General features: G+C 38.4%; 1 protein-coding gene across 1 annotated transcript; it reads right to left on the bottom strand.

The window, feature by feature from the left end:
- Window positions 1–1,369: 1,369 nt before the first annotated feature.
- PKN2 (protein kinase N2) lies at window positions 1,370–55,604 on the bottom strand. The gene is made up of 22 exons (XM_066325168.1): window positions 55,168–55,604; window positions 31,315–31,609; window positions 23,451–23,602; window positions 18,916–19,033; window positions 17,202–17,347; window positions 16,895–17,108; window positions 14,687–14,872; window positions 14,300–14,409; window positions 12,263–12,406; window positions 12,048–12,123; window positions 11,543–11,717; window positions 11,176–11,305; window positions 10,594–10,730; window positions 10,431–10,506; window positions 10,258–10,349; window positions 9,117–9,293; window positions 8,474–8,536; window positions 8,302–8,378; window positions 6,814–6,956; window positions 5,471–5,578; window positions 3,849–3,929; window positions 1,370–3,768 (listed from the first exon to the last, which is right to left on the bottom strand). The coding sequence occupies exons 1-22, from the start codon at window positions 55,213–55,215 to the stop codon at window positions 3,565–3,567; spliced, it is 2,952 nt and encodes a 983-aa protein (XP_066181265.1). The 5' UTR covers window positions 55,216–55,604; the 3' UTR covers window positions 1,370–3,564.
- Window positions 55,605–57,440: the final 1,836 nt, after the last annotated feature.

Genomic DNA, 57,440 nt, shown 5'->3' with positions numbered 1-57,440 from the left:
AAAGATTCTGGTGCAGGTGTTAGAATGGGTACAGTCCACAGTTGGGAGGGCAGGTATTCATTGTCTGATATATTGCCCTTGACTTTGTAGTACCATTTTCTATTATCTGGGCTTTCCCAGTCTTGGTCTGAGCTATTCCACCTGCATCCTCTGTGGGCGAAGGTGGGGTGATTAGAATGGGCTGGGCCCGACCTTCAGTGCATTGTTACAGCTTGGCAATGCAGAGGTGGAAATTGCTTTTACTGTGAATGCTGCTTTCTGGAATAGAGCTGTGGGTTAAATCTACTCCATGAAGGTTAAAAGTGACTGAAATGTACATTGCCCATAATGCTCATACCTTAAATCCTTTCAGGCATTGGGCACGAGCACTTGCTATGTGATGGGTTGTGTGTTTGCAGTTGAATTTGTTGCATACAGCAGAGATTGCCTGGACAGGAATTTAAATACATCTGTGCAAAGCTCTGAAGTGCAGCAGATGGCAGGGACCTGCAATAGTGTTTGACCCTGCAGTTCCACAAGCAGTTCCTCCTGGGGTGTGGAGATGACAGTAACTGTGCAGCACACAGAGGCAGAACTAGGAATCTGCTTCAAGGGGCAGGTGCATTGTGAAGGCCACTTTACTGTCTGCAGTATGGTAGTTAATGTGAAGCACAGCGTGAAAAGAAATGGCCGCGCTCTGGATTAATTTTCGGGCAGCCCTGAGCCCTGGGGGTGCTCCGGGCCCGGGGCGGGCTCTGCTCACCTGCCGAGGGGCCTGAGGGAGAAGGCAGCACCATCAGCAGCTGCATTCCCCACGCACAAGTGCAAGGGCAGAACATCTTCAACCGTTAATCCAGTGGCAGTTCTGACTACACCCTTCAAACTGCAGCCACCCCTTTCTGGAACGATTCAGCCAGGTGTGATGTGAAGTGTCTGTCACTGGGCAAAATGGTCACGTAAAATTCCATGTGGCTCGTGAGGGTAAAGAATTCTGTTCTAAATGCACTCACTAGAAAGCTTCATCCTCTCGACTGTCTAAAGAATGAGCTCAGTGTGGGATAGGTGGCTAGAGACTGTGGTTGTTACACAGCTCGCTAAGGAATGGTGATTGGGAAAGAGTGTAAAGAAGCAGGGGCCAGGAGCGGGGCTGAGTTGACTCCCCCTGCCCTCAGGAAGCCCAAGGAGGGAGAATGCTGAGTCGAGCAGGCCAGACTCCAGCTGACCGGGTCTGTGCCTGTTGGGACTGCTCCGAGGCAGTCTGTCATGTTCCTTTCTAAAGAAAACCAAGAGACTGGGTCCCCTCCTGATGGTAAGATCTTTTCTGAAGTTACCTGTGGAGAAAACATGACCAGCCACTTCAAGAAACAGCACAATCATGTTTGCAACACAATTTACAAATTACTCTATTTAGAACTTTAATTTGTGATATTAATGACTGCAAAACACTTAGAATGACATTTGTTAAAGGCACATTTCATTTAATGCATAGTGTACCATTCTAAAATATCCTAATTTCCTTACAAAGTGCTTGAGCAGCCACATACAGATAAAGTATAGCAAAATATATTTACAATCTAGGGTTTAAATCTTAATCTGCCTAAAAATATTTAAAAAACTACAGAGATAAAATTAGTGCTTTTTTCAGCTTAACTGGGTGAACATACCCTGCCCTCTAATTTTTTCTAATTTTTTTTTTTAGTGATTTGCTTAGATTAAAAAAAGATTTCTGTACAAGATGTAGTTACAAAAAGGTATGTTTGAGGATACTTTCATAAGTATTAAGCACCCTGTGAGATGCTTGTGTATATATATATATATATATGGGAACCAAAAAGGGCAAGCTGACTGTACCTCAAAAGTATTGGTTTCAGCTAGATACAGGAACATGATTTGTTTCTAATCAATACAGAACCTGGAAAGAAGGAATGCTGAGGAGTTGAATCACTTCCAAATGTGATTTGCAGCAGTGGGGAAGGTGCCTGCCCTATTCCTTTGGAGGGCTGGCCTGATTTAAACCCAGTAACCATTATTTTATTTTTTTCTCCATTAAGCCTCATCCCTGCCTAACCCTGCAGGTCTGTCCAGCATAATGATTTTACACCACCACCTTAGCATTGCATACTCCAGTGGTTTGTGTTTCTTCTCTGAATTAATAAAATTACCAGTTTTTTAATTTGAGTGTGATGCTCACTGCCTTAGCCCATGAATAGCAAACTCCTGGCCAGGATGAACCTGTGAGGTTACGGTGCTGAATAGTGCTGGAGGTAAGGACCACGTGGGAAATTTATTTTCCAAGAATCAATGTTTGCCCACATAACAGCAGATGCCAAAAATAGGTCTTGATTTAAAAATACACACAGTGTCTGGTCTAAATTACTTTTCAACTTTTGAGGTACAGCTTTTAGTGTTAAGGGGTTTATAAAATATACACTGTTTTTATCAAAAATATTTATACATTCTATTACAACATATTGCTTTTTACCCTCAGTAACTGCCAATCCAGGGGCTGGAGGTCAGTGGCCTACAGGGATACATTTTTTTGTTTACTTGGCCACTACGCAACATCGGTGAAGTGGTACAATTAAATTACTTGCCTGGAGGTAAGAATACATTACAACTCCCAAATATACATGTTCACAGCATGTATACATTGAAAATCCTTATGTTTTCTGAGCGATACGATACTGTACAGCAGACAGAGGAGGATGGAGGGGGTCAGATACGGACTGGGAACTTCTCTGCCCCCTCGGGGCACAGGAAAGGCTCGAGGTGAGTATGGAAGTGGCTGGGGCTGGGCCTTGTGGCTGCTCCACTCTGGGGTTACACTGAGCAGCCTCCTCCTTACATTCCTCATCCCAACCAGGGCCTTAAGCTGTGCTCAAGGAGCTTGAAGGCAAAACTGTTTGGCAAGTGACTTTGGTAAACTCTCCGGATTGTTCTGGGTTTTTCTTTGTAATGGAAGCACTTACACAGTTGTTGTCTCAAAGGCAAGGTGTTTTAACGTTTTTCCTAATAAATACCATAGAAAATTTACAAAACAAGGCATATCTGTTCTTAATATCATTATTTTAAGAACACAAGATGAAGGTGTACGTAGAAATGTGTAGTTTTAAAGACTGCACAATATTTAGCTGAAATCATTTGCCTTCTCTGACTAGAACCAGGTTCTGTGTGAGTGTCACCGATATCCCAACTTACTTCAATGTGGCTGAGTGGAGATTACCTAGCTCAAAGTCTGCTTTTCCCACTTAAGGCAGATACTTTAAAAAGCAGTATTATCTGCTGTGGAAGAGTGAGAGAAACTGTACAGATCCACGTGCACCCATGTGCGGGAAGTTCAACACAGCCTGGGTTCACCAACTCAGCTTAGGAATGCCATAGACCTGCTTTCCAGTGCTCAGATAAAAAACAATATACAAAGAGGCCACTCTTCACAAGAGTGTTAAAACAGTACTTAAAAGGATCTTCATGTGATTTAAAAAAAAACAGATGCTACAGGTGGCACAGAAAGCAACTGAAGGGTCGTTATTCTTCAGAGAGGCATTCTTGTGAGCCAGTCAGCTGGGGCTTCACAGTGTGTGGAAGTTAACACCAATCAGCAATGTAATCAAAATCTCTGAACATTTCCTGCTCTTCTTCTGAAAGTATCCTTGGTTCCCGAGGTGGAGTGAGGATAGGTGCTTCAGAGGTAAATTCATCATCAAAATTACTAACATCTTCTCGTCCTCTAATGGTGGGTACGAAGGGAGGCTTGACTTTCTTGGCCAGTAATGCATGCCAATCTATTTGCTGTAAAATAAATGAACTTACATTTAGTTTCCCGTATTTACTCCTTTGTGTCCTTACAAACAATACTAGTTTGTACTCACCCTGAAAAAGTGATGCTTTTTCACATCCTCAGCATCTTTCTCTCCAGCTCCAAGACGCCGCTCTGGATTTCTTCGTAGCAGCTGACAAAACATGCAGAGTTTCAGTGGAGAAATTCAGGGGGAGAGAAAGGAAGGAGGAAGGATGAGTGTTACTGTGTAAGAGCCAACACCAAGATGAGTTGGACAGTGAAATTCATACTGCCTGACCTATGGGCAGTCCTTGCCCCTTGAAGAAATGGACAGATGAAGCTTTTAGCAGTGCTCTTTCAGCCTGCCAGCAGTTCCAGCAGCAGCTAAGCCAGGACCAGTGCCAGAGCAGACTCATCTGTCTCCCTGCAGAGCTGTGCTGCCATGTCTTGGTATTGGAGGTGATCTGGGGCAAGTGCTCAGCAGAGAGGGAGAAGTTCCTCTTTGCTGGTGAGGGTACAGATTTACATAAGCCAGTGGTTCTTGCTCAGAGAAGAGATCACCCTGCCGTCTCAGTGCTCAGATCCTTCACAGCAGTTGTACCAGGAGAGGGTTCAAGCTGCTTCACCACTCAGCCACTTTCCACTAGGAAAGGGTTTCCAAGTTATCTGCACAAGTTTGATGCTCCCCCCTGAACTGTACTGCAGGGCCTAGCAGCAGGGTAGGGTTGATATTCATAAGGCAACCATCAAAAAATAATATCTACTATATTGTGAATGAAATTCTGTGATGGAAAGAGGATGCACAGAGCTCCAGCTAGTAAATTGCCAGAACCAAGTTCTTACTACATGTATTGTGTGTGCAATGTAGCAGCACCCTGTCCCCTGTGGATATTTGGATGAATTTTCACAGCAAAAATATCTTCCCCAGGTCCTGTCATAAAACTGTATTCTGCTTTCTTTCTCTAGGCAAACACTCTCTCCCTGGGACTAAGCAATCATTTTAAGTTACTAGGTATTTATGCTATTAGATAGTTATGTCACAGTAGTTACTGTGCTACAGCACATTGCTGAATGGGTGCTAAGCTGATACTCAGACATTTATGTGAGAGGCTGATTCCAAAGGCTTTAGAACTACCTCCAGTACTGCCTTTCTGTCAGCCGTGGTAAGGTGCTAACTTAGATTCAACTGCCTTCCTCTGATAGGCAAACACATCTCACTAAGGAATAGCACTAACAAAGCATAACCAAAATCAGCTATTCCTTGCCAAGAATGGGACTGCAGATGCCATGAGTGCAGTGTTCCCTGCCCCAGCTGGAATGAAAGCAGTAAGACTTAGAAGTCTTTGAATTAAAATATTCATGTGACAATGCTAATCTACCAAATAGGTCAATGCAGTAGTGTTCAGCTAGGAAAAAAGAGCTGAACTATTCTAGTTAGGTGAAACTAGGAAACTTAGTTCAGACAAAAAATAGAATCTTAAGTGTTTTACACTTTAAAAAGAAAAACTTCCTCCTGATAAAGTGGGATGGCATAGATAATTTTCATTTCAAGTGACAGGCAGCATGACACAACATAAATGAAGCAAGTCTGAAATTTAATTGTAAAAAAAATATAGAAAGTGCAGGTTCCTAAACTATTTTGTTCCTCACAAAAGTAATTGTTGTAAACAGGACAAGAGGGAGATACTGTAGTAGTTATTAAAATGCTCTTACCCGTCTCATTATTGAGATGGCTTCTGTAGAGAGAAATCGTGGATATCTTACTTCATCATTTACAATGCTGTCAAACACCTCCTCTTCATCATCTCCAGGGAAGGGAGACTAGAATGAAATAATTAAAAAATACTATAAACAGGCTTAAAATCACAATTGAAAACAACATAAACTCAGCTGAATATTTGGAGTTAGACACCCTGAAATGAAGTCTTCTTTCCCAGAAACAGATACATGGCTTTCCACAAGGAAGAGAGAAAAGGCAAGTTGGTATTATCCTATAATTCCTACTGTGTTTTTAAAATGTACTTTTAGATGTAGGAACACCTGAAACTGAGGTCTTCTTTGAACTCAGGGTGTACATGGAAATTATCTATCAGCTGTTCTTTGGGGTAGCTTCCATTCACAAATAGTGTGGTCGAGACTAATTTGTTTTTGTAAAATCTTTAGCATGTTACAGCTCAAAGGTTTTCAAACTGTTTTGAAGTGGCCTGACAGATGTAGATGACACTGTACAAGCTTTCTGTCCTTTTTTACCTGAAAGGAAGTGAAAGTAAGTTAAAATTATCATATCTTCTTTGAAAAAGAACAAAATTATGAGTTTTTAGCATGTGTGCTAAATCACTGTGCCACCTGGGAGATACTATTACAAAATGGACCAGAAGGTAGAGCAGTATATGCAATGGCAAATAAACTTCTCAACAGTGATTTATTTATACCAGCTCATTTACATGGGACTGTGGTTTTCTATTTTAGTGTGTTTGGCATAATCTTTCATGCTATCCAGTTTTATGTGTTAAAGTTCACTTCTGTTCAAGCTACGGGAATTAAGAAGTTTATTTTTTCCCCAAAAGCACTTGAAAGCAGAAGACTGGTATTGCTGTGCACATCCAGATTTGGTAACAGATGTGTCCTGGAAACCTAGCTCCCCCAAACTGTATGTACAGATGTACTGTGCTCTTACTTGGAGACACTGATACCAATATGCCATTACTGGAATTTAAGACATAATGATGTAATTAAAAATAGAGTAAAGCAAAGATCTGTTACAACTTGTTGGCATCTACAATTGCTGAAAATTTAAGCTCCAGACATGACTTGCCAACTTCTCCAGTGTTATAGCAGCCAGTATCAGGTGAGTAGCTCACTATTTGACACTTCTTTTTCTTGATGACACACATTAAGATGCTCACTGTCAAGCTGGGTATGCCTATGCATGCTGTGTAATGAACACTGATACTGTGGCAGGTAGGGCATATGAAATGTTAACAGGCTGGTATCTTGAGCTTCGTAACCTTTAAACATTGCTTTTTATGACTGCACTGTACTTTACTAGAACTTACCTCACCCACCAGCATCTCATAGATAAGAACACCAAGACCCCACCAGTCTACAGCTCTTGTATAGGAGGTTTCTGTCAGCACCTCTGGAGCCAGAAATTCCGGTGTGCCACAGAATGTGCTTGTTCTGTCTCCAAATCCCATTCCTGAAAGTTACAGATAATGAAAACCAAGCACTATTTTCTGCCATTCCACAACTTATTCCTCCAAGCAGAACCTCTCTGCAGAGCAGCTTCCACTGATACTGCAGATCCAGGGCCTGTCTGCTGAAGGCTCAGACCAATGAGATAAAACATTCCCTCCTTTGTTTCACATGTGCTTCTGCTCAAATTTCTCTATCCCTCGCTATATGCAATGAGCCAGATTAAGGTTCCAGTTACACCTCTGTTACCCACTTATCTTTGTTTGGAAAGATACAATCTTATGCTCCATTTCTACCAGTTAGCAAAAGAAAGTGCAGTGCACACTACTTAAGCCAAACGTGCCCCTCTGGATGCTTCTGTAGTGCAAATCACATAGTAAAGTAAAACGTGGAGTGTAGTGGAAGAACATGGAGTAAAACAAGCCCTGTGGATTTGCCAGAGGGACACAGTTTGGGACATCAGCACCACCAGGCCTGATGTGACATGACAAGGGGAGCTGCTGCAGAAAACTTGAAAATATAATTTATTGTAGCAGTCAGTAAATGAATGAGCCTTCCTTCTAACTTTGTTTTGTCATTTACAGAACTTATTTGTAGCTACCAGTCACAGGACGTGCCCTGGCACTCAGGTTTGAAGACCTACTGAATTTATCAAATTTCCTCTTAGGCTACCTAAAAGGAAAACATATGGAAGACAGGCTATATAAACTGAAAAAGGATTTTTATTCACACAATGGGTTTTGAGAAAAACACTGTAACAGCTACTTCTATTTGGTATTTGCCAGTAGTGAGATGCTTGAAAGTAACTTTCTTGGCTTCCCTTTTGAGATAATCTCTCAATTTTAGCTGTAGTATACTTTGCACATTATTTCCATATACTCAGATTTTCTGCTACTGAGTTTCTGCAATTGTTTCTGCGCTAAGAAAATAGATAATGAATTCGTAAAAACGCAAGAGCTCAGGATGGTTTATAATGGCACTTGATTTTGTTGTTCAGTATCAAGATGTCTAGAATGAGGAAACCACCTAATGCTTTTTCTACTCACTTGTAAAATGCGCAGTGTGCCTTGTTAACAAGCAGAGGTGTGATGAAGTAAGAGTCAGAATAGGTGATGCTCACAACTGACAAAAAAAAGAACAAGGCAATTCTCACATGCTCCTGATACTTCCCTGCTAAGGAACTTCCTCCTATCTCCACATTTGTATGACCAGAGATGTATTTTTTTTCCCTTCAAATGACACATGGTAAATAGACCCTATACACATCTGGCAGTCAAAACACTGAAGGAACAGTCAAGAGTAGGACAAACTATGGAAATCCCCTTGAAAGAAAATTTAAGGGCCATTACCTTCTTTGCAAAGACCAAAGTCAGCAATTTTCACAAAGCCTTCTGTGTCCAGCAATAAGTTATCCAACTTCAGATCTCTAAATGAATATTTGAGAAGAAAATTGCATCACTTGATGTTTCTTCAATACATTTCAGAGCAGCTGTATTTCATCTGCTGGAAATGACTACTTACCTGTACACTATTTTGTGCTCATGTAAATACTGAAGTCCAAGAACCACACACGCAGCATAAAATCTGTTGAAAAAGTTAAAATTTCAATGAAATTTTGTCTTGCTTTTCAGAATGTGAAATCCATTATTATCAAATTTTTTATGAACCATCCTTTTTAGATTGCCAATTGCATTTTTGGGTCCAGATTAGTTTTATACAAGGCCAGAGTTTTAAAGCCAGATGGCAAAAACACTTAGAAGTTGCAGCTTTCAAACTGTAGCCTGTTTGCTTGGGCTGGAGGATAAATTTTCTGTGCTGTTCACTGCTGTAGCATTGATGTTTTTCTAAATCGGCTTATTCTTTCCTTTTTTAGCCTTATCTATGATTTTAACTCTTCATTCAGCTTTTTAATGTAATCTCAAACAGAAGTATTATAAAAATTCAATACTTGTATGTAAATTTTGAATTCAGTGTAGATTCAGGCACATTAAACCTGTATGTCTTCTTCTAACAAAATCAGTTAGAATCTCCAACCCCTTTAAAAACTTAAGCAGCATTTCCTGGAGTGGCATAACGTAGTGGCATGTGGTGATAAAGCCCTTAGTTCTTACCCACTGAGCAAAGAGCCCCTCACTTAATGCCACAGGAAGGGAGAGATACTCACACTGCTCTGGGTTCAGAGAAGACATCAGTGTGAATGTGCATCATCAGGTCCCCACCAGCAGCATATTCCATTACAAAGCATACGTGATCTTTGGTTTGGAAACAAGCAAAAAGGTTCACCAAGAAGGGATGTCTTACGCTATTCACAGTTTCAAATATTCGCTTTTCACACATCAAGCTGCAAACAAAATTAGAAATAGTATAAAGCTCAGTGCTGAACCACAGCTTTTCAGTTTTCAGAAATTACTGGTATTTTATACTTGGCAGGTTTTTTTTTTGCTCTACTACTCAAGATAATATAAGAACTTTTTTTTTTTTGTTCAAGAGAGATATTTTAATAGTAGGATTTCACAAATTTATATTTAGCTTTCTATAAAAATTGTGCCCTAACAGTTTCCTTCCAAAGGATTACATTATAACTATGCATTGATATCACGTGACATTAATTTCAATCAATTTTTATTTTAATTGTTTACAAGATGTAAAGTGAAAACCCAGTGACAGTATTACAGATATCTATCTACAGTAATTTCTGGTTATTTCTCCTTAAACCAATTGTTTAAGTTGTAGGTTATTATTAATACAGCTATCCTTCCTGCAAATTAGTAAGTTTTACACTCTTAAGCAGCTGTAATACACCTTCTTGCACTAAAACCAAACAGTTTTGTAACGGGCCCTTCACGTCCAAGCAAATAAAAAGCCAAACCAGAACCTGACTGTTGGGTCAAAAAGATTGAAAAACACTCAGCAGTGGAGAATACCAAGGGGAAATATGATGGACAGAGCCTGACAGTATGTTACAGGTTCAGAAATAGCAACATAGGTTCTGCCAGTAAAGCAAATAGTCGCTGTTATCCCCTAATGTGATGGAAGTAATTAGAAGTAATTAGAATAAATAATTGCAAGAGAACATGAAAATAAAAAACAGGATCAGCTTTAAGTCAGAGCTGTAGTTCAGGCATAAGAAGGGCATTAAACCAGGAATTACTCTGCTCCCTCCTTGTCCCAGACCAAAAATACACATCTACAGCAGCCAGCTACAGGGAGATGACAATGGATTTTGTTCTTCCACTCAATTCAACAACTCCCTGGTAGAGCACACAACTGATTTATGGAATCCACGTTATACTGTACAAACTGACCTGTCTACTTCATCACGAGCCACAATATCTCCTTTCTTTAAGGCTTTAATAGCAAACATCTCGTTTGTGTTTTTGTATTCTGCCAACAGCACCTAAAACAGAGGAGATAAATTTAAGAGCTGTATCTAGTGTTTGATAAAGCCTTGATACTTAAACAGCCTTTTGCCATTTACCTTTCCAAAATGTCCTCTGCCTAGTACAGCGCAGCATCTGAAATCCTTCAGACTGAACTGAAATCTTTGTTGTGATCTATGTAAATAAAAAAAAGTCACAAAGTTGCTAGCTTGTTAAAGAAATATTATTCAGATCAAAACAGGAAAAACATTGCTTTTTTACCTTCTATCTTCAGGCTCTCTGGTGTTGGTGTATTTCATGTCTGAATGGGGAACATCAGACTCACAGATTATTTCAGGCTGGAGTTTTGGAACAATACTATTTCTGCCATTTTCAAAATCAAAAGCTGTTACTTCATCCTGTGAAGAACATGAAACCGGAAATTTTAAAACTGATTGTGAAGGCAAATGAATGCAGAAATTTTACTATAAACATGTGAAATTCTTAATGCACCCATTACCTAGGCTAAAATGGCAAATTTCCAGATCATACAGGTAAGATATTAACAGACTGATGAAACCTACTGCTCCAGTCATTCTGCTCTTTCTTAATAAACCCATTTTATCCTGAATACTCTTAATAGTTGTGGAGCTCTGGCTTTTTTTCTGTGGTGGAACCAATGACGTGGAGAAACCACAGAAATAGTTTGCCACCAAGAGCAATCAGAGCATTCTACTGACACAATTCTGTGTGTGGAAGTTAAGGGAGCATGTGCTGATATATAAAGGAAGAAATCCACCATAAAGATGCCAATATTACAACCTTCTTAAACTGTATAACCCAAGATTCTTAAAAGTTACTTGCCTGAGAAGGCACATCAGGAGCCTTTATTTCAGAGGAAGATTCACATATTTCCACAAGGGAAGAAGCACGGGGTGGAGCAGGTGGAGGCTCAGGCTCAAGTTCAAAGTCCAATTTGGCTACAGGAGAGTCACTGACAAGAAAATAAATAAGTCCTCAGTGTATAGCAAAGACTATTTTAATACCTGCAGATTTCTCCTAAACCAAACCTCATGTGTGCGTATCTAGTTAAAGAATACTTTCCCACAAGTAACCCATGGAAAGGTCTGCAGCCTTGCAGCACGGCCAGACTGCAGACGGTGTGTACAGCAGGGCAGAAGCCCCCGTGCTCCTGCTGCCCTCAGGGTCCCCAGAGCTGCAGGTGACCTACCCGGCCGGCAGGGTCAGTTCAGCCAGCTGCGCGTCCACCACCGGCCCCGCGGCGGGCACCGCGGCCTGGGGGCTGAAGGTGCCAGAGTGATTCACTGTAGGAATAGCTCTCCTGACCAGCCTGCCCCAAGTGGCAATATTAATATTCATCTGAGGAGCTCTGAGAAATGTTTTGCCTATAGATATTGTGGGGAAAAAAAAGAAAACAGAGTGCAAATCATTTCCTTACTCATTACCAAAACAAATAATTAAAAAAGCTCATATGAATTAATTTATAGTTCATGAAAAACAAACTGAATCTGTCATTTTCCTTAGCAATTTCTAATTATTCACAATTAAATGCTAATGCATAATAAGGAAATCTAAAATACAAAAGATTTCTAAATACAATGCCAAATCCTTCATTATCAACAGCATTATTTGCAGGCAAACATTAGATCGCTGTATAAAAAATTTCACAGATCTGTACAATTTCTAAGCTTTACATGTTTATATTAAAGAATCACCTTGCTGTTTCGAAAATATTTTCTTCTGCCTCTGGAGTTTTGGTCTTCTTTCAATAACTGGATTAAAAAATGTAACCTGCAGTTCAAATAACGTGTGTTATAATTCAAGGTTCAGAACAAAATGCACTCTTTAAATGTTCAAGGAAAACTTGTTAAACTATTGTGCCATGTAATACTTGCAAGCATGCTCAAGTGCTTCAAAGAAACATTCTTACCTCTGCAAACAGAGTGCCCTGGGGTTCCAGATAGAGACACATGCCATGCCGTTGGTTATCCAGGAAATCTTCCAACCTCAGAAACTTTACTGCACACAAAGATCTCCAGTCACGCCAATAAACTGAGATTTCTAATTCACGTGACTATCACAGGAAACACAGACACAGGAAATCACTTATTAGTAATTGTTCTGCAAGAGTTACCACAGTACAACTGTAAGATCAAGGACTCAAGACGCAGAGATGTTATTTTAAAAGGCTGGCAGGCCTAACTAGTCAGACTGAAGCTCCCGTTAGATAATCACAGCATTTTACTTCAGTTCAGATGAGATCTCCAGTGTACAAATAAAAGAACAGGTGTAAAATTTCCTCTGAGAGTAGAAGCAGAGAGGCAGTCACCACACTTTTTGGGTCAGTCTAACAACACTGCTTGTTCAAGATGTTTTAGATCAAGCTCCGACAACAACGTTTAATTTGTGCTTAGAAACCTCAGTTTTGGTAGTTTCCATATTTTTTACAAGTATCAACTTCATTTCATGTCTGCAGACATTTTAGTACCTGCATGCACATGATGATGCAAAACCTTACAGAGTAGCTCTAGAAATGCATACACCTTCTGTAACATGATTGTAAAGAGGGGCCAAAACCAGTAGCAGGAACTACTGCAGTATCTGCTGATGTGAGTTATGTACTCTTAGAGTGTCTTACATGTGTGTTACAAAAACCTGTCTCAGAAGTGAAGAATCCTGCAATACACGTGAATCCTGCAATGTAACAGCACCATCATATGTTACTACCCGAATTCCATCATGACACATCAATTTACTGTCTACCATAGCTATGATAGGTTTTAAAAGTAGTAAAAGTCAAGAAGAAGCACCAGATTAAAAAGTAACAGGGCTTGGATTGTGCATTTCAAGCACTTAAGGATTCACATTACATTCAGAGTTGGAAGGGTCCCGCATGGGTCATCAGGTCCAGCCCTAAGTGAATGACCTGTATGGGGACTGAACTCACACCCTGGTGTCATGGCACCATGCTCTGACCTGCTGAGCCACTCTCAGGATACGTGGCCAGGAACAGCAGAAGCAAAGTCCTTTCCTGGCACCAAAACCTGAGTCCTTAAATAGAGCCCACGACACATACAAGGCTGGCAGGAGCAGCTACTACAGCGAGTAGTTCTAGTCTTAATCTGAGAATAACTGAGACTTCAGGGCTCCACAACTGCTTAGAGTTTTTTTTGCACTACTCCTAATTCTCAGCTGAATTTCTCTTCCGGCAAGTCTAAAATTGCTTCCTTCCTTGATGGAGGGAATCTGAATTGGGACTGGGTGGGGAAAAGGCAAAACCAGCAAAGTGGCTATTATTTTTTCTCACACTAGAAGCATGTACTGGGATAAGCATGTTCTGGAGATAACATTTAAGCTCCTAAAATATAGTTTAATTTTTAGCCTATATTTAACACTGAAAGAAAAAGGATAAACCTTGTACCTTAAAATACTAAAACTATCAGGTATTTAAAAAAAAATACTTGAATAAATCTATATAACATAAATTCTACTTCAAAAGTATCAATTAAATACTTGTGCCCTCCAAGTAACATTTAAAGTTATAAGAAAGAATTATTAATGAATTTATTATTCCTGAAGAACTGACCAACTTTACATAAGAACACTTCTATAAAAACACTGTAAAAAGTCTATGACATGGTTTTACTAAAACATCCAAACTGATAAATAATTAAAAGCTGATGATCTAAATAAAAAGGTAAGCACCATCTCTCCCATCTCTGAAAACCCACTAAGGGTTAGATCTTGGCAAAAATATTACATCAGTTTGTAAGTCAGAAAAGGTAAGATTTCTAGAATGCTGGCCCAGAGGTACAGCCTAAGCCCAGAGAGATCATTCTAGTAAAGATGGGAATACTGGACTTAGGGAATTTGAACGAAATGACAGCAACAGGGGAAACAAAAAAGCAATATGAAATTAATTAAAGAACCAACTACAGCTGTCAATGAAATCAGGCCACATTTTTACCCTGTCTAGTTCCAGTGTAAATTTCTGATCCCATGACTGATTGGAAATCGGTTTCCAGCTAGTTTGACCAACCACGGTGTTATCCAGCTTCAGTACAGCACAGACTTCATCTGAAAGTAAAGTACACAAACTCAGCTTAAATCTTTAAGGGGATTTTCCACAAACAAAAAAATCTCCAGTAAGTTTCCCTTAGAAATGTAATCTCATATTTAATTGGTTCTTATGGGCATAATAGTGTGGTTGTGCTTTTGCCTTTGTTAACAGCTTAACAGGTAAAGAAACATTTAAAGTTCAAAACTTTGAATCAATTTAATGTTTTAAACTACAGAACACATCATTAAATAAAAGATAATGCATAAAAATAAGAGAAGTAAGGGTATACTGAACTGGACAAGTCATCAGTTTTCAGAAGGTTTCTACCACTCCCACTTTTACTTTTACTGGGTCTGCTTATGAAAGATGATCTGGCTTCATTTGGACTCCAGCCAGGTAATGTAATCGATGTGGCTTTTGATCGACCAGGGACATTTTCCAAAATATCTTGGCAGCCCATAAGCCTCACTTCCAGGGTACCTAGAAGAAGATGGACAGTGATTTATGAAAGATTTCTGCTCTTGAGTAAACCGAGTGAATGACTAATGACTGATTGATGGCAATAGCTCACACTCTGACTCCCACAGGGTATAACAGAAAGATCAGATGAAATCAAAAGACAAATCCAGGACATACATATATATATATAAAATAAAAGTACTAAAAGTCAATGATGTGGAACTCAACCTTCTAGAAAAGAGCAACAATTCACCAAGATAACACAAAATAAGTTTTCTTCTGTGTCTCAGAAGTCTCTTTGTTTTCTTCACTTGGGAACTTAACTGACTTGGGTTCAAGTTGTAAACAGTGTCATTTTTTAAGACTCGCTAATTTCAAGTTTCTTATTAAAACAATGAATCTTGCAGATGGAGCAATAACAATTTTTAATGAGTTTTATATAACTAGTTAATACTGGATAAAATTAACCAACTATTGAGACTACAGATTTGTGTAAGAAATCACACACTAGAAATCACATTTGCCTGCTGCGTGTTAAAGTGCAATTTTTCTTAGTATGTAATTTAAAATCATTCAATTATTCCAATTTGACTGAATTTGGATTTAAAAAAGCTGAGACAAGAAGCTACTCTTCAACAAGCCATTCTTTCAAATCTTCAACATCTTTAACAGAGGCTGCTGTTCAAATTGAAGCGTTTCCTCCAGCAGCACAAAAACATCCGAACACCACAGATGGTTACAAAAATGGTAGGCTGGCTTCATCCTGTACAAGATAACATCTATAAAACTGTGACACCACTGACTGACAAAATCAACTACTCCAAAGTGGTGAAATTAGCCAGTTCATAATCAGTGTCAGCTAGAAATGCAGTCTTCTTTTGATAGCAAATGTACCTAACCATGAAACTTAAAAGTACTGTTTTCTAACAGAAACTTCAGTCAGACTTAACCTAAAAATGATCTAGCAACACCATAGCCCACAGAACAGACAGCAAGAAACCAGTCTAAGAAGAAATCCCAACCTGTAGGAAGCTAACAGCCGTAAGTGACAGCTAAGCATTAGGCTATGAAGACAAAGAGATGCTATTGGCTTCTGAAACAGGTTAAAAGGTAAAAGAATACTTCATTCCCAAACTCTGTTTAGAAAAAAAAAAGATATTAATAAGCAGAAAAGCTACAGTCTTGTATAAGGAATGTATGCAAATCAGAAAGTTATGCTGATGCACTTTAAGATGTATTAAGATGTATAGACAGTAGCACTGCTCTATTTCTCACAAAGCATTAGAGGCAAAACACAGAGACACTGCTTTAAATCCAGCTCAGTACAAAAGCTCTTTGTGTAGGCAATATGAAAGTGAAACTATTAAGAACTTCACAAGCATGTAGCTTTGTCAATTTCCATCAAAAATTTTTCATATGTATCAGTAAATCATGTTTAAAAATAAATTGTCACTATAAGGTATCTGATCCTTAATTATAAGTTACAGGAAGCAGAAAAAAAAACCAACCAAGTTGTGTTTTTTTGTTGTTGTTGTGTGGTTGTTTTTTTTTTTTACAAATATAATGCATGGTTTGATAGTATAAATCTCACCTTCCAAAAATCCAGTGAGGTCCAGTGAGTAAACAGGAACTGGGAGAAAAGCTGGGTATCTATGTCCAGCTCTGTCACCTATTTGTATGATCAGGGCAACTCACTGAGCCCTTGTGCAACTTAGTTTCCCTATCTGTAAAATGGGGATAATGATACTTATCTACCTTGATGATAAATACTTGATAATCTCAAGATGAAAGGCATTTGGTAAATGCTAGCAATATCATTCCATAGGGAGCGATTTAAGGCCAGAGCGTCACTTTTTCAATAACATTATAAAAAGGTCAACAAATAAATCAAAGAAACTTATCTGCAAAGAAACACTTGGAAACTCTAAATGCCTTTGTCTAGAAAAAGAACAACATTTAAATGTGCCCAGTAAGAAATACAGTTGGCATTAAAGACTTGTTTTGAACAATTAATTAAGATCAAAAAAGCTCTTTAAATCATACCTGTTAAAGCTGCTGGTTTGGACAGTGTACTATACTGGTTTTGAGTAGATATTACACTCTGACGAGGACTTAATGTGGGTGAAGAGACTAATGAAAGCTCTTCTATAATAATACTGCTTTTGGGATGGTTTTTAGGAAGTTCGTTCAATCTCTGTTCCAGTGAATACTTCAAGAGGTCCAGCTTCTGGCTTGATTCATTAAATCTTGCTTGTGCCTTTTAAAAGTAAAAAATAAATTTGAAATAGTTCAATTTTTTGACTTAAAGAACCTTTAAACCAAAGTATCAGAAATTGTAATGACAAATTACTTCTGAAAGTGCCTTCCTGTCGGTAACTTTCCCAGATCCAAGTAATTTCATCACATTTTTTGCACCTTCTGCTACAGCATACTCTATCCTAAAATGATGCCGTAATTCTTCCATTCGGAGTTCAAGTGGGCTTATCACAGGTTTTGCTGCAAAGAGATATAAACAAACAACCTTCATTGAAGATAACAACAAGGTTTAATTTCTTTAATATCTACCCCTCTCTGTATAAACAGAGGGAAGAGAATAAGGAAAAAAAGCAGGAGAGATGCACATTTGATAGTCCAAAGAGACACTTGAAGTATGTCATAAAAATAAAAAGTGATATTTTAAGCATCTGCATTTGAATGAAAAAAATAACTGATCAGGGCCTCAATTCAATAAACACCTCCTACCTCCTGGTGAGCTATAATTGCTAGAAGTTGTGAGAAAAAGAATATGTCTTTAGAGGAGTTAAGGGACAAAACTGAAATATCCCAAATATTCAGCTGGCAAGGAAGTTTTGGGACTTCAACAGTTCTGAACTACACCGTGAGCATTTATCTTTTAAACTGCTCTGTAGCCAAGTAGATCCCTGATGAGTTTCTGATAATCCCCCTGCTTCACTGGAAATCCCATGGAATCTGGCTTCTGCCAGCACAGAGAAATAAATGTGAAAGATTCCCTACACTGCCTTTGCCAAATGGTCTGGGTTAACCATTCCTATGTCCACATTTTACAGTGCTTAGATATCCTAAACAGAACATTTCCTGAATATATTCCTTTCTGCTTAAAGCACTGAGAGTAGTAGGAACACAAAAAAACAAACAAACAAAAAAAAAACATTTGAAAGCCCTTTCTAGCTTGAATTTCCTTTTCTTTTAAACAAATTACATACATAATCCATGTGCTAAAATGGGGTGTTAAAAAGTGATGTGGAAAAACAAACACAGAAACCAAACACCTCACACACCACAAAACAAAACATACACACATATTTTTCATTATCTAGGATATATCCAGGCCCTGACTGCAAGCACTGTCATGCAATGTCAATATTCAGAAATGCACACAAATAAAGCTCAAGACTTAAGAGATATACCCATATGCCCGTAAGTTTCTAGTACACTAATGTTATTAGAGCTCAGGAGTAGGTTTTCTTTATTTTGGGAATATTTTCAACAAAATACAAGTTAAAAATACTTCTGAAATGCAGATGAGTATTTCAAACCAGGTCATTTTAATAACACCTTTCTTGCTGCTTTAAATGTAGTTGTTTAGCAGTCAATCTAGCCTAAATACCTATAAAACCAGGAAAAATTCTCCTCCATCTGTCCTACCACTAGAAATAATAAGGTCAGTCTATTTAAGTATGACAAGCAGGCTTTGCACTGACATCACTTTTTTTTTAGCATCATAATATAAAGATTATATGCTTAAAAATCACTAATTATTCAGACAAAAGAAAGCATGCATGAAAGGATGGACAACATAAGGTATAAAAAGGATGATAAAGATAGACTGTATTTCTCTTCATTATGATGAAGGTATTTTCCTTCATGTCAGATGTTTTTGGCACCCCAAGACACAAAGTTTTGCCTAGCCTCTCATTATTTTTGGTTCATGCAAGCTCTATCAAATGTTCCTACTAGAAATTTATGGCAAGTCTGCATGCATATGGGTATATCTCTATGGCATTCTGACATTAATGATCCATATTTTCTTTCTACACCATCACCATTATCAAAAGCCAATTCATTGGTCTGGACTGCCTGAAGGATCTGCATCCTTATAACTTCTATTTTTGTCTTGCTGTCCTGAAGCATCTGCTGAGCTGTGGCAAGAAGTTTTCGATCCTATTAAAACAAACAAACAGACAAGATGAAATCATAAACTTCTTCATGGAACAAGACACACTGAAAGTTTCAAAACACACATACTGAGAAACAAGAATTAAATCTATGCTTCTCATTTAGTATATAGTTTTCATTTAGTATCCAGCATTAGGCAAACTAACCACATTAGGGTATTAGTGGAAATTAAGTTAGGACAGAGGCAGTGGTTGATTAAAGACTATAAGCCACTCCCAGGGAAGCTGTATGTGTTTCAAGATGAGTAAAGGGGCATGTTCTTGAAACATTACATGTGTAGATTAATCTTTTGTAATCTGATATGAAAGAAAGGAGAAGGTATTAAGTGCAAAATACCTCCAAAACTATGTAGAATGTCTCCAATTTACTTTGAATATGGTAAAAACTCTTGTAATAGACAAATTGGCTAGACTAAGCCCACATTAAAGTAATTGTACTATTTAACCTGAGCTGGTTTTCAATATTGAAATTAGAAATATGATGTTGCTTACACAGCCCATTAAGTCTGCAGTACATTTTCCTGAACAAATGAAAGCTGAAGATTTTCTGCATTAATAAATATGTAACAACAAGGGCTACTTCATTAGCTATTTCATCAGCAACCTAAGTACAGTACAGTACTTTTTAATCTAAATAAACTAAGATAATCAAGTTTCATTTTCAAAAGCAGTATCACAAGAAGCTGTTTAGAAGAGAACATTCCTAAAGATAAACTTTCATGAACTTCTATGGTGGCCACGTGGCCCTTCCTCTATGTTCTGGGAATTACCAGACAGCTTAAGGGTGATCTGACTTGCAGTAAGAACAACAAAAACAAGGTTTAAGAAAATTTAAGGCAGTGTATTTGTCACAGTAATTACAATAACAGCAGTCAGGGCAGATGTGTACCACCCTTGTTACAGCCCAAAGGTGGAGGTTAACTAATTCTGTAGCCACTCTGTAACATCATTACTAAGTTACTTTCCCATGGAAATGATTTAAATTAGTATTTTTAATTTTATAATGAAGTTACCAACTATTTAAGAAGTTAAAGAAATTAGATTCTTTCCTTGCCATAACCAAGAGAAAGAACTGCAGTGAAGCTCAGATCCCAGAGCTGGAACCCTATCTGCATCATGAAGCATACTGTAAGAAAAATCTGTGTGCTGAGAAATTTATCTTCACAGAGCTCCTCTGTGACCTTGCACCTTAACGTATTGCCCACTCAGATATTTTAATGCTGCCCTATGTTCTGCAAGGCAGATACACCAAGATCTACACACAGCAAGACTTTGGTTTTGTGGAAGGAAACTGTGCCCCCTCTGGATACCATAGTTTCACAACTCCTGATTTTAAGTTTTAGTATTAACCAACATTTCAGGGAGATATCACAGATTTCATATTTTACCTATCCAATTAATGATGACACTGACTTTTCTAAATCAACACTTTCTCAAATACAGATGTAAAATTTTGGAATAATCATTGACTTTAGCAGAGTATAAGATTTAAGTAACAGATTACAAGTCACTCTAAAATCCTATATTAAAGCTTATCCATGCATCACTCTGATGTATAAATATGCTGGAAGTGTTTCTTTGTCTGTATCTTCACTTCTATCTTATTTTTGATCTTGCTGCTCTTGATTATCACTCACAGTCTCTTAGTGGAATAGATTTGCTTGCTCAGGAGCAACATTAGCCCTTCAGTGTGTAGAGAGGAGGCAATCCAGCATTACAGAGATATCCTTACGTTTTAAAGAAACAGAAGATCACATCTTCAGAATCAAAATGTATGTGTAATGCTCAGCAGCTCACTTAGAGTTGGAGGCTGAATACAAAGTATTTCAATGCATCTTCTGAGTACAGAAGAACTGACAGTGCCTGTAAAACTGATCTGCAAAGCTGTCATAGGATCTCAGAGAGCCTACACACATCCAAGGAAAGACGATCTTTATCTCAGAAATGTGTAAGTCCAAATAGGTTGAGCTGAATGTTACTGAAGCAAGTAAAGTACAAAGGGAAAAGCTCCCCATGAGATGATGGGTTCATTAACAGACTGCTGTTTCATTTTTAGAAAACAGATTAGAACCTCCCTCCATCAAATTTAGGACTCAAAATAATACAACAGATTTGAAAGTAGATCACGTAGTACACTTGAAGAAAGGTCACAAATCAGTTTGATATGTTTAAAGATGATCCTATGACTACTTTTTTAAAGGACTACTGGATTACTGGGAATGGATTCGAACTGGAGATTTTCTGCCCATTTTGCCCACCCTATCCAGACGCTTGGATTCTTGTAAGCTCTACTTTTTAAAACATAATCACGCTCAAGCCTACAGGTCAAACTTGCCAAACTAACTCGCTACTGAGCAGAAAAAAAAGGAAAAAAAAAAAAAAAAAAAGAGAGAATGAGTACCCACCATTTCTATCCTGTTTGCTGAAGTGGCTGGCAATGCTTTTGTGCTTTCCAGCTCGCTCTCTCCAGCCCAGTTACTATATAGTCCCAATCTGGTAGGCTCATTTAAGCATTTACCAATCACAAATACGAGATTCAATCATAGATTTTAATTACATGCCTCAATCTAAAGCAAACCAGAATTTATCTTCTCTACCTAGTCTGATCAAAGCCTGCTAACTATGTCTAATATTACAGCATGAGTGTTTAGTTAAGTTTTTCAGCCTGTTATAAGGTTACTTACCAAGGGTTTATTAGAAACCTAATTCATGTACGTCTTTTGATCCATTTGGGTCAGCTAATTATTAGTTTTAAGTGTACCTGATGCTAAGTATAATGGCCCCAGAGGATGTAGACTCCAAGGGTATCCAGGAGCTGAGGGACTGTGGTGGATGGACAGCATTCCCAGGACCTTAGTCATAATGTGCCCTCCAGATACTTCTATTTGCCCCCAGCTAGTACATTACAGGTCACTTTCAGATAAGGCTACCTGGGACAGAAGGAACTTGATGGCACCTCTGGTCAATTGAGTCTAAACCCATTTTCTGGCAGAAAGCAGTGCTCCCTGCTGTTTTTTCAAGGTATAAGAAAGTCATACAGTAGGCAGACATGAAGTGACCTGCCTCTCCACCAACACCTAGCGCAAATTCAGTCAAAAACATGAAGTTCCTTTCCAACACTTTCTGGTTAAAATCAGTTATAAGGGGTAGCAATGTAATTCCCAGATTCCTACTCTTCTAGCCAAATACTTCCTTTTAGTAAGTTCACTGACCCAGGTAGCTGCTGGCTCAGCCAAGATCTTAAAACATTTTGATTTTACTTATGGTTGTCTGGACACAAAAACATCTAGCCAAGATACTACACACTATTTGTTAGATCTACTCTTGTGTTTCCTCTTAGTCTGGAAATTAATCTCCTTAATGATTTAGTAAAAGTAATTGAAAAGAATAGCTCTCGAGTAATGAATGAAAGGTGAAGGGGCAGGTAAGTAAAGGATCTTTCCCTCACTTTTTCTCATTTGAGAATTATGACTGCCTTATACTCAACAAAATGTGTTATTGAGGGTTTTTTTTTTAGTTTCAGGATTTGGTTTTATTGACTATTTTGATTTTGTTTTGTTTTCTTTAATTTCAAAGGTCTGGATTGTCTTTCACTTGAGTTAAGGGATCCTTAAGGGTATGATGAATTTGATTACATAGAAAAGAATATGTAATAAGTCGAACCCATTTAGAAGTTAGCAAACACTTTCCCTCCACCTCCCTGGAAAAATTCTGGTGCTATCAAGAGAGAGTGAATGCAAGCACTTAAAATTCAGATATAATAGTAAGTGTGGCTTTATTTCTACTTCCACTTTATTCTATCAGCTGCTACCTCTAGATTACCATACTTCCATAAAAAGAAATTATTTCAGTATGTATTTTATGTGTATGTGTATCACTGCAGGTTATGACACTTCTATCAGAACACTACACTCATCCCATTGAAGCATTTGGCACAGATCTTTTTACTGCAAACTACAACTAGATGACAGGCTCAGAATAGACTTGGCAATACTGCCTTTGTTGTAATTATCATGCACATTACAATGTTAAACTAATGGATCTTTTTTTTTGAGTGGAGCTAGGAAAAACACCAGACACCAGTCAGCCCTACCAAGCTTTGATGCTAAGTGAATCCCCACATGGTCGAAGATTACTAGAGGTACTAAATTTAGTAAGCCGGATTTATTATTTAGGTTGAACTGCATCTGCACAAACTGATAAAACAATCACTTCAGCGGGTATCAAACCAGAACAAAAAATGGTATAGTAATTTGTAGCAGATTTGATGTAACTCTTGAACAAAAATATAGCCCAAACTAAAAATACTGAAGTTGCATACTGTTCATACATTGTACAGTAACATTATAGAAATGTGAACACCCACATTAATTTCATGATCTTTAAGTATTCCAAAGCCTTACCTTTGAAGAGCCATTTGAGTACATCTGTATCATATTTTCTGCTCCCTGTTTTACCTTCAGTTCTATATCCAACTGCTTCTTTAAGGCCATCAATCTGTTGTTTGTAGAAAACCGAGGATCACTATTTGGAGTATCAGGGGTGCTAGGACAATCTGTGAATTAAAGGTAAGAAGATATAAGCATGCAGAAAAAAACCAGGAAGAAAGCACCCAAACCACTCCCCCAAAACCCACATTACACTCTATTCTATGAAGTTACAGATCAAACAGAACTGGAACATCATACTTGAGAATTAATAGGGACCCTCCTGTCCAGAGCTACTTTGCAACAGCGCTGCAAATGCGCCTTAACATGAAAAGCCTCCCGAAAGCCCTGTGACTCCTACACACGTCCTAATTCACATGAATCACTTCCGGGAGTGGGCAAACAGGCAGGTTTGCAGCTAAGCCTATTTTTATTTCAAAGGAGAGTTAATTTTTCTAGAATGTCTTGAGTCAATTAAAAAATGCAACTTTCCATTAAGCTTTCTTAAACTTCTGATTTTAAATTAAAGTGTTTTAACAACAAACTTGGATAATAGTATCAGGTATTAATGAGCACTGTCTGAATACAGTTCTTAAGTAGATCCTCACCTATTTTAGTGTGAATATTGCAGACACTGTTTATATCAAAATTAAGAACAGATAAAATAAGCCTGTTTCTTATTGTAAAGCTGAATGTTTTCTGCTCTGCAGTAGTAACAGAAATCTGGGATAACTCAATGTTTGGCAGACAGGTTACTGAACAACTTAACTGATCTATGGGAAGGAGAAAGCTTTTTCATTTGACAATATTACTGTGTTTGGGTCTCCCTCTTGTTGGATGAATTTCATGGAATGCAAGTTAGTTTTATCAATTAAATTATAAAGTCAGCTTCTGCAACACAAACTGTTAGTAAACTAAAAGTAAGTGGCCACTGGACTATTTCCAACACATCTGTCCTTTGGGCTAGCTATCTTCCCTAACAGTCCCAACGACTTCTCTTCCAACCTTCTAGTAAGAGAGGAGAAACTATTTCCACCACAGTAATTTTTCTTTCTTCTACCCCAACAACTGAGAGAATACTTTCTCAATGGACAAATGGCACTGGTCCCCTGGAAGACAGTATTTACTGAATACTGACAGCACAATCTTTTTTCCAATTGTAATAATCTTCCTTGTATTAAAACTAGGACGAGGAATTAAGTTCCTGAAATCCTCAATTACCAGAAAATACAGGCAGTGCAGTAGTAACGTATGAATTTTACTTATGAGGTGTCATGGGGAGATAGATGTCTTATCTGCCATTTCATATTTCCTCTGTAAAAGCTTCTGATAACTACTTTTGGAGATTTAATACATTTTGTTTCCAAGTTTGCTGGATAATTTCCTCCTAAATTGCAATCTTTGGCAAGGCTACACAGAGATTTCATGTAAGGAGTTTTAATTTCCTCTGCTGCTAATTCACTCTTAACTTCAAGCCATTTCAAGTCTCTTACTGCATCCTCACTACTTAAAGGTAGGACAGAAAATACCAGATGCTAAAAAAAAAAATAAATATCTGCATTACTACTCAGCTGTCTTGTCATTGATCCTCTCCTCAATGTTTTGGCTTGGTTCCTCTGTGGAACTGCACCTGAACAGCTTTACCTTAAATCTGTTATTAGTAAAACAAAGATTAACAAAATGCTTTCCTATCACTTAGGTCTTTACTTTCAACTAATCCTCATCTAATAATCTGTTCAAAATGAGAACAAACATGAACTTGAAAGTCACAGTGTCAAGTCTCCTTCTGAAGTAGATTCATCATATAAATTAATATTTACCAATTTTAGATATATGATGCGAGCCTCTATCACTTAAATATCCCGGCTCTCTGATGATCCCTGTGAAGGCTATGGGGCTCCTGAAGTCTGTTTTCACAGCTTTTAAAGATGTACACAAGCAGCCTTTCTTTGCATTAAAACAACACTCAAGTTGTAAATTAAGGACTAATTAGAGATACCGTGTTTCAGGCTGCCCAGGCAGCTGTTATTATCTGCCTTTGCATGTCTCTGCTGTGAAGGTGTAACCAACACCACTTACCTGGGTCATCTCAAGAGCTGATCTGTACTTGTGGGCGTTTCCTACCCTCTACTACTTAGTTAAAATGGTTGTACTGTATGTTTTATTAGTAACTAATAGCAAAAGGAAACTTTTCTGCAATAGGCACTAATTGCTAAGAAGAAGTAATTTTTTTGCCTTCAGGCATAATAGCTGCTCCCTAAACTCCCAAATATGGAACAATATGTTTCTTAACATATTATGTTTTTAAGAAATAAATCGCCAATAGCTTTTTAGAGATGCTTTCCAAGGGACTCCTTCTACCATCCCCCCAACCAATCTCCCCATTACTATTTAGTAAGCAGCTCGAGGCAGCTTCTTATAGATTAATTTTTAAATCAGGCAGACAAACTGGTTCTATTACAGAAAGCATTGACAGTCTTAGCAGCAACACTACAAGCTACATCTGTATCAGCTGTTTCTTTTTCTCTTTGCTCTGGAAGGTTGTAATGATTTTGCATAACTAGCTATCTCAGATTTATCTGTGTAGAACACTTTGGAGAGAGGGTCATATCTCCTCAGAAGGCATTTGGTTATCTTTATAGTACAAATAAGTAATAAATTCATCCAGGTAATTGCAATCAATGGGATTTATGTATATGCCTAAAGTTAAACAAGAGTTAAGTACTAATACCAAATTGATACTTCACTCAAAGTAGGGACTGGAGAACAGAAGAGATTCTCCAGTTTGCTCCACTTGTTTTTTGGTTAATAAGGGCAGTAGAAGACTTGCCTTTTTGGATACATTCAAGTACAGCTTTGCACTGGACAGCAAAGGCTTTGCTGGAGTACAGGTTTGGGCTCCTAAGCCCAAATATTCTTCTTGACAGTGAGTATCAAGTGAAGCAACAGATGCATTTCAAGTGAACTTGACTTCAAGCAAACAGACACGTTATTATGCCGAACAACTATGAATGTTGTTGGTTAACACTAGTGAGTTTTGTGCAGCTTATGTTAGCACACATCCAGGCTGCTGGTGCTGCTTCCTCAGCACATGAAATATCCTGTTTTCGTAAAAAATATACTTACCAGACTTAAAGTAAGTTAATAGGGATAATTTTTAAAAAAATATTTGGATTACATAACGACAATGGCAGTTTTCAGTCTGAAATGCTTATCTGAACGGTGATCTTTGCTCTTCTGAAAACCTTTTCATTTTGAGTAAAGTACAGTGCTCACAGCAAAAACTTCTTGCTTCTAAGTTGCCTTTTACTATCACTGCCATCTAAATTATATTTATGAAGAGTAGTTAAGTAACTTTACTCTTCTGAGACTGCTGCTCATTCCTTTGGGATCTCCTCCCCAGATGCTACATATGCTATTTCTTCAGTAAGCTCAGTGTGAGATCTAGGATCTCACATAATTTCTGAATTTGGGTTCCCAGATGGCACTGCAGCATGCTGTTTAAGTACTCAATTAGCAGCAAGTACCCTTTGGTAAATACTTAATTTTAATCTTATTTGAGGATATTTAATTGCAGTTAGCCTCATCTAAATACCTGAAATACCTGCAATGCATTTAGGCATTGCTGAAGGGAGGAAGAAAGATGCATTGTCAGGCTTTTCTCAGGAAGTCAGAAGCTTGGATCAGCACTTGAACTAAGCCTTCAGTAGGTCCAAGGCAGCAGTGGACATTCTGCACTCAGAAAACATCCAGCGCTGACCTCCTGGAAACTTCTGAAGTTCAAATGAATTTCCATTAGGTAACAGCTAGTTTCAACTAATAAAAATGTGATAGAAGATTGTTTCAAATTGCATCAATAATATTACTCTACACTGAGGTTCCGAAAAGTTACCATGCAATTCCTATGGATATGAGCTTGTAGGTGGAGTCTGCTGTCTAAGAAGTCACCACCTATTATCAGTTTGGTTGCTACCTCTACCAATTTCCAGCAATCGGTCTTATGTGGACACTTTGGTGTCCAACAGATTAACCTAGTCATTGTAAGGACATAGAAATCCCCCCAAAAGTCAGCTAATCATATTCTTCAACAAAATAATTCATTTTCTTTGCAATGCCTACAGCCAAATTTGATATAAAGTGGATAGCTTCCATGTCACATAGTAGGATGGAAGAAAAGGCATGAACTTGTCTTAGGGTTCATTTTCTCCATGTTTTATCAATTAGCTCAAAGGTTTTACTATCATTGCACCTCTCTATCCCCTTTTATTTCAGCTCTGTGAAACAGGCCAATTTTCCAATTTATAGATTGTCTATGTATTAGCTATATGTCTAATTAAATCAGTAAGAGGTAATTGCTGTAGGTAAGCTATTTCAGTCTTACAACTTCCTGAGTCATACTAGAAACCACAATCTGTACTGCTACTTTTGACACAAACCCAATTTAATCTCTGCTACTGTGTAGAAGTATGTTTTCTAGACACAAAATTTCTTCATCTCTAAAACAGAAGCAATCATCCCTGTGTGATGCATTAAATCTCTTAGACTTTCAGCAATAATGGTTGCTAGGCTTGTCCTACTCATTTTATGTTGCTGGATTCTCCTTCCCTTTTAAGTGTTGACCTACAAATTTTTAAATTCCGCATTCTTGTATGACTAATACACTGGACAAGGGCAGACAGGGTACAAAGTCCCACTTCTAAATCAGATTCATCAGCAAGCCCTATAAAATAAACTGTACCTATGATATTCTAAAAGTAGTTTCTGAATCACATACTCACTGTCAAATCTACCCTCACATGCTGAAATAAAGCTGTTTGACAAACTGCATTTTATGGTTAAAGTTTAGTACCAATTCTTCAAATAATCGTGAGCTTTCAGCTTGAGGCGAACTACCATAAAAACTCACTTGGAATAAAATGTTACTAAAACATTTTTCTACAGTAGATTCGTTAACATTACATTTAATGATTTCAATATGTATTGATTACACTGTGCTGATTAAAAAGCAGTTACACTAAAAATTAGTGGCTTGTTAAAAAGTAATAGAATTTACTGCTTGATACCATAAGCAACAGAAAGAGTCACAATTGCCTGTGTAGCATTCCTCAGCTCTAAACTGGGAGCACTTTACAAGTGTATGTTCACACCCACTTTTCAGATACAGAACAAAGGAAGATTAGATGACTGTTCTAAGTTACCAAAATGATCTTTCAACCAGTCAACAGAACAGTCAAAAAATCTTTAGAGTTCAGGCCTGACAGGTGAAACTGATCAGCTCAATGAATCTCAATCCTGACTTTGCTACCTACAACCTGAAAAAACCTACAGGGAATATTCCATTAGACAGGACAAAACACAGGGCTTTAATATTGGAAAGTATTTAAGTACACAAAATGAACACAGACCTTGACTCCCACAGCTCTTGAACCCTCTTTACCTTATTTTCACATTCATGATGTGCAGTCTAAAAATTTCCCATATATTTCCTTCTCTCTTTTAAATAACTTGTTACTAAGTGACCAGAAGAAGGTCAAACACAAGCTAAAGTGAAAAGCAGTAACAACAAATAAAGATAACCTCTGGAAAAAATGCACTTTTGGGGGGAGCTCCCATATTCAGTAGTAAATGGTTATTAAATTCACTGCCTATTTCAACCAAAGCAAGAATTCCTGAAGTGAGGTATCTGTGGCCTGTCCACTGAGGTATCTCATGTCAGATGGCAGTGACCTTTGGGGTTATGTATCTGCATACTTCCTCAATATCATGTGTACGTGTGTGTATCTATATCCATACGCACACACACAGTTGGCATGTCATAACTTTTATATTACCAACTTTATTTTGGAAAGGCCAAGTTCACCAATACCTTAACTCAAGCCTAAGACTTCAGTATTAAAAATCAAAATATCACCAAGATGACTTACAGCCATTAATCTCAAGACAGACAACATTTACTGAGTGCTCCCCCTCCATGAACTACTGACCATGAATGAGGAAGGAGACAAGCACTTAAATTACAAGGCAAACATTACAAAAAACTCAAGCATTTCAACCCTTGAAATGGGAGGGTGGGTGCTTCCAAATCTTTTATCTAAAAAGAGGTATTTAACAGAATTAAAAACTACTTTTTTTCCCCAAGAAGATTATGCAAAACAGTCTATTAAAAAGGTTCTTGCATGTGAATACCTGATGTGATACTTTACTGAGAATATAAAGATCTCAACAGAATTCACAAGTTTTTTCTTGCGTATTTCCACGATTAAGACTGTACAATCTATCTACCAGTGACACCTAGAACAGAATGGAATTTAAAAACATAGTTCTAAGAAGTTTAGCATGCATCAAATGCATGTAAAAGTACGTAAGACCAAGCATGATCTTTTATCCTTTGAATCTCTCCTGCATTTCCCAAGACATGCACAATGACGATATTGCTCATTAACTCATTAAGGTAAGGCTTTTAAAAATGCTACACTGGGAAGGGAACATTCCAACAGGGGCATTTAAGTGCTCATCCACTTTTCAAGTTCTACTGCTAGATGAATTTTGCAAATTATGTCTGCAGAGATTTTTAATATGTGGTCTATACACAGTTTGTATACAATTCTTTTTCTGTTCCACCCTTCCTGTTCCTTTAAAAGCCACACTCCTGTCAACACTGAAGCAGCTTTTCATAAACCTTAGCTGACATGGAAGAGAATGCTTCATGCCTACCAAAAGCCCAATAACTAACTAGAAGCATACATTATTGTATTCATTTCATGCTGCAGCAACCACTTGGCCTCACTGGTTCCATCTGTGTCCCTGCTCCACCTCTTATATCCTCACACAGATCAAAAGCAAAAAAGAACACTGCACAAGCTACCATGGACATTTGAACACCTCTGCAGTATGTCACTGGGCCAGACTATGAATTGCTGACATCACCTGCCAGTATTTACTAAGTTCTCACTGTAACCAACCTTTCATCACAAGGATGATGCAGACTTTTATTCTACTGCCCAAGCTTCCTTAGGCTTGGCATTCACTTCACATGAATCTTCGATGGCTTGTGCACATTATTAACTTTTTGCCAAGAAGAGTCTGTGCAATGTGAAATCACCCAGCTGGCAGCATCTGCCAGGCCATTCCACAAAGCTGAAACAGGATTGTTTACTTTCACAACATTCCATCTCAAAATACCAACCCTGGTATTTTTAAAAAATACATTCAAAATTAGTATTGACTCACTGCCATGCTACAGAAAATACTAATTAAAACCATTAACCACAACCATTCTGTGAAAGTAATTTCAAATAGTCTTTAAAATGATAGCTTTGAGACTTAACAAAATGTATGAAATGTCATTGAAAGAAACGTTTGGTAAGTTAAATAACAGCACAACAGAAAAACATTTTCTAAGTTAAGTCTTAAGTTTAAAAATACAAAAACCAACAAAATTTTAAAGTATAATTCTAATTTTTCCTGCATTGAATAAAAAGGTGCATCAATGCTGATGTCTACTGTGTAATTCAGAGAAAGTCACTGGAAGAGTTCATGAAACTTGCTTTCGCACAGTGAAAACTATTGGGAAACATTACAGCGACTGAGAAAATATTTTAGTATGCTAAGAACTGAAAGTGAAGAACTGATAGTCCATAAAATACACTGTTCCCTAGAAAAGCATTTAAAACTCAAAGGTACTGGATACCGATTTGTGAATCAAAACAAAGTGACATACATAAGTAACAAGCTTCACCAGCTACAGATCTGCTTATTCACAAAGCAAATTTTTCAAGTGAAATATGGAGAGCTTATCTCAGCTACAAAGAAAAATTGATTTCACAGCAACACATGGTACCTGCAACATCTTCGAGATCTGTTACGTGTGCATTTAGCTCCTGTAATTTATGATGCAAGTCTTCTAACTTCTTATTTGATTTTTTCAAAATGTTGTCCACATATGCCAAGTTCTTTTTATCCGTTGTGACCTTCCTGAGGTTCTCTGCTCCCTCCTTGATTTTAAGTTCCTTTCTTATTTCTCGCTTGATTTGGTCCTTTACTTCATCCAGCTTCTGCTGTACCATTGTATCTGAGAAGTCCAACTTCTGGCCAGTACTCACATTCTCAGAGGTCACAAGACCTTTGGCATCCCCCTAGAAAGAAAAACAATAATATAATCACCAGGCAACACTGTTTCTGACAACACACACTTCCAGTGCCCAGCACTCAGGTCCCTGTACATTAACTCTGTAAGGCCATTCACTAACCTCAGGGTGCACTCACATTAACCTAAAAAGCAACAATATCACAAGATACGACATGTTAACTGGAGCTACATTTTACAACAGATTTATTTCAAAATTGGTGACATCTTTACTAGGCCTATTTTTAACAGCAAGAGATTTAAATACTTCTGGATTTGTCATGGCTGCTTGCCTGGCAGTTATATGCCTCAGAGCTAATGAGTCACATTTGTAATTTTATAGATTTAATTTGTGTTTTAATAGACAAGACGGATAGAGGAAAGAAGACTAACTTCTAATAATTATAATCTATGATGAAATTTTATTCATATGACTCCTTTTAAAGATTGTTAAAAAAGATAACGTAGTGATGTTTGCAGTTATTTAAGGAAATACTGGCATATCTATAAAGATTTGTCAAGATTTGTTACTGGAAATAGATTTACCAGATCTTTCTAATTTTTTCAAATAAAAAAATTCCTTCAAATAAAAAAGTCCTTCAAATAAAGTCTTTCACTTTAAAAAATAATAATGATTAACAAATGATTAACAAATCCTACTTTTTTGTGCAGGCAAGCTAGGCTGAAATGAAAAAAAAAGAAGTTGCAATGATGGAACAGGAGCTGGTGTAGTAAGGGAGCAGGGGATGTTAAGTCTTCAGACCCTCAGTACACAGGGGGTCATAACTGTGCCTACTATACATCCACATATCACTGAGAAGTGAGAGCACAAAGAGCACATTCTACACCAGCCAAGTTCATATACAATTAATTACATATGTGACAAGATTTTTGTGCCTTGTGCACAGACTCTGGACAATGAGCAGACATCAGGTCCTACCCATGAAATTTCAGCTAGAGGGAAATGAGTGAAGATCAAAGAAGGGTTCTCCTGAACTTGAATTTGATCCCAATCTAATTCAGAATTTATTCAATAAATGTCTGGTCTGATTTGCACATAACCACCCAAAAGACAAAAATTCCATCAAATTTTCTTAAACACTATGATGAAGTTGCCTTGACTTCTGAAAAATGGTGTGGACAAAAAGATAGTTTAAGGCATAATTAAAATGTTGAAAGTTTTTGTCCTAAAACCAGTTATCACCACAGTAAACAGTAGAAGAAAACGTTCTGGAGGGAGTTCAAGGAGCACAGGATCAGGCTAATAAGCTAAAGAATGTCCAGATATTCCAGCAATACTGCCTTCCACAAGGCACTGGTCTACTAGTCAACTATAATTTCACAAGTTTCTTGGATCTCTCATTAAAATTTTCCTACCCACAGCTTCTACTTTTAGTACCAAAGTTAACAACTCAAAGATCCTTAAATATTCAAAGTAGCCAGAAGCACCATCTCGCCACAGAATTTGACTATCAGTAAAACAGAGAACAAGTAAGCAATTTAGAAATTACAAACTGAGTGAGAAATGAAACAGGAAAAAACCCATGCAAATTTATTTTAAGTGCACTTGTGAGTGCTTTTCTGTCAGTGCAGATTAAAATAAATAATTATGTATATGTACAGAGGCTATTAATAGCTATACTGGGAAATACATGACATTGTTTCCATATATAGGCACCTAAAACAGAATTGATTTAAAAAAACCAGAATAATCAATAGCAATGAGCAACTAGTACAAAGGTTCATATCCATAATGCAGGAAGCCATCCACTAAGAGTTGAGTATTTTGTTTTGAGAAACCTGAAACTGAAAATACATTGATAAAACAACTGTATGACAAACTAAATCATAAGTATATACAAATCAGATTAAGATCTTCGACTTCACTGCTTGTCTAACCCATAAAAATTAGGGATGTCAAAAAAGCATCAAGATTATTATGCTACTACTTTAAAAAAAGAGATTTTAAAAATGTTTGTAAATAAAAAGCATGTATTTTTGCAGCACAGGTATTCATGCTTGTTTTGCAAGCTTTCTAGAAACTTATCTATCACCTACTTCCTTAAAGCAGGATATTACACTTTTAAAGTTCAGAGGAGAACGACAAATGAGAAATGCAAAAAAACCCAAGTCAAATAACAAAACCACCAAACCCCACCCTAAACCTAAAAGAAAACCTTTATTCTGTGTTGTAATAGCATCTGAAGTTTGCTAAAACTATGCCAAGAATGTACACTTCTCAAACAGAACAATGTAATTAAGATATGAATAATTCAGAAATATTATTCACTGGGGTCTACCAAAGAGACTTCAGTTAATTGTTCATCCTTTGAACAATAATGTATTTTGTTGCAGGGGAGGTTATTATTTCTCTACAAGCCCTATATCCCATCTGTTAAAGTGATGTTATGTTCTTCCATAAAAAGGTTTTTGGAGTCCTTGTTCCAGACAGAGTCCCTAGTAAGTCTTCAATGAAATTAAATCTCCATGATCATTAGCAATTTGCCTTCTGAATTTGCAGTAATTGAGTTCTCCTCAGCCTGAGCAGTCTCAGCAGCATCTTTGTCCCTGGATTTAAGGGTTTCAGGATAGAGTTGTCTTCTTCAATCTGCTTTTGAGACAGTAGAGTTCAATAGTGTGGATGCTAACACTGGAATCTGGTCACACTGCCTGCACATTTAAACATTCTTTGGTAAATCCCCCCAAAAGCCACAGATGATACTCCTTCAGTCTCTCCTGTCACCCAGAGCTAATTATCCTTTTGAGCAAGAAGTATTTTCTCACCTAGTTATCCAGATGTGTCAACTGGTACAAAGGTCACCATGAAATAAATTCTTCCAAGGAGGCAACTGTGCACTCAGTGACCCTTGAAGGTCACAGTGACTGCAGAGCAAAAGCGTGTTCTGCAAGCGAAGCTGCTCCGCTCCTGCACTAACGTGCTTTGCTACTGAGATAAGCAAAGGTTTGAGACAGAGCCTCATGCTGCAAAGATGAGCAGCCTTAAAAGTGTTCCAGTTTAAGATGAAGATAATGTCCACAATGGCAGGACGGGACAAAATGTCTAATAGTTAAATCAGCAAAATGAGGTAGGATTTTTTTCTTTAAGAAAAGCACCTCCCAAATGTCAAATTAAAAACTATACTTTAAAACTGAAGTTACTTAAAATACAGCATATTCCAGCTTTATGAGATAACATCCTATTACAAGTCTCTGCTTAGAGTTAACTATTATTTCAAAAACTATTTTTCTCATTTGGATAAACTCCCTCCCAGGATGACCCTTACACACCCTTTAGGTTGTAGGTGTTCTGGCTTCTCAACCTTAAAATTAAGTGTAAAAAGAAATAACAGTTAGGGGCAGGGGCTAAGTCCTTTCCTTTGCAGTGCTCAAGCAGGCAGCATGCAAAGACAGAAGAAACCATTCACATTCTCTATGCCAAGAAGCTACCAATGAATTTTGCACAACTCTTCCCTTTACTCTCCTTCTCCGAATCACTTAACATAAAACATCTTAAGAGTGGAAATGCTCTGAAACTAATAATAATAGATAATGACTAAACCACTCCTGCTGGCAAAGAGAACAGGCCTCACTGCTTTACAACCCAATGCAAAAGAATGGGGAGCCAGCTACTGTTTCTCAGTTTCTTTTAAAATTCTGCTAATGTTTTGACTGCAGGTTAAAGGAGAGGGGCCAATCTTCGCCGGGTGGTCCCAGCACTGGACAGCTCAGCACAGCATCCCTCCCCCTTGTGCCCGAGCAAACTGCTGGTGACCTGCTTCTTGGCCCCAGCACAGACAAGGGCAGCGACACCCACCCAGCAGGCAAGGCGTGGACAGCCGTGAGAGACAGCACTGCACACCTCTGTGCAGTGGCAAAATACGTATCTCTGAGCCACTGAAGACTTCTGAAACATTTCCGTGTGTAATGAAACTGAAGATATGCTTACCATGATTAACGATCAAGGACCACAAATTAGATACTACTGCTTAAAAGAAGAAAAAAAAGTCCATTTTATGCAGCCCTCCTACTGCAATAGACTCAACCTCATCTTGATCGCTGGCTCAAAGACTATCTATTTACATAGATTAATTCAACATGCCAGCCTTCAACTTCTGTACTTCTGGGAAGTGTTTTAAGTGTAGTTGCTGAAAGTAATGAGTAGTGGTCTGAGCATGTCTTTTAATAATACAGCCTGTTCTGGCTGGTGTGGTGAAGGAAAGTAGTAATACTGTTTATGAAAACCATGTGAGGCTTGCGCTTTTGCTTCAGATCAATTCTGAACCAAGTAATTGGTGAAGCAGGTGCTTTAACATACTGCATATACCACCAAAATCCCATTTAAGAGCAAAATATAAACTGCATGGCAGTGGCAATGGTACTGCTGAAGAGAGTCCCATGAAGCTGAACATACCAGAGATTTTGCTTAAGCTGTGCAAACCTTTGAATTCTAAATGAGATTCTCAAACTGCCCCCTCATAGAAGATGAAACTCAGGACATTAGTAACTCCTGAAGACTTGCTCCTAAGAGCACAGAACAAATTCACTGTGCTATACCATATATTCATTATGATTATTGAGAGAATATTGATTAGAGCAAGAATTGAGATTGCTCATTTCTGTTAAAGCTGTTATAGAAAGCTAAGTGGAGCCTTAAACTACACCATGCCTAACACCTTGCACACAATATTATTTATATTATTTACATTATTATCTACACAATATTGCTTTCATTTCACATTGATGAGCTACTAGCACACACTAAACCTGTCTTTAGAAAAAATCCCAAATGAGAACTTATCAAAACCCACAGTAAAATTGCTTACATTTTTTCCTAAAAGTATTAGCATTTCTTTTTGTATGCTCTTGAATTTTATTAATAATTTCAATAGACAATGAGACAATAAAAAGCTGTTTGACAAATATAGTAAAAAATGCTATATAAAAATAGGATTTTTATCTATGTATGATTAAAAAAGTTGTCATAACCCAGAAAGACTAAATTTTATTAACTTGCAATTTAATTTTGAAGAGCTAGAAGTATAGATTTGGACCTGCTAGATGTCTTAGTATAATAATTTTCTGAATAATTTTTTAGGGGTAAAAAAAAAAACAGGGAGAAGAAAAAAAAAAAAGTGACTTTTCTGAGCTAACTGCCAAGGCCCCCAAAATTCTCTACAGTAATTCCTAAAACTAGAGTAGTCTTTGATTTTACAAACAATGTTAATCAATTGTAAACTTCAATTCTCCCCTGAAGTCATTAATAAAATCAGACATCATGACTTGTCTGGATTACTGGAACTACACGGACTATTTCCTCCTGCTCAGAAGCAAATGTGAATGTGGTCAAGATCTCAGCATTCACCCAATGACAAGAATTAAAAAAAACAAAAAAAACCAACCAAACAAAAAAAACCCCAAACCAAACCAAACAAAAAAAAAAAAAAAACAAAAAAACCCAAAAAAACAAAAAAACAAAAAAAAAAAAAAAAACACCAAAAAAACCCTTGGAGGCTTAATAGATTTTGGCATTAGTTTGTTGCACTAACATGTCACAAATCAGGATTTAAATTTAATCTAAGTCACAGCTTTCTGCTTTGTAGCAAGAGGCTGTTTAAGGCAGAAATAGCCATAGTCCACTACATCATACATGGATGAATTCAAGTAGCACACTGATTAAATGGGGTTCAATTTCTGTGTACAAACAGCAAGTGCCCAACTGCATCTGTAAGAGAGAAAATAGATTTAAAAAAAGGAAAAACGTGTTCCTTAAATAGGGAGGTCCTCAATCAGCTGGTCACCTCTGCTACTCTCCCAGTTTGAGCTGCTGTCCTGATGGATACTTTATGAGGAATGTTTGCTTTTACTCACACAATAGCTGCTGGGCTGCAACAGTTGGTCTCACAGCTCTGGTATGAAAAATTGTGTGGCCTGACTCAGCCAAAACACCTCATCTAAACAGGTAATAGAATTCCCAGAGGAGTCCTTGCTATCTAGCTTCCAGCCACTGAAAATCCCTGATTCAGCCAGAATTTTCTAACACAAAGAGCATGGACCCCAAAAGGAGCTCCAACTGCAGTAAAGACTTGCTTACAGAACTAGAAGTTGTGTCCATGCAGTGCTGTGCCAACACTAATGACAGAAAGGGGCATAAGACAGATTTCTTTGCTACAGAAGGGGAAGAAAACATTTTAAGAAATGTTGCCTTCAGCTGCTTTTGTTGTAGCAGCTCCCAGTGATTTTACACTAGAAGAACCTGCAAGGAGGCTTGCAAAGAAATATAACATTGAAAGAAAATCTTCACACTGACCTTTCTCACGATCACAAAAACTTGATGGAGGCTATGGTACAACACAAATGATGAGCACTCAAATGGGAGATCAACAAATGGCTACAGTACCCAAGAAGCATGACTACATATTCTGGCAACAGGAGTGGTACAAACACTTCAGCAGTTTCCAAACTTGCATCTGTAACTCAAAAGTCTGACTCCAAGCCAAAAAATTCCAATAGAGACCAGTACAGTAGAAACAAAACTTCCCCTCTCTAGTTTCAGATGTGCAAAAGGAATAGCAAAATCCTAGTTCCCATGAATAGGGACTGCTGTGACCACCTTTATTAACATGTGCCCAAGAAGATCAATACACGAAATTATGCCTATAATAATGCTACTTCTCCATTCTCTATGAGACTTCACTTAGTTTTCATTTAACTTCTCATCACATATGAGAATAATATACTCAGGAGAAAACTGCATTATATGTAAATAGTATGGTTTCAAGCAGACCATACATGGTAGGTGAAGCTTTTTTAAATGCCAAAATATGAACAATCCCTTTCAAGATACAGGGAAAAAGATTTTATGAAATGTTAATACCATAGTGCATGCTGAAAATATCGCCAATAATGATGTACCATAGAACCGTGCCAAGACGACTGAAGTAATTCCCCTAAAACACAGCCTCACCAAGATGCATGCAATCAAAGCACTGAAATGGTAATTTCTCATCTAATGCCTGTAACATGATCATGGCATATATTAATAATGTGGGAAATATACACACTCCCCTTTAAAAGATGAGGAAAACAGGTGGATTATGTGACAGTTCAACAAATGAAAGAGAAGCAAGTTCAAAGAAGCACAAAAAATTTCAAGACAAAGTTCCTCAGCCACAGATCCTGAAATGGAGTTGTACACTTACTGTACTGGGCTGATCAGCAAAACCAGACAGGCATCTGTGTCCTATCTCCTACTGCCAACACAGGAATTTCATGCATAAACTTGTTTTGCATTTTCTAAATTTGAACTGAAAACTGTAGTCTTGTTTTGAGAAATGTCTTGGTGAAAAAAATTTGGAGATCCCATAAAAATATGAAGACTGGTAAAGAGCAGAGAAATGAGCATTTTTGTGTGTGTTTGACAGTTTGAGCCTTCTTTAAAATAAAAACCCCTTAAATTTTAAAACTGACATCAAAAATATGTATTGTGAGGGACTTTGGCATTTGTGGATTTTGGTTTTTCATTTGTTACTTTAAACACTGTAAAAAACCCATAGGAGTTCCTGTGGTTTTTTGTTTTTTTTTTTTTTTTTTTTTTCAGGAGAACACTTACAATATTCTGTACCATATAAATATATAAACAACTTCATCCTAATGGCCTAAAATTATTTATTGAATATATACAGCATGTGCTTTTAAAATACAGTGTATTTTAATGCACTTGCCAAACCCTACATAGGGGTATCCATGGCATCCATTTCTTTCAGAAATTCATACACTCATTTTGAATTACAGCCAGAGACTGGAACAAGGAAGGGGGAGCTTGAGAGAAATTCTTATCACAAGATTTGTGTCAGTTTGACTTGACTGACTGCAGCTACATTAAGCTCAAGTTTGGTGCAAACAGTTGTTCTAATTCTTTGAAGTGCATGAAGTCTAACATAAGTTACTCAGGAAACAGAACTATTTCAGATAAAGCTAAGGTCATGCAAATGTTGTGTGGCAAATTTGCCTCTAAGTACGAGTAATACAGAAACTAATCTGTCCACCAGGGAGAAATGCTCTCCCCCTTCCCCATCCTGCGTCCACCATAACCAGTAAGATATCTGTTGAAGTGCACGTTTAAAGCAACCACCTAAACCCAAGAATTTCTGCTGCAATCGAAAGTTAGTATAATTTTGTTCTATGTCACTCCAATATAAATTTTTTTTTCATATAAAACATTTACCTGTTTTTGTCTAACATTCAGAGCAGAGTAATATTCTACATGTAGCTCAAGATGTTAGAAAAATAATGTCACTACATTATCCAAACTACAGGATGTGGTAGTCAATTTAGTAGAAGAGATTTTCAAAGGTAAAGAGGTCAAGCCAACAGACATGAGTCACAATCATGTCTTCTGACTTTGATAACTCCTCCTCAAACACAACACACACTGTGCAAAGGTGATAATTTGGTGGGCATGCATCCAAAAATATACTTACTTTAAAGAGAAGTTACCATTGCAACCATTTTCAACAGCTGTAATGTTAACATTAAGATAAACATGTGGGTAAATTTCTGCTTGTGAAGGAGTTTTAATTACTATGCAGAAATACAAAAATGAATACAAAAATAAAACCTCAAGGAACCCAAACCCTAATTTATTAATGCTTAATGACAATCAGGGCCAATCCCAGTTGTAAGGTATTTTTCTCATATTATGATAAAAATGAGTTAACCACTAAAAAGGTATTATTATCTATATTGGAAAACGCAACAGATTGACCATTCTGTTCATCCACAAATCACAGTATCAGCTGTTGCCACTCTATTAAGTGGAGGTAATTCACTTTAACTAAACTGCAAGGGAAGAATGCTAAAATGCCTTGCTACAGAAACAAATCATTACAACTGGAACTTCTCTGTTTTTCAGTGCAGGTTAAAAATCTAAAACATTGAAATGATGCAAAAGAAATCCTCAGAATAAACAGGAATTCCTCAATAACACACTGAAGTATCAGGACATTGTTAAAGATTTTCTTTAATCTGAAATGTACAATAAAGGGGTCCTGGTAGGAAAATCTCCATTTCTGAGACAGATAGCTAGCAATTGAAAAGAAAACCCCTCAAATTTCTTTGTTTCTGGCATTTTGAACTTTCAGCACAAACAACTCAAATGTTAGTCCATTTTACTTTACTATGTTTTACAGGAGCTATTTTTAGCCATTTCAAAACTAATGGAAGAGTTGAGAGCATACATTCCACTGAAATTAAGCCACCATCTTTAGCAGCCAACTATTTTGTACATTATAAATGCAGCAATACATATCAGAGATAATACTACCATCTGTTTCATAAGGCAAGAGGCCAAGTGGCTAAATACTAGATCCTGGTGAAGGAACCAGATTTTTTGCTTTCTAGGACTGTGTGCAACAGTGACTTCACCAAAGCTGATGGGTTTCCCAGCTTGGTAGCTTAATCTGTTATTACAGGAAAGCAATGTATGTTTGTATTTATACCAAGGATCTGTGTCTTCATACTCTAGGATTGAGAACTCTTTCACAGTAGCTTGGGTTGTTCTATCTGAAGCTAGTGAAGTTCATAACCTACATTCCAACCAGCTGGAAATCCTGCTCCTGCTTTCTCCTCCAGCAGTACAGGAAGGATGGGAAAGTCTCCTTAAATCATTTCCTCATCTTTCACAAGTGATCAGTAGAAAAGATCACTTTTCCCTGTTGGGACTGCCACACCCAAAATTCCACTTGTAGAGATGCAGGCATCTCATTCCATGCTCTTCCAGTAGAAGTTTACGTATGAACACAGGGTTATTTATAGAGGCATTACCTCATGCCCCATTTGTCTGAGACTTCTTCAGAGCATCACTGATGCACACTGTGATACATTTAAATAGTATTTTTGCAATCCTTCTTTCTCTGAGCCTTAAAATATGGTAGAACTATTCTCACTGGCTCTTAATGCCCATTTTCTATTTAAGAATTCCCTAGGCATTATAGAATAATGAAGAAATACAATCCTGTCTTAACCTACAACAGAAGCCAAAAGAAAATTGCCTCACTTAACTGCTTTATATGCAACAGCAATGAAAAACAGGCAGGTGATTTCACTTACAGCATGGATTACAAAAAATTCTTAATACATTGCTAAATACAAACCTGTCTAAAGCTTTGGTTTTAAAACCTTTCCACATTTTCGTAGCTTTTAGGAGCCCTGATTCCCCACTGACTTCAGCACAGTACCCTAAGTAAATTTACTTTTTTTATGACCTAAAATGAACATATACCTCACATATGAAGTTTGCAGTGAAAAATGTAGAATCAAAGCCTAGGATTTTAGCAAAGGATTTCTTAATGCATATTTAACAAATTTTACTCTTTATGTTCATTCTCAGCACCATCTCCCAAGTAAGCTATTTCCTGTTTTGCACGCATACTTGCATAGTACTATCCTCCATCTACCTCTTGTTACCAGCACAGTTCAATACCAGCTAAATAGGAAATGGGAAACATAGGTTTCAAAATAATCAATGCACCAATGAGACCTGTAACCTACCAGAAATAAAGTGGAATAAAGCAACAGTTTTTCAATGCATCATGTATAGACATACATATAAAACTGAATCTTAAAGGATATCCTATAAACCCATGTATACATAACAACAGCAAAAAGGTCTCACCTTAAAACTGCATTAAGGGAATGACTTTTTTTTTATACTGTTGAGTATTCCGAAAACCCACAACGGGACACACTTGTTAGTGATCTCAATACTCAGAGTGGGCAAGGTTACGCATGCATTCTATGTGCTTTCCAGCAGCAATCCTATGAATGGAACCTTGAATGTGGTATGGAACCTGTGTATCCTATATCAATCCATTTTTTAATACTAAAAAAATGTATTTTAGTATACACCCTCTAAAATACACCCTATTTTACAGGGCATATAAAAACAGCAGTTTTCATATGCACAATTTCAAAAAAACATCCTAGAAATACTTGCTGCTAACGTGAATCTGATTTTGGTATACTCCTAACTTTTGAGGCATTTTTCTTCAAGACTAAAAGTTTTCCATTTCAGCTCAAGAGCATTTCAGTTAGCCTGGGAAAACCCTTCAGGTACTACCACAAACTGTAGCATGAAAAATATGTTAAGCCAAAGTAGAATATTCTGCTTTATTAATAACTAAGAACTACCAAAAAATACTCTAGATATGACATTGAGCAAAACCTTCATGAAGAAGGGCCTTAAGCTAAGGGAAGAAAGTACTGCAGTCAGAAGCTATTTATGGTTGAAGTTTAACCTGCTGCATTCCCCAGAGTATCTACAATGTATTCCTCTATAATGACCTGTCTAATCTAAAGCATGTCATCTTTAGGAGACAAAAATACGCAAATTAACTTCTGACTGAAAAATACCAGCAGGAAGATGACTTCTACTTCATGAAAGAGACTTGCATATTCTGAAATTTAAGTGTTAGATGGTTATAGCTATTTCCTAACTGCACTTGGAAGGGCTTATTGTGAGTGGGTGGGGTGTGTTTTTTGATGCTCTCCCAAGTATTGTATTAAAGATGTCAAGAGTCACAGGAGAAAAATAAAAATCAGTCTCTATAATAAAAAAAGAAATTAAACTACAAAAAGAAAGTACAGTCTGAATCTGTCTACACCATTTTCCAAATTAAGCTAAGATACTATATTTAGCTCAGATTACCATCCTCAACTCCAAATATCTCTGACCTCTCCAAGCATTAGTGGTTTCTTTTTCATGCCCTGAAGTTTTACCCAGCCAGGACACAACGAACCAGCATTATTATGAACATTCTGGGGTTCAGCCAATGCTTCTGCCCAGGCACAGGTCCTCCCCATTTTCTGATGATGCCAGAACCACAGCCAGCTAACCCTGAGTGGGGAAGAGGCAGCTCTTTCATTCCCAGGATATGCCACCAAAATGCCCACTGCATTTGTATCTCAGGTTTGCAGCCATTCCCAGCAGCTGTATTTCACTATGCACTAAGTATATTCATTGCAATAAAGAAACATATATACTTGAGGAAAGTAGACAGATTATTTTATAACAGTGGAAAAATTAATAGAAGTAATTAGAAACAGCTGACATTTTCAATGCACATTGTCAGCAAATGCAAGACCAAAACTAATGAAAGAAATAGCAAAAAACCGTTACATGCCGGATAGATATGAAGAAAATAATTCAGCTCCACAGTTCAGAAAATGTATGTGAATCAATTCAGAATTCTTGTAGTTGCTTGTAGATGGATGCTTGTAGTTAAGTTTTAAAAATCTGTTTAAGTACTGTATAAACCTTAAATTGACAGTGAATCGATTAAAGTAGATGCAATAGATGGGAACGAAGGCAAATGCTGAAAAAAGGAAATGCTACTTTTGAACACATAAAACAGTATAGTCTATTGCAGAAAGAAAAAAAATTGCAAAAATGGGAGACCATTAGCAGAACTTGGATCTCCCTTGCTTTTCTTTCATATCCAAGGTCATCCAGTTCAAAAATGCCACTGGAGTTAAAGAAATCAATTCCCACATACACAGAAACTGCTGCCCTGACAATGTCACTCCCATCAGTGAGTTACTCCCATCAAAAATAAACACCTCAAATCAGTGCTGGCTGCTAACCTGAAAAATGTATGATGAACACCCCTCTACAGCAGGCCATCATTTCTTTTCCTCCTGCCCTTAAGAAACTTCTAAGGGTTTAAAAAAACACCCAAACTTGTTAGAATTAATTTAATTAAAACAAGAGTATATATTCACTTGCTCTCTTGTATGGAATCCTAATACAGATGAAGACCAATTTCTAAAACAATTAAATTTTCAACTGTAAATTGTTTCTGCCTTATGTAGCATGTTACAAGTAAAGGCAGAATTCAAGAAAGGAGTTTGTCCTCAAAACAAAAATTAACTGCTGATAAATGCCACGTACTTTGCCATAGATTAATATTTTATTTGAAAAATGCACATACAAAATGAAAAAGAAAGAAGTCTGATAGAGATGCTCCTTGGTGAAGTGGCTTGCTTATATGCTGAGGAATCATATTTGAACCAGCTTAATAAAAACAAATAGTTAAAACTAAATTTTTCATGCAACAGAAAAATACTTAGTTTGACTCACACTAACTTGCATGAATAAAGAAGTAGAGTACAATTTAAAAACCCTCTGAAAGAAATCATGTTGTTCTAATGTCGAAGCACTGTTTTAATTTTCAAAATGTCATGTTTCCATCTCTTCAGGAGAGGAGAACCCAAAGATGCAAATCACAGCAACTTGAAGAAAACTCCCTGAACTATGAGTTAACTTTCAATAACAAATCTTCAATAATCTGAGGACCCCTAGTTATGGACATTATAATTTGCAAATCATAACTTCTGATATCCAGGCATTCTCAGCCTAAAACACTGGCTTCATATGAACTTATAAATAAGGAACAAACAAACTCAAATATTGAAGAAAACATGCTTCCATTAAAGGAGATTGCTGAGTTCCAAATGGGCAGCAGTTCAAGAATGCTACACGAGTAGTCAGGCATGTACAATTTACAGTACAGTTTTTACTTTTCTACTCCTGTCACTAAGTTTAGAATATGTCTACAAAAAGGCATTGCTGATTTCAAAACGTTCTGTAGATCTGTATGCTTGTTTTTGTATCTTTCAATACAGGTCTTTGAAACTTTGACTTTGTCTTCTGTAATCTTTTGCCAGAATCTGGTTTACCGTATTGGGTCTCCCCATCTGATTATGCCCATGTAATTCCCCACATCCTCTGGACGGGTGGCAGGCAGCACACACTCTTACAACTTCAGAGGTTAATAATACTTGTCAGGAAAGCTGACACTTCTTTGTCATCATTTATCTTATAATTTTAGCTTCCACAATTTGAGTATTAGGAAAGAAAGAATCTTGCCATGTCATATGTAGATCTATCTATAAAGGAAACAACCTCTTAAAACACATTCCACTTAATTGTTGTGCAGTGTCTTCCTGTATAAATAAACATACAAAGTTGAAAAGCAATGGATGGTTTTACATATTGTGCTTATAAAAAGCAACAATAAGAACAACACAGTTATTTTGCATTCCTTCTAAATTCTCAGCAATAGCTTTGGATGCTTTTGGGCTTATGTTACTCAAAAAATCCAAGTGATAATATGTATCACAACGATGAAAAAGAAACTTCAATCTCAAATCTAGTAAGCTCAGTGCTGTAAATAGGGCAAGTCCTAAAATCTATCATAAAAGGAAGGGGTTATGTTCCACTTCCTGCAGAAGAGAAATAAGAAAGGCAGAAAAACAGAACCAAGCAAGTTTTTTTCCATTTTAATAAGGAATGGCATAAAGTTTCTAGACTACATTACAGAAATAAGCCTGTTGTTACCAGAGAGCTTTGGAACACCTGGAATCACCAAAAACAATCTCCTTGTTTATTTTAAACATAATATTCCACCTCAACAGCACAAATACAAAAGAATACATTCAGGGTTTGTAAGTACAAGGAGAATGAGAAAGAATTGATAATTTTGAAATGAATTCAACACAAGAACATTGAAAACATTTAATCACTTGGTTGCCTCAAACTTCTGCACCAGATTTTTAGGCCTTTTCTCCCCCCAGTTTGGCTAGACCTTTGAAACACAGCATCAGTCTTGTCCACAGTAGTGCAGAGTCCTCTAACTGGTACTTTAGTTTATGCTCATGTGACCATTCAGAGATATTTTCTTATTGCAAATATTCAACTCATCACTGTATGGGTTTTTTTCCCCTACTGAATATTCAGATGTCTCACATTTATCAAGCTACTCATGAACTGACAAATGCATTCATACCAAGCTCAGTCACTTCATTATCTTTATGGGCAGTACTTTACAGTGTTACTTGCACAGTACTTTGCCTTCACTCCAAAATTCAATCCCATCCATTTCAATTGTATTTTTAATGCTTTTTCAGATGAACAGGTTTTCACTGTCACATGCACATTGTGAGACATTCTGCTTGAATGTAAAGCTAGAAAAGAATAGACGCAGCCAGTGCTTGGGACTGTTCATTATCTGCATAATCACCTGCTGCAGAATTGGACTCTGTGCACAGTCCTTAGCTGTGAATCTGTAATCTGATAAACATTTTACTTCATGAACCAACACTGCAGGCAAAAAAAAAAAAAAAAAAAAAAAAAATTGCCAAAAAACAGGCATCCTAAAGAACCAGCAGTCCTGACCTCCCCTAACAGTCTGTTCCTGCCCACACCTTCCACTGATATATGCCAGTACAAACCTTTATATGGCCACACAGTGAACTGCAATTATGAACCTGATCTGGCTGAAAACTAACCTAGTGGTGAAAATAAACCAACAAAACAACAAAATCTGCTCACCATATAGCTGGCTGTGCAAATGTAAAGCAACACAATATGGTTAGACACTCACTTTCAGCAGTGGTACCAGCTGACAAAATCTGACACTTTCTTTGAGCAACAGACTCAAGTTTGTATGGCCAAAGCTTCCAATTCCAGCACATGACATCATCAATGAACCAACTAGAACTTTTCCATCTTAAATTTATGTCACAGACCTACCTTACATCTTACTGCAACAAAGAAAACCAAACCGAATATACTTTTTGACAGTTTTCAAAAGTACATACATTAAAGTTCCTAAATTCATAGGCCAACTATGGCACCAGGCATATACTAAACCATATCACTATCACCTAGTTAGTTAGACTGTTTGTGTTTGGGACTTTGAAAAGAAAAAAAGGACATTTTTTCTGATGTTTTATACATCAACTCTCTATTTCTCCTCAAAAGTTACATGAAGTTTATATATGGAAAAAAGATATACATACACACAGCTGAACAGAAGAATAATTTCAGAACACCTACATACTGCAATTATTTACAAGTACTATTTCAGGTAAATCACAAATTTACTATTACTTCTTATTAATTTAATTAACCAATTTATTTCAATACTCTAACAAATATGAGTACACAGGATATTGCATATGTATTTATGAAGTTCATTTACATGAATCTACTTTTTAAATTTCACTGGAGAAAATTTATATGATAGTGATGTTCAAGTACTTTTGATTATTAAGAGCTAAAAAACCCCCAAACAACCACAACATGTATCAGCCCCCACATTCCAAGATTTGAGCAGTGTTCTCTGGGTTTAGTGCTCAGGAAACTACTATTGTATTTACCCACAAGAAAAGTTCTCCTTTCTGACCTGACCTGCTTGGAAGTGTTTCATCACAGCAACAAACAGAGCCCCACAGTATTCCTGAGATTTACCTTAGAACTTTAGTACAGTCTATTAGTACCTTGGTATTGCAGACTTAATTACACCTTCTCCTGGCTACATATCTGCTGCCTATTGCATTTTATTACATCCTAGTAACAAATGTGGAACATTAAGGGAAAGCTGTCTCCCTGATTCTTCTCAATACAAACGGAAGTGATCCTGCTACTTTCATTTTCAGGCTAATGTGTTCTTGTGTTTACTGGAAACTTAAAATCTCTGAACCCTACTAACATGTTGCAAGGTAACAAATGTCAGAAACATCTCAAGAGAAAAAAGTCTGCTTCAACACCAGACACCCATACATAACACCACAGATAGGAACCAGATATTAGAGGCCTCAAGTTCTCCAATCTGCACTTATTTAGAGAAGTCATCGGAAACTCTCTATCATTTAAAAACCAATACATCCTCAGTGAAGAAAACAAGGCTTTAAGGAATCCACAGGAATTGGAGGCAGAAAAGGCAAGCTGATTTAGTCACCTCCACATTAAGGTTTTACTAGCCCTGATTTGTACCTTGGGTCAGAGCACACTGTCCCTGGTTCTTGCCACATATCCACCTTTCTTCATGGCATAAAAAAAGAACAGGGAAATGCCGCATCTATTAAACTTTCATAGCCCAGCCCTTTCCAGCCATCGCTTCTTATTTGGTACCTATCTGATAGCTAGCTACGTATCTACAGTAAAATAACAAAGGCTTTTAGTATTGATATACTTGGCCTAGGAAAACACATTTGTGTTAATATTCCTATTTTTTCCCTGGCTGCCCAGGGGAAGCAACAAACTCCACTACTGAGAGCACAGTCTTGCCATGTCCATGCATCCACCCCAGAAGTGCTCCCTACACCGCGGCAGCAGTAAACAGGAAGTGCAGCCACAGTGGGCATAATGTCGATACAAAGTATAGGAAACTGTATCTACACCTAACAACAAGAAAAATGTAAGGTGTGGCCTGCTCTTAAAAAACAATCAGCTCACCACTACCCAGCTGGTGGGCCCACAACTGAGCCATAGCTACTGATCACATGAACCCTCCCAGCTCACCTTACTCTGAAGCTCAACGCACTACCTCAGAGCTTCATTTCAGCCTCTTCTATTAACCACAGCTGAACAGCAGTAGAATTCCCAGCAAAGCTGGCCCATTCGGCTGAACATAAGCCTGCAAATGCACACTCTATCCTGTTCATGGAGTGTCTCCTCAGCACAGAAACCTCAGCCATCTCATCCTCACCAGCGACCAGAATTTGCACCGGCAAACACGATGGATGCCACAAAACTTCCTCAGTTTTACATTCCTGAAAGTTCAGAAAATCATGAAAAAATTCTGAGAGCAGTATTTTTCTCCAAAGGATGTACTCCCAGAGTGTCAAGCAAGTAGATCAATCCACCGGTGAGGCGCCAAAGAGTAAGTAACCGGTAGTTGTAAAATGGCAGTAACAAAAATGGTGTCGATTTGTGTCACTGTGACATACTTGTATTGCTGCAGTTCAAACAAACAAACATATCAGATCTACTGTTACTTGTAAGGACAGGCCTAAAGCATTTTGTTAGCTAATGGCACTATTAGTTTCTGTTTCAATGTAGTACTTCTCAATCATATCTCAAAATAACAGAAACCACGGATTCAATTCTTCAACATAAATCTCATTTCCTTAAAAAGAATCTCCCCCACCCACACCAAACATTAGCAAAGATGTGCTTTTGCTTGTGCCAGGAACTGCAGACCAAGCATTAATAATTAAAGCTTCAAAGTACCATACAAATGCTTTGCCCATGCTACAGTGCAGTCTCATGAGAGATGCTTCAGCTCAGTCTGTTCCTGAACCCATTCACTTACTGGACCCACGCAGCGAAAAAGTAAAACAAACAAAAAGCCTACCATGAACCAACTTGTACCAGTTGTACAAGTGATTTCCAGCAAAAGCAAAACCAAAACAAAACAATCAAAAAACATCAAAACCACCTGAGCCCTCCACTACACATAACACATACAGAACACATATAAGACCCTGTTACTCTGAATCTGTGAAGAGGTCTTAGTCTCTAATTCAGCACTGAGGCACTGATGAAGAAATTCTTCATCCCAACATGAAATCCTTAAACCACTGTTTCCCAATGTAAAGGACATATTTATCAAGTTATTCTAGAAGATTTTAGGTTTCATTGTAATGAATGACCTTCACAATGTATAAAACTGTTCCAGAAGAGCTATCACATATAGTATAACTAAATACTTTTCTACTAGCCATCACTAATAATTTATCCTGAGTTAAAGTAACAGATCTGGGTCCTAAAAAGACAGCTGCTCTGATAAAGAAAATTCAGTCAAATGTACACATGTCTGCACCATACACAAGTTCCTGTGTTAACAGGAAGACTAACAGAATTCAAAAAATGGAAAAGAAAAACCCCAAACAAAACCAAAAACTCCACCCATGCACCTACCAAAAGGTATTTTAAAGACTTTGTATGTTCCACTGAAAACAGGATGCATATTTTGCTAATAGAAGATTTGAACAGAGGACTGTTTAAAGAGTAATATACATCCACAAACAGAAAAAAAACACCCTGAAGTGCTTTTCTAGATCTACCAATTGTGAAAGCATTTGTAGGAACCTAAGAAGTTCCAAGCAATTGTATACACATTTTCATTTCTAAACTGCAATTGACTAGTTCAGGATATTTTCACCTGAATGTGACATTCTTTCCTCATGAAGAAACAAGAGTCATTCAAAATTATTTAAAGCTAACCTGTCCTAGCTGAATATTATTTGAAGGTAGTCTTACTGCTGAGTGTTCAGCCCAATTACAATGTCTCTTCAAAACAGATTAATTAGGTTACTTGTATCTTTTTATGGTGTCCTTAGGCACTTGACCACAGCTAATAATAAATACCCAGTACTTTCTAATTCCAAAAATGCAGGCGTCATTACCTCTACTCTAAAGATGAGGAAACTGAGACATGAGTAAGCAAAGTTATCTGCTCAATGTCACCCAGCTGAGAGCAGAGAAGCCAGGAATGAAATACAGGTCTTCAGAGTCCCAGAGCCAGTAGTTTAACAAGTACAAGTACCAAATTTTATACACATAAATATACAAAACATACTTGTACAACCTCTGACTCAACTGTCCAATTTGTATCATGCCGACCAACAAACTACTAAGCATGTTCAGTCACATTAATGTGACAAATATTCTTGCCCTAGATATAAATGGAAAAATAAATCAAACAAAAAACTATATGGGATGTGCCATCATATAATCATAATTTACATATATTTCAGTTGTGGTACTGTTCATCACTATTTAAAAAAAATTACCATGGCCTTTAAATGTGATTCTGTCAGAAAATTTATGTTTTACAATCCCTAAGTACAGCACCTTAGGAAATCAGGTGACCAGGGTATTAAAACAAAATATCCATTTAAAAATCCCTTTATGTTGACCAGTACAAAGACATTTTTCACAAGGTTCTATAATATTAAAAATATGTTTGATGGTTGAGTTTGAAAAAAAATAATTCCAGGTAGAGCCTTTAATATTTCCGTTTGAAGTAATGGAGGGTTTGTTACATGCTTATTCATCTCAGGGCAGAGCCCAAGTTCTGTATCTTGACCAAAAAACTTCAGTTAAGTAAATAAACCCAAGTAATACACTCTTTTCCCCTGATACTAAACAAGTATTGCTTTGCAAAACACGACTTTGAGTGAAGCAAATTTTTTTTGTAAAATAAATCCTGTAACATTACCAGTAAAAGCCCCAAGTTTAGAAGATTTACAGTACTGTCTAGAAAAGAAGTGGTAGTGAACACCTAAGAAGTACTCAAGTGTAATCACTGTGCATACACAATGGTTTCATTTAAACACTCTTAGCAATAACTTCTGTTTACCCAGCCATACCAATTTACTATGCTGACAGCTACCATCACTCCCAAGAAAGCATACAAACTTCTCAAGAAAAAAATTCTTTTTAATAATGATTTGAAAAAAAAACCCAACCAAACTTTTTTTTTTACATAAAAAACTTAAAAAAATTTTATTTCATGGATGCCTTATTTAACAAACTACAGCACTATATGTCAAAGTTCAATTTCTTTGAAAAAACAGTTACCACTTCCACCAGGAAGCAAAGAGTTAAAGACTGTGCAATTAACCTGAGAACAAGCACTGGAGAGGCTCGTTTACCTGGTGTACAAAGTTCTAAGGGATGCAAGCCCACAGAAGGACAGCAGAATTTTGGAAGGGAAGGCAACATCAGCAATACTGGCTCTTACCCAAGCTCATTCCTCCTCCTACTAAAGAACCTGTACTGGAGATAAAAGGAGGTAAAAAAGGGGTAATCTGGCTTTATGTAATCTTTCAATCTTTAGTAATCAGGCAATTTCGCTGGTAAAGCTAACAGAACAAACTAAAAAGAGGATTTGCTTATTGCCAAGTTTACCTTGTACTTTGCATTTGCTAACTACTGAGAAAAAAGCGTTGCATTTTTCACTTTGAACAAACTCAGTTTAAAACTTGCTAAGTAGCAAGATATACTTTTCACATCCCACTATCAGTCTGTAAAATGTTTAAAGTAAAATAAAATATAAAAGAATGGATACAATATTTTGTAGAAAAAGCAGGACAGAAATATCAAGTGGATATTTGCTAGCAGAAGTTTATAAAAAATTGCTCTATCCGATATGGCATGACTTATTTAAAATAAACCTTTCATTGTAAGAAGTGAGATCTAGGGTCTATTTAAGGCCCATTAAATTAAGCCTTTGAAACAAGAACATGTACTACATCTACATTTTAACAGTTTTCTATTAGCAACTAGTTATTTTGCTCTTTCATTTTTCATGTTTTGTTAGAATCCACTTCACATCCTGTTAGTCAGTAGCTGTGACAGTTTGCCAATCATTCTGTGAGGAGCATTCAATTGATTCGTAACACCTGATCCACTTCTATCACCTTCACCCCAAGCTAAGAGTTTTCTGGAGTACAAAGGGCTGTCACAACCAGGTGCACACAGCACACACCACAGCACAAAGCAATGTGTTATACCGATCACTGATACTTTAGAGCCCATGCCAGGAACAAGCGTGGCATTTACACTGGGTTTAGCTTGCTTACAGTAAGTTTTCACATTTATTAATAACCCATCTTAACCACACAACACCCATGATCTAGATCAGCCCATGTACTTGACCCTTTAACCTTTACTGTAGCCATGAATTCTACAACTTCCTCATCTTTCTGTGCAGGATTGCAATATGCAAGCAAAAGTCCGTTTCACATATAAGCATTTTTTAAGTCAGAGCTGTTACGGTTGAGGAACTTCCCTCCTGAAGAAACATGACTGAAATGGCGTATCTCACACTTCACGGTAGTTCCCTTTACTTTAAGACCATACCACTAAAGCAACTTCTATGTACAGCTATATGAAGAGCAATTTTTTGAGGTATTCCCAAGCAGAACTATATTGATGCCTTTGTATTTCACTGCTGACATATGGCATGGCAAACATCTTTACAGTGGTTCTTTCTGATATGAAAGTTCCTCTTAAAAATACCCAAAAGTTAGCAGTTCACAAAGCCTAAAGCCCACTGGCATTACCACATTAAGTCAATCTCTCTGTCTTGTGCAAGAAAATGTATTTGTTGATAAAGAAGTAACCACATATAATGGAAGAGACAGTGCAACCAAAGAATCTAATCCATCCTAGGCTTTTTGGTGGGTTGGTGCATTTTTTGTTTTCTGGGGCTTTTTGTTTTTGTTTGTTTGTTTGTTTTAATTACTAGCACTATCAGTCTCATCTTGCAAGGAAAAAAAAGTAAAAACCAAAACCAAACCTAACCTTTCTGATCCCCAAATTAAAACCCCCGCTCATTTCTGTTTAAAGTAATCGGAACACCGCTTTGGGTAGCTCTACCGAAAAGTTGTTTCCACTTAGCTTACTTAAAACACTACTAGAGTTAGTGATTCACACAGCTCTCCACTTCAAACAGGTTTACCAGCTTATATACCATCGTATCAAGTTTGTATTAACATACTGATTCTCCCTAGGCACTTATGAGCCACTGATTAAAGTTCAGCATTTTAGATGGATTCTTAGCCTTCAGCCATCTCATGTGCTACAATATTAAGTAGACTCCTACATCTTTTGTGCCTTGTCTTCCTTTGCTATTCAAGTGAGCACACTTCCAGCACTCAGAATTACAGGAGAACTTAACAGCATTAAGGAAATAAAATCACTTTTTTTAAAAACATGCCCTTCTAATTTTTATTTGACCATTATATTCAATACTTTCCATTTATGGACTTCTTACTTCGGTTCATTGTCCAACTAATAAATTCAGAGACATTCTTTGCCTGGGTAAACATAACTTGCATGGATTTAGTGATGTATATTAAAAAAAAAAAAAAGGCAAAGTAAGCTTTCTTCGGAACAAGGAAGCCGAAGAGGTAGCAGGTTGTGCTGACATTTAAAGATAAGAGCACAGAAGTGAAGCTCCGGAATTGCATCTAACCTTGCAGCTGACAAGCAAAAAAGTAACAGTTGCACAGCCAACCAAAACCGGTCAAATTACAGGGGTGGAAACCTCTAAGCCCTGAGTTTTCGACCTTTAACGGTGTTGAGTGGTCTTTCGGGATTGTTTTTTTGCAGTGACAAGAACCCTCTCCGTGTGACAAATGACGTTGATCGCACCATTTTCTCCTCTTCCCAAGCTCGGCGCTCAAGGCCTACAAGAAGGAAGCTGCTCCGGCTCCTGCGCGGTGCCATGTCCAGAGGAAAGAGAGGCTCCTTGCCTGACCCTGACGCGGGCGTGGGGCGGCCACCGGGAGCCCTCTGGGCCCGAAGGAGCGCCGTGCCCCGGGCGGGGGGAAGAGCGAGAGCTCCGGCCGCGAGCGGCTGCGGGCGCGGGCAGAGGGAGATGCCGGGGCCGGGGGCGCGGCCCGGGCAGGCCCCGCCGGAGAGACGCGGCGGCTCGGCTGGGGAAGGAGGGAGCCGAGCGCAGACAAAAGCGGGTCGCGGCCGGCGGCGGGGTGGGGCCGTGACCGGGCGGCGGCGCCTCCGCTCCCGGGGGAGAGCAGCGGGAAGAGGCCTGGGGTGGGCACGGGCTTCCGCCGGTCCCCGGCCCGGGCTGGGCTCGGGTGGGCGTCCCGCGCCGAGCGGCGGGCAGGGGGCGGCGGGGCGCGGCGGCTCTTCCGTCCTCCCCGCCAGGAAAGGAGGGGAGTAGGGCCGGGGCGGCGCCCCTCGCCGCTTACCTGCAGCTCGGTGAAGAGGATCTCCCTCTCGGCCGCGTTGGACGCCATTTCGCCGGGGTTTGAAGTCCGCACCTGGGCGCTGCTGCCGCTGCCGCCGCCGCCGGCGGGGAGGGGAGCGAGGGAGGCGGGTCCGGGGCCGGGACTAAGGGCGCATCGGGGGCGGGGGGAGCGCTCCGTGCTCGGGCAGGCGGGCGGGGGTGCGCGGGGGGGCCGCCGCTGACCCCTCTACTCTCATGGGGGTCGCGGTGGGCTGTGGGGCGCGGTGCGGCGCGATCCCCGCGGTGCGGCACGGAGCGGCACGCTCCCCGCGGTGCGGAGCGGCGCGTTGGGAGCGGCGCGGAGCGGCGCGGTGCTTTCCCCGCCGTGCGGTGCCCGCGGTGCGCTCCCCGCCCGGGCGCGGCGCTCGGCCCTGGCAGCGCTCGGGCCGCCGCGGCTGCTGCGCCTGCGGCCGCCGACGATGTCGCACCATTTGGCTGTCACCCCGTCGCAAAGGCGTCGCTGCTTTGCGGCTCCCGGAGCACGTGACTGTGCGGGCAGTAAGAGCGGGCTCGCTGGGAGGCGGGGAGCGGCGCGCGCCCCCGGCCCCACCTCCCAGCGCGCGGGAAGGCGGCGCGAGGCTCCGCGGGCGCGAGGCCCCGCTCCCCGCGCGCTCCGCCGGCTGCGCTCCCCGTCCCCTGGCCTCCGGCGCCGGGATCCTGCCCTTTCCTCCTCTAGTGGCGGGCTGTGGGCGCGTGTGGCACATTCTTGGTGTTGGGGCTGCAGGGGCTCGGCTCTCCCGGGCCCAGGAGACAGGTGGAGCCCTCAGTTTGTTGGGTAGCGAAGGCAGGTAGCTCAGGAAGGAGAGTTCACGCTTGTCTCAAGCAGCCACCTGCCGCTCTGGGGACCTGGAGCAGTGGCCCAGGAGGTTGTGGTGAGTGGGGGCTGTAAATGACGTTTTTAACAGTTTAAAGGGCTAAACATTTGTACTTGGGATGCTTGGTGAGTTTTTGGGGGGTCGGCGCTGTTCAGTTAATCTGCAGAGTAATAAGCTTCTTAGAGCTTCAAAATCGGTTTGAGTGTCTGGGAGGAAATGGTTTCTCCTTCCTCGTGGCACCATGTGACAAACGCGTGTCTTTTCAGCTTCCTGCCTGTGTCGAGGGCTGGTGGTTTTCTTCACCTATTCACAAACGTGTGCATTCTGTTGTCGACTCTATACCCACATGCATTCTCATTCCACCCTAATATTGGATGCTGTGTTCAGCTAATGGGACTAATGCAAAATGCTCCGTGGAAGCAATTATAGCAGTTTGGGGTTGTTTTCTTTTTTACTCTATGCAGTTATGTCAAATTCATAAACTGAGGCATTTTTTATAGATACAACTTCATGTGGGCATCATCATCATTTGTTCTGTGTATGCTGCTGCATCTCTTAATGGCTACAGAGCAATGGTAGTCTGTTTGCACTAGGAATGCAAGTTACACTTTGGACGGTTGGGTTGTTTTGTTTCATTTTTTTTTTTTGAGGAAATAGGAATGGCAGAAATCAACATTAAATTATCACTACTATTCCTAGCAAATTTGAAGCATTTAAAGTGTGCTTATACTTCCACTGTTGAGCACTCTCAGGTACTGTCGTGCAGTAGAAAAAGTTTATGTACATATGCACACAGTTAGTGTCACATAAAAAAATTAAGATAATTCTACAGTACAAATACACGTTTTTACTGAAATTACAGTTTCACTGACTTCTGTATAAGTAGGTGTTTGATACAGTTCATAATCTTTCATAAACACAAGTTTATGTCTAGACTTAGTCCACATGAGGTCAGTGGTTTAATTTCTGTGCTACGTGGCCAGGCAATTACAGGCCCAGAGGAAAACCTTACTGGCTGATTGTCTAAAAGTCACTGTTTTAGAAAGGCTCTTACCCAGTGGAGTCTGTGCTAGCACAGCTTCAGTGTCAGTGGTAGGAATTAGTGTTATTTTAATGGTCCCATGTCAAAACAGCCATGAAATGGCTTGTGGTGCGCTGTGCATACAAACAGGATGGGGGGTATGAGGAAAGAAAGACTTTTATACCATCATTTCCCATTTTGACCATGACAGAATGATTCAAAATGTTTAAAGTTCATTTGAACTGGTTTTGAGAACAGATGTTGAAGGATATAAAGAAGTAATCAGAAATTATGGGATTACTGTGATTTAGTGGCTTCATACACTTGTCAGCATGTATGTGGTCCATTGCTGCAGCTCCTCTCCTTGCCTGGTCCAGTTGCAAAGGAGAAGAATCAACG

Source organism: Sylvia atricapilla, chromosome 9, assembly GCF_009819655.1.
Source record: "Sylvia atricapilla isolate bSylAtr1 chromosome 9, bSylAtr1.pri, whole genome shotgun sequence".
Lineage (NCBI taxonomy): Eukaryota > Metazoa > Chordata > Aves > Passeriformes > Sylviidae > Sylvia > Sylvia atricapilla.
This window is presented reverse-complemented; position numbering and strand designations above follow the sequence as displayed.

Excerpts from the sequence above, each read along its gene's own strand:
- PKN2 (XM_066325168.1), bottom strand. The coding sequence starts at position 55,215 with ATGGCGTCCAACGCGGCCGAGAGGGAGATCCTCTTCACCGAGCTGCAG. Across the intron at positions 9,294-10,257 it reads GCTCGTGATGAAGTAGACAG|CTTGATGTGTGAAAAGCGAA; the intron begins GTCAGTTTGTAC and ends TTTTGTTTGCAG. Across the intron at positions 5,579-6,813 it reads ATGAGATGCTGGTGGGTGAG|TCTCCCTTCCCTGGAGATGA; the intron begins GTAAGTTCTAGT and ends ATTTCATTCTAG.